Source organism: Anomaloglossus baeobatrachus, chromosome 1, assembly GCF_048569485.1.
Source record: "Anomaloglossus baeobatrachus isolate aAnoBae1 chromosome 1, aAnoBae1.hap1, whole genome shotgun sequence".
Lineage (NCBI taxonomy): Eukaryota > Metazoa > Chordata > Amphibia > Anura > Aromobatidae > Anomaloglossus > Anomaloglossus baeobatrachus.
The window spans coordinates 864,884,268-864,956,356 of NC_134353.1; positions in this window are offsets into that span (position 1 = coordinate 864,884,268).

Below are 72,089 nucleotides of genomic sequence, written 5' to 3' on the forward strand. Positions count from 1 at the left end.
ATTTCTCTGTTATGAATATAGTGCCAACATAAGCCACAGCACTACTCACATATGAATTCACTAATGTCTCTTTCCTTAATTTTATCTTAGCAATTCTGGGGTCAATTTTATAGAAGTTAACCTAAATATAAGAGCAGAAAGCCACAGGAACATTTGAGGGAGGATAAACAAACTTCCCATAGATGCTTCCTGGATTCAATCATTAAACCTAAGTGTTGGGAAACTGACAAGTCATTTGCTTTTTTTTCAAACTTTTTTTTATATTCAGACATTTTTAATATGTATTTTTTTTTTTTTTGCAGTTTTCATTGCTGAGGAGAAAGAAGAATACGGGGAACAAAAAACATGAAAAAAGTCATACCTAGATTCAATATTTTGATCTACTGTGGTGCTTGAAAGTTTGTGAACTCTTTCAAATTTTCCATATGTTTGTATATATTTGGCCTAAAAAGACATCCCCTAGTATCTGTCAGCCTCAAAAGTATGCTTTGCTTTCAGTATCTGATGTGACCCCCCCTTGTGTAGCAATAACTGCATCTAAACATTTCCAGTCCTTGTGATTGGTCTTCAACATTGCCTTGGAGGAATTTTAGCCTATTCCTTCTTTCCTTCTTCAATACTATTATGTTGGTGGATTTTCTCCTGCTCACTTCAAGTCCTTCAAAAACATTTCTTAAGGATTAAGGTTGAGACTAAATTTGCCATTCCAAAACTTTAACTTTACTTTACTTTACCCATTATTTTGAGATTTGGATCAGTACTGGGCCTTCTTCTTTTTAACATATTTACTAATGAACTTGTAGTGGCCATACAGAGTAGAATTTCAGTATTTACAGATAATACTAAGCTCTGCAATATAATCAACACAGAGGAGGATAATTTAATATTACAGATATGAGCTGGAGGCTTGGGCTGAGAAATGGCAAAAGAAGCTTAATGAAAATAAATACAAGGTCATGCACTTGGACAGAGGAAATAAAATGCATAAATATGTACTAACTGGTAAAACAGTCATTGATAAAGACTTAGGAATATGAATAGACAACAAAATCAAATTTAGTGACCAATGTCAGGCAGCTGCGGCCAAAGCTAATAAAATTATAGGATGCATTAAAAGAGACATAAATGGGTCATCAAGGTAAACCAACAAGCTGCCCAATGCAGTGAGAAAATATATAATTTATAAAGTTTTGAAAACCCACTGGCGCATTGGTTAACCCAAAAGACATGACCAGATTTTCGCATAAACCCTGAAAAGAAGTGCCATTTTTCACTCATCACCTTTTTGATGCATATCAAATTGAACTCCCCTCTAAGTTCTAGCTTAGAAACCACGTTACTCGCATAAGCTGATTGTATAGTTTAAGGATGAGTGGAAGTGGGTATGTATTCTTAACCATGATTTTGTTCAGTTCTTGGAAATCAAGGCCCTTGATGTAGACCACCATCTTTCTTTTCCACAAAGAAAAATTCGGCAGTTACAGGAGAAGAGGACGGATGGATATGACCCTTTTGTAAACTTTCATTCACTTAATTTGTCATGGCGATGCATTCTAGCCCAAACAAATTATAAAGGGGAACTTTAGGTAGTTTGGTGTTACGGATAAGACCAATAGCACAGTCATAAGAAAGTTGGAGAGGTAATATCACCACCTATTTTTCAGACAACACATCTCCAAAGTTTTTCAGGTACCCCGGCAGACCCTCCAGACTAGTGGAGCATATATGTACAGAACTTTAACGCTTCTTATGACAATTGGGACTCCATTTAACAATCTCTTTCTGACACCAATCAAAGGGAAGTGCTCCCACTAGGAGGGTGAACTCCACCGTTACCCATTTGGCAAAGTTCTCAAGAAGCGGTAGTTTGTCAAAAACAAAAATTTGAATGGGTTTATTTTGAACAACTCACAAATCAATAAAGTTCGCTGCAGACTTGCAGTCAATGAAAGCCAGTGGAGGCAAAAAATGGTTCTTGAAGTACAAAACTGTGTTAAGCAGTACTTTGAGGAGATCAAAAAGTACCTGCAAGTTGGGATGACCTCCTTGAATATCACCCAAACTTAGGCATTTTCCCACGATGATGTGCTTACCTGGAACTGAGTTGGGCAGTCTATCAGAAAATGTCCAGGGAGCCCCACAGTAGAGACAGAGTCCTAGATTGTGCCGACATTTTGTTTCCATAGCACAAGTTTCAACCTCCATTGGCTCCACTTCAGTTAGATGGACATGGTCCGAGGGCATATAAGAGGCTCCATTCTCCTCACTCCGTCACTCCTGGATTTTGCAATCCATTCGTATGGTCTGGGTCATAGTCTTCCCCTAGGAATCAGGGTGGAGAATGAAGAGCTAGAGCATCTTTAAGAGCTTCTGAAAGGACTCTATGGAACTGGCACCTGTGAGCCACATCATTCCACTGAACTGCAATGGACTATTGCTGGAACATGGTACTATAGTCCTCAATGGTGCTGCTCCCCTGTGTCAGGTTCATGATCCTTGCCTCAGCTACCTGGGTCCAGTCAAGTTCATCATATATTAACCCCAAGGCATCAAAGAAACTGTTGACAGACAGCCGTTTTGGGGCTTAGGAAGACAAATAAAAAGCCTAGGTCTGAGGGCCCTCTCACATGAGGGATATGATTATTCCCACCCTATGTTACTCATCTCCTAAAGAGTGAGGTTGCAGGCTAAAAAATAGCATACAGCTCTCCCTAAGTATCCCAAACTGTTTTTCCTCTCCTAAAAATCTATTAGGAAGGGTCACTATGGGTTCATGAGAGGCAAACTGCATGTCCAAAGTACCGATGTCTCAGCCATTGCAACTGCGATTCAAGGTTCTGGTATTCATTAGCCAGATGCAGAATTGACACACCCACCAGGGCCGTGGGCACGCGCAACCAGGACAGTTCTGTTGGAAGGTCACAGTGGCAGGGCCCGATTCCCGATGTTGTTTAAATAAGTGTGGGATATTTACATGGGATGAGTCATGATGCCACCCATAGTAAGCAGCAAGATATGGGCCACCGCTGCCATTCAGTTCCCCAGAGGTCAGTGGTGATGCAGCAGAGGTGGTTCAGCTCTCCATGGGTAGAGCTTAACCCCAGGGCAGGTGATCGTGTAGGACACTCGGTGTAATGTTCACGCTGATGTAGGGTTAGTGGCGCAGGCAATGACTCCAGGACACAACGGGATGCAGTCATTAATTCTTTACTCACAGTTGGCAGTTCCAGGTCATCACGGCCGGCCACTCAAACACCACCCTTGAAGCACTGAGTCCTGCGGTGACGGGATTCAGCCAATCCCCAGGTAAATCGGATGCATACAACTGGTGTCCCTTTCTGTAAAAAACATTCCCAGGTCATCTTCCTGCATTGGGCCCTCCTGCCTGCCCCACGCCTCACAGACAGTGCCCTGAGCCAATGCCCACGGACCCTTTTCTGGGCAGCTTCCTGCTCTGTGCCCTGGTCCTATCTGGTCACCTTCCAGTGAATTTGTATGCTGTAGCGGCTTTGGCACATAAAGATACCTCAGCCTCCGGTTTGCTAGCTGAGCCTGGTTGTTCTCCACTAGCCTAGGGGCCGGTTCACCTTTGCGGCCTAGTCCCTCCACACCGTGTGTCAGAAGTGGATGCGAGCTCATGGGTGGATCTCTCACTTCCCGTGACTTTAGGACCCCCTTCTTCATTTCTTTCTTCCTCCTTGTTCTAGGATGAGCTCCTCCGGCTCCAGTCCTCAGGACCTCTCCCTTCTGCTTCTTACGTCGTTCTCCTCCTTACTTGTTCTGTCTGTAGTTTCACTTTCCTTCTCCACACTGTTCTAAGTGTCCACCCACTAACCAACCCCACGTCCAGACTGGTTCCAGGACTGTGATCTCCTCAAGGAGCAATCTCGTCCTAACCACAGCGGAGTATAGCTATACTAAGAGTGTGTGTGTACTATGGTCTGTGTGCTCCTACTTACCAAGGGATGGGGTATCACACCTCTGGATGAGGTGCAGTACCTCTGTGGTGACTGGACTCACAGGGGCGCCACTCTCCCCCATAGCAAAACCCAGCACCTCCTCGGGCTAGAACAGATAAAAAAAAAACACAACTGGTGTTAAGACATGCAGAGTTACTTTTATAAATGCATTTCAACAGGTAGCAATTAAACTTTTCATCCCCCTATGGGAGGTGCCATTTCTTGAACGTTACAAACAAAATTATGGAATCTAAGAAAGTAGAACATTTGCATAATTAACACTTTGTACAACTTTTCAGGAGTCCATGATTATCCCCTCTCCGAGCGTTCTTTTTCCACCGCTCCAAATGCAAACAGCAGCAGAACAAATGGGGGACCCGTCACCAACAAACCCCCAACGTAGACTCTGGGCATGGCGACAGAGCATTGCCTGACCACCTTATGGTTCTTCGGGCACGCCAGACGGGTTTTTGTTGAGGTCTATTAAATCTACTAGGGAGCACACTAACCAGGTGTTAATTATGTACAATAAGTTCAGTTGTTCACTGTCCACAACTTAACAGTCCTTTCAACGCTGTCCTACTATACTATCACGTTACACATGTACTGTCCACATGAAAAAAAAACTATTATAATTTGTAAACATGTACACTATTTACACATTCTCAAATACTTCTGTACACGCTACTGTTCTTTCTTCCACGGCTGCTCACCAGGTCTGCAACTTCCTGGCCGGGAAACTCCAGGTACCCAAGCATTCCATGTCCTATTACAGGGGTCTGTGTTTCTTGGTCACATAACACAGTTTTGGGTGTTACAACTAAGGCTGGTTCTGGGTCTGACATTGTTGATTGGCGCTCTGGTTTTGCTCTTCCCCTCCTTAAGTGGTCAACCCTTATATCCAAAGCATACTATCCCCTTTCTCCTCTTTGTCTGGTGGAGGTCACTGAGTCACCCAGGTATAGATCACGGTTTCAGTGCCCTTTTAACTGGTGCGACTCTACGATGCAACAGGTAGTGAAGATGTCTGAGGCCAGCCCTGGTTTTTTAATAAAACCTCAGCCCCTTTCCAGATCAAAGCTCACCACTGTCCTTTGCTTCAGCGGTCCCTGCTTTTCTGGACTTGCCTTATGGAGTTTCTTCTTGGCCTGCATGTTCCTGACCTTCATAGCTTCCCATTGGGTCTGGCGCTCTCTCTCCTCCGCTGCCAGCTTGACCACCTGCCACTGACAATATACCCTACTCGCACTGCAGGCTATTGCACCTCGAATGTTGGTTTTGGCACTGGGGATCCCGCAGCCTTCTCCCTCCTCATGTCACAGGATGGCTGTTCCCATTCCTTCCGCACCCCGGGGAACAGTTGTCAATTTTAGAGGGGCCACTAGTTCTTTCCTGCTGCTGGACATCTCATCCCTTGCCCATGACCGGGAGACTTGGCCAAATGCAGGGACCCTTGGGGTTGCTAAGGGCCCCACCAGCATGGCTTCGGCTACCAGTGTAAAGTCGCATCCCTTGCCCATTATCTGCTCAGTACCAGTCTCTTGTTCCTCCTCTACTGGGGTCGGTGCAGCCGGTTTTAGTGTTGCTGTCGCGGGCGGGGAGGACGCCGATGCGCTGCGCTCGCTAACGCTCGGGTCCGGCACTGCTGCGATGGCTGCTTGGTGGCTCGAGCGGTGGGCTGGATCCGGGGACTAGAGCGGCGCTCCTCGCCCGTGAGTGAAAGGGGTGTTTCGTTTGGGGGATTTAGTCCGTAACGCCACCCACGGGTCATGGTGAAGATGGGCACCACCGCTGCTGGTGACGGGGATCTCGGGAGTGATGGTAGGGAGCAGCTGGGATGTTGTTTTTCCCCTCCGTGGGTAGGGGTCGGTGGTCCCGGGGCCCGATGATGTGACGGGGAGGCAGGATTGGTGAGGTGCAGGGTTGCAGGGACAGCGCGGCGCGGTGCCGGATGGCACGGGTGTACTCACTCAGCAAGAAAGGTACAAAGTCCTCGGTAAACCAAACGGCTGGATGAACGGGTCCCGGAGCCGGCTGCAGTGTCTCTCCCCGGACAGGTGATGGTGGCTGTCTTTCCCTGGACCTTGAAGTTCTCCTTCTGACTACTATGGATTCCCAACGGTAGTCCGCTCCCCAGTGTATGGGTACCGGAGGAGCCCATTTGCCCGCAGGCGCTGGCCCTTGGGTCTCTAGCCTTAGGCGGTAGTTGTATACCCTCACGGTGTGGGCGGTTGCCTTCAATCGGGACTTTTGCTGTTGTGAAACCCCTGGGGTTCCAGTCACATTCGGATCTGACTATTGTCGGTGGCTCCAAGCCTGGTCGGGGTTCGATGGCCCTGCCTGTGTGCTGGCTTCACTTCGCTCCCCGGTCGGTACCGGCGGGCCGTCGCCCGACCCCGGTCCTACGGTTCCGCGTTGCTCCACCACTCCTGCAGACGGCCACCACCGTCTGCCAACCTTGCTGTCAGTGCCTGGGCCACAAACCCAGACACCCAAGTGTTCACTCCTCACTCTTCCACCTCCTGGACTAAACTCTAACTTCTCACTGACACTTTTCCCGCCTTCAGGCCTGTGAACTCATCGGTGGGTGGAGCCAACCGCTTAGCTCCGCCCCACCTGGTGTGGACATCAGACTCTGGAGGGAGGCAACAAGGGCTTTGTGTTTGGCTGGCTGGTGTCCGTGTCTAGTGGGGGTGGGGTGTTTGTGTGTTATCTGTGACGACCTGGCTAGACCAGGGTGCCACATTGCGAGTCCCTCCACCACTCTATCCAGCAGGGACTCCTGCCATCTCATCACCTCCGACACCTGGACCTCCAGCTGTCAGCGAGTGAGCTCCTCCATTTCCTCCTTTATGAGCTCCGAGTACCATGCGAACGGTGTCGCTGGTACCTCCTCTGGACGTCTGAGGGAGTCGCTTATTTCCACCCCATGCTCCAGGCCTTCCTGGTCACCGCTTGCCATCCTGCACACGGAGTCCTCTCTCTTTCACCCAGGTACTCTTCTCTCTCGAGGCGGAGCTCCTCCCTGCTCCGATGGGTTTCATTTTTCTGCCGTCCATCTTGAGGGCGGGCACGGCTCTTCTCGACGTTTTGCAACCCAGCCCACGAAGGGAGGTCGCACCCCTCCCCTCTGATAACACATGGCGCCCGTTGTTTTTTAGTAGCCACGATTACACAGTTTTTCACACAGTCTTTAGGCACACAGTACCCGTTGTAACGGGCTTGAAATCCTGTTCGTGACACCAAGTTGACACGCCCACCAGGGCCATGGGGCACTCAGAAGCTGGCCGGTTCTGTTGGGAGGTCACGGTGGCAGAGTCCGACTCTGTGACCCTGGCGATGTTGTTTAAATAAGTGGGGGATATTTACATGGAATGAGTCTTGACGCCACCCGTGGTATGCAGCAAGATATGGGCCGTCGCCGCCATTCAGTTCCCCTGGGGTCGGTGGTGATGCAGCAGAGGTGGTTCAGCTCTCCATGCGTAGAGCTTAACCCCAGGGCAGGACACTTGGTGTAATTTTCGCACTGATGTAGGGTTAGTGGCGCAGGCAATGACTCCAGAACACAACGGGATGCAGTCATTAATTCTTTACTCACAGTTGGCAGTTCCAGGTCATCATGGCCGGCCGGTCAAACACCACCCTTGGAGCGTTGAGTACTGCGGTGGCGGGATCCAGCCAATCCCCAGGTAATTCGGGGGCACAAAACCCTTTCTGTAAAAAAACCTTCCCAGGTCATCTTCCTGCGCTGGCCCCTCCCGCCTGCCCCACGCATCACACACAGTGCCCTGAGCCAGTGCCTGCGGACCCTTTTCTGGTGGCTTCTTGCTCCCCTGGTCCTATCTGGTCACCTTCCAGCGGATTCGTGTGCGGTATCGGCTTTGGCACATAAAGATACCTCAGCCTCTGGTTTGCTAGCTGAGCCTGGTTGTTCTCCACTAGTCTAGGGGCGGTTCCTCTTTGCAGCCTAGTCCCTCCACACACACGTGTGTCAGATATGGATGCGAGCCCATGGGTGGATCTCTCACTTCCCTTCTTGTCCTAGGACAAGCTCCTCCGGCTCCAGTCCTCAGGACCTCTCCCCTCCACTTCCTACTTCGTTCTCCTCCTTACCTGTCCTGTCTGTAGTTTCACTTTCCTTCTCCATACTGTTCTACGTGTCCACCCACTAAAGAACCCCACCTCCAGACTGGTTCCGGGACTGTGATTTCCTCAAGGAATAATCACGCCCTAACCACTTCCTGATGGAGTGTAGCTATACTAAGAGTGTGTGTTTGTACTGTGGTCTGTGTGCTCCTCCTTACCAGGGGATGGGGTATCTCTGTGGCGACTGGATCCTCAGGGGAGCCACAGAATCATTTGCATCAGATTCGCCAACTGATGACAAAGTGTAAATAGGATCCATGCTGGCAAAAAATAAACAACTGTTACGGTCAGTCTAACTGTGATACTGAGGTACTTCTCACAGACAAGCCATGAAGCGGGAAGTAAAGGTGTCGGAGGTCAAGCTTGGAAGGTACATAAAAATCAGAGGGATAAGCTAAAACTGATAGTCAGAGGGCTATTCCAGGGTCAGATAGCAGGTCAAATTACATCAAAGACAAAAGAGGCAATCCAAGAGAGTAGTCAAAAGACAATTCTTAAGTCAGGTCAGCAAAGGCTCAGAACAGCAGACAAGAGGTACACACTCCTGAGAGTTAGCTAGTGTGACGCCCTGGACTAGCCAGGTAGTCACAGATAGGACCCCGCATTACACCAGTCCCTAACTAGGTAACACCAGCCAACCACATTAAACCCTAGTCACCTCCCTCAGGGCTTGATAGACACACCAGGGGGCGGAGCCAGGTGGTTGGCCACACCCACCGATGAGTTCAGAGAGCCTGAGGCGGGAAAACGGCAGATTACTTTTGGAGGTGAAGTAGAGAGGAGGACAGGCCCGTGTGACAGGCCTGTGACAGACTGACAGGTGCCAGGGTTGGAGCCCTGGTACCTCTGACTAGGAGGCATACGGAGGCCTCTGCCTGCAGGAGTCGGGAAGACGGCTCGGTGGAACCGTGGTGGACCGGGACAGGGTAGTGGCCTGCAGGTACCGACCCGGGGAACCGACTCGGAAACCGGAGAACAAGAGGGGGTACTCAGACCCTAAAACGAGGACTAGAAACTACTGGACTAAGTTAATTAACTGATTGCGGTCTGGACTTTAGGTCCTTTCCCACCCAAATTCCCTCATAGAAGACAACAGCCCAACGAGGGGGATAGAAAGCCACCGCCAAGGCTCAGAGATCCCATGGACCAGCGTCTGCGGGCAAACGGGCTCTCCGGGGAGCAAACTCCTGACGCTAAAAGCGTAGGCAGCCCAACAGTTCAAACAGGTGCAGGAGAAAGGCAGAGACCACCAACCGGGTGGGGGATCCCGACTGCAGCCGGCTGCGGGCACAAACCACCATCATCTTGGTTTACCAGAGGCTCGAGTGTTTCATTCTAATAGTGAGTACACTAGTGCCCTCCGGCCGCCCATCTCCCTGCACCGCCAAATCACCCCAACGGGTCCCGGGGCCACCATCCCTGCCCACGGAGGGGTTAACAGCTTGCTGCATACCATCTCCCCCGGGTGCCCTTAACTGCAGCGGTGATGTCCACCTTCACCACATCCCATAGGTGGAGTAACGAACTCAAAACACGGCGCCGGCCGTACACCTACGTCCCAAGACCGCCAACCCCCCTTTTAGATCGGAGTGACCGCAGGGGCCCCCGGGTCCGGAGTCGCTCGAGCCACCCACCAGCGAGCCCAGATTCGAGCGGCTCGGTTGCAGCCGAGCACGGGGCGGCACACTAAGGCGGGCTTTGCACACTACGACATCGCAGGTGCGATGTCGATGGGGTCAAATTGAAAATGACGTTCTTCTGGCATCGCATGCGTCATCGTAGTGTGTAAAGGCTTGATGATATGATTAACGAGCGCAAAAGCGTCGTAATCGTATCATCGGTGCAGCGTCGGCGTAATCCATGATTACGCTGACGCGATGGTCCGATGTTGTTCCTCGTTCCTGCGGCAGCACACATCGCTGTGTGTGAAGTCGCAGGAGCGAGGAACATCTCCTACCGGCGTCACTGCGGCTTCCGTAGGTTTTGCGGAAGGAAGGAGGTGGGCGGGATGTTTACATCCCGCTCATCTCCGCCCCTCCGCTCCTATTGGCCGCCTGCCATGTGACGTCGCAGTGACGCCATACGACCCGCCCCCTTAATAAGGAGGCGGGTCGCCGGCCAGAGTGACGGTCGCAGGACAGGTGAGTCCATGTGAAGCTGCCGTAGCGATAATGTTCGCTACAGCAGTTATCACAAGGATATCGCACTTGCGACGGGGGCGGGGACTATCGCGCTCGGCATCGCAGCATCGGCTTGCAATGTCGTAGTGTGCAAAGTGCCCCTTAGACTGACAAAGTCTGACCACTGTCAACCAGTTAAATAGGTGGATATTTATCCTAAACAGGCGACACCCGTAGGAAACCCAGTAGACCTGGGCAGATTGGGCAGCAGGACTGTCACAATATTGGCAGCCCAACACGCCCCTTCCACTGATTGGGCTCCATAAAAATGTTTACTCTTGGTGGTACAATCAAGAAACTTTCATCGCATTATTAGTCACATTTTCATGAGGCGAGCTGCCTTTAGGCACCAAGTATGCTTCTTGCCTGAAGGAGTGATATTGATGGACATCAGACATCAGACCTTCACATTCTCAGGCATGGTTCTTCACCCATACATCATTCATCATCAGTCATTTGAATTAATCTCATATGTGAAAGCAAATTACATCATCAATTCTAAGATTTTTGGATAAGTCATCTCTTCCAATCTTTCCAGAATAAATCATATTTTGTATATAGAAGCGAGATTTGCCATTTTAAGAACTTGGTTGTCAAACTGCCCTACCACAATTGGAATATAGAATTTATGGAGCACGGTTCACCAGATGTTTAAGCAGTGATCCTTCTACCATGGTGTGATTCATAACACTTTGTACAAACTTCATTATTTTATGAAAATAATTTCACTCTATTACTTTGTTTTATGTATTGGTAAACATTTTAATATCATAAGGATATGAAATCTAAAAGTAATTATTAATATAAGTTTTGTGGACATTTTCAGGTCCTACTGATTTAGCAGAATGCACACTGAGTATTTGTACACAATGTCTCCAGGAATCATTATCTTATCTCCAGGTTATCTTCCACTGTTTATGAGCCCAATATAATGTTACGCTTAATCATTATCTTCTGACCATATAATTAAGACATAGTGTACTATACATTAACACACCTGTCTGCTCATAGTTAACAGCACTTTTGGCAGAGTGTTACCTTGTGACCTGAACATTGCAATAAAATGTATATAAAGTAGTGAAACATTGCATGAGAGATAAATCAGAAAATATACGAGCATTATTAACAACAGGCTAAATATACAGTATACACTGTATAATTTATATATCTATATACATATCTCTCTCTATCTCTCTCTCTCTGTATATATATATATATATATATATATATATATATATATTTATTTATTTTTTAAAAAAAAGATTCTCTTTGACCCGACAGTGCCTTCACTAATGTATATTCATAAATTTATCATTTTTACGACTGTTTCATTTGTTTTGAACGTGGTTCATACTAACACATGCAAATGCTAAAAACAAAATAAAAACTAGACCTACTCAGGTGTATGGTGAGGATTTTTCAGTTGTCGAAATTTCAGAAACAAATACACAAGTGTTGAACATGTATGGTGTTTGGAAAGGCTGAGATAAATGATGACAAGTACGGTACTGCTCTATTACTGCAAACAAAGGGAACCTGCCACCTACCCACATGCAGAGCGGTCCAATACAGTCCAGTCCGATGGGCTTCATTGTTCTCAGGTCAAGCACCTCCTCTATCCTTGTGATCGCCGTCCTTCTTGCTTTGCGTCCTACATCATCCACACAAGCCAGCACAGTGCTCCTGCGCACGCTCACTTTGTCGTGCCCGGCTGAGGGCAGAGCAAAGTACTGTAATGCGCAGGAGCGGATGTTCTTTGACCTTTCCCCGTGCCTGTTTATTACTGTACTTTGCTCTGCCCTCACAAAAGTGAGTACACACCTCATATTTTTGTATATTTTTTAATATATCGTTTCATGGGACAATACTGAAGACGTGACACTGATACAATGTAAAGTAGTCAGTGAACTTACTTTTGTAGTCAGATGTTTAGATATAGATAGAGTCTGGTTCATTGGCAAGGTCATTAGTCTCTGGCCGCTGGATGAGAGGATAGTCAATCTTTTACCTCCTTGGATTCCTGGTATGGCATATGATCAAAATCCATGTGGTGGATCCCTTAGGGTAATAGATTTGCAAGCCTTCCTTCCAGCATCGAGAGACTATTGACTTGGCCAATGCACCAGAGCCGTGTGAATGGATCCACCCTTCTCAATTAATGTTTTTTTGGCAAGACTAGAGATGAACGAATGGAGTTCAAGTCGATTTTCCTAAAATTTGTAGTTTCATTCTGTTCATTAAAAAAAACCTGCAAGGCACCATATCCAACACTGTTGAAGCATCAGAGAGTAATTTTGCAAAGGCGAGGGGGCTTCCCCATAATGCCCTGTAGGAATCACATCTAGTAGATTATCACACTTTATACAATGGTGGTCAGTACCTGGACCAGCACAGAACAGCTGTTTCCAGTCAGGCACAGTTTGTATGGCAGAGTAATTTTCCACCTCTAGTCACTGCATAAGTCTCTTTTCTGTAGAGTATAATCTCTAATGGTCAGTGGAGGCCTCTCTCTCCTGTACACAGGGCCGCTACAAGGAATTTCAGGGCCCCATATTGGCAACATTTTTGGACCCCCTTGAGACTCCACCCTGGCTCCACCCCAATTCTGCCTCCGCCCATCAGACCTTCCACAGTCCCACTGTCCACTCTGGAAAAACTCCACTTCTGCACTATATTCTCTCCCCAAGTAGTCGTCATGTGACCAATCATTCATATGTGGTTTTCATACTTAAGGCCACTTTACACACAGACATAAATCTGCGGCAGATCTGTGGTTGCAGTGAAATTGTGGACAATCAGTGCCAGGTTTGTGGCTGTGTACAAATGGAACAATATGTCCATGATTTCACTGCAACCACAGATCTGCCAAAGATTTATCTCTGTGTGTAAAGTGGCCTTTAGAGTTATGTGATGATGAGCAGCTCTTCCTAATCATCTCAATTTTCAGTGAAAAACAGAGTGGCAAGGAGAAACACTAGTTGTCACATGACCATAAGTATGAACATTTCATGAGTGGAGTGGCCATGTGATGACTGCTGGAACCAGCAAGCAGAGCCGAATCCTGACAGGGAGTATATTGCACACTGTTAGATTTGGGCTACAGGGCTTAATGTTATAATTAAGTGGCTTGTCCAGGTTTGAGATGAACGTCTGCAGTCACTTTAGATGACAGCATGCATCTGAATTTTCACAGCACTTGCACTGCACACTTTTAGGATTCTCTAGTGTCAATGGTAAGATTGGACGGTCATATGAGCACAAGTATGAGATTTATATACTTCTGGCGACATTCTGACTAGACCCGTCCGGCTTTTCTCAATTCATTTTCATTGATCAAGGCCACGCATGTCTAGTCGGCATAAGACTGCATGTATGTAAATAGCATACTTGTGTTTTTGTGACCTCCCACTCTCACTGCCAGTTTGAGAGAATACTGACAGCGTGCAGTGTACACACTGTGAGAACTCAGAAGCCTGCAGTCACATAGAGTGACACAGAGTGACTGCAGACTCATCACAAACTTGGGACAACTAATTTAATGCTGCTAACATTAGAAAACAACATAGTAACCCTTAAATTTGCAAATGGCACAATACTTTATTAACATAGCCCTGTATAATGTACTCTTACAAGTTCTGAACTGTTACATTGGTACAGGATCAGGACTTATAACATCACAGGAATACCTCAACCAAGAGCAACCAGAGGTATAGAAATACATCACTAGACCCCCCCCCCATCAGTACAGAAACAGAGCATTAAAACCCTCATCAGTACAGATATACAGCATCAGAACCACCAGCAGTACAGAAATACAAATATATAACACTTATAATTACAGAAACAGCATCAAAACCCTCATCAGTACAGGAATACACAACAAGAATCAGTACATGGCACATCAATTTAATGTCAGGTCACATCTGTATATATATTTATCGCATGAACCTAGAACTTTCAGTATGTCCTTAACAATGGTAAGAAGATGCTGAGAGTTGTAGTTTTCAGTCATTATCAGACCATACAGGAACTACAGTACTGATGAGAATTTGTCAGTATCACAAATAAACATTTACATCCGTATAGATGACGTTGTCTCTGATCGGAGTTGTTCTTTTTCTTTTCTTTATCTTGTCCAGATGCCATGATGACTTTTCATGGCCACAGCTCATCAAACTTTCATCTTCTTTGCAGCACGTCCTGACATGATGCCTTACAAATAAGAGTGTCATTATAATGTTTCTGAATAAAAATATCTGCCCTATACTGTGCTCCTGAATAAATAATTGCTCCTCCCTGTGTTCCCTGCACAAAATATGATGCACACACTGTGCCTCTTATGGTACATGGCCTCTACACTGCCTCTCCTTTCCATACTGGGCTTCTCTTCCCACTTTTCTCTACACTGTGTCCCCCTATACTGCACAGTCTCTATATTGTTCCCTCTCAATACACTCCCCCCTTCTTGCCATACTATCCCCTCCTTGGTGTGGCCTCACACTATCCCCCAATGAAGCCCCTTTTACATACCGCCCCCACCCACACTATCCAGTAATTTCTGCATCCATCCCGCCCCCAACGTACCCAGTCTTTATTATGCGCCACCTCACATTTTTTTCATCCTATACGGTCTCATAGCGACCACTGTAATCATCACCCCCTTTCTCCCCAAATTATGTTCGCACCCATCCCCCTCACTTCCCGTATTGTGTCTGCACTCATCCACCCTCACTTCCCATACTGTGCTCGCACCTATACCCCCTCACTTCCCATAATGTGTCCACACCCACCCCCCTTCACTCCTCATACTGTGTCAACACTCAACCTCCCTCACTTCCCATATGGTGTCTGCACCCTCATGATCCCCATACTGTCTCTTTAAATGCAACCCATGGCTCCCCCATTCTCCCCCCTCCATTTTGTCTCCATACTGTATCTGCACTCATAACCCCCTTACTCACTCATCACCCACTTACATTCTGGGTGCTCAAATGGCCCCCATTTGCTCTACATACACAGCCCCTCACCCTTTTCCCCGTCTCATAATTACAATCAATCTTCGGTCTCTTCAGCAGTTCTGTGCGCGCCTCTGTGGCACCGAGGAGTGATAGCAGCATGATCAACTGACCGGATCACACTGCTGACATCGCCAAGTCAGGACTTCAATTGTAATAAATGCTAGTACAGTTGATCCCTGGGAGCTGGCATTGCAGGACTCCCATGCAGCCACTGGGGAGACACCATGGACTACAGCATCAGGTGGCTCGAAGGCATCCCCCTGCCTGCAGCACCCACCTGCCCTCCTCTAGATATGGCTCTGGTCCCAACCCCCTGCCTCTGGGACCCGGTGAGCAGAAGAATGAAAGAGGAGTGGTCTGGGCTGCAAGCATGCCTATTTATCTCTCATGTCGTTAAGCTACATGGTGTTCCTAAAAACATTGTTTCCAATAGAGGGGGGTTCAGTTTATGGCTAGATTTTGGCATAGCTTCTGCTCCAGGTTAGATATTAAGCTTTCATTAGAGAATGAATCAAAAAGTAGAACAAGACATTTTGTTTATTCTAATAAGGAGGACTGGGTTTTCTTCCTCTGGCTGAGTTCGCTTTCAATAATTGCACTCCTACTGCTATCGGTACTTTACCTGTTTTTTTGTAGTGGGGGATTTCATCCCATTTTTGTTAACTTTTCTGGTGTCCAGTTGGCAGGCACAGAGGAGAAAAGATATTCTTCTCATTTGATTAGGTCTGGAGAGAAGTTCAAAAAGATCTTTGGACAATTTGTGATCAGAGCAAGAGAACTGCAAACCGCAGACGTAGGAGGGCTCCTGTCTTTAAAGGGTTGTCCCATGTTCGCTTCCATTTAAATAAAAAAGCCTATACCTACCTCGGGTTCTGGCGCATTTCCAGCAATATCGAGACGCGTGCTCCGGGAATCCACATGACACATAAGCCACATGACCAATCAACGCTGGCTTCCTTCTCCCCACCTTCGGACATTTAATAACTACCAAGTGAGCGCTGTGGCTGATGCTTACTTCCTGTTAATTATTTAACCATACAAAGGGAAGGAGAAGGAAGCCGGTGCCGATTGGTCATGGGGCTCACATGTCATAAAAATGTCACATGGTCCCTGGGAATGTGTGTTCTGACATCTCTGGTAAGTTAGGCTTTTCTATTTTTATAGGGGTGGACATTGGGAATGAGAACTGGACAACCCCCTTTTAAATTAGGAGGCTGTGGTGGCTATCCTCAAAAAATCTCTGTCTAAAAGTTCCATCAAAGAAATTTGCTTGCTTCTAAATTTGTCAGTCTGTATAAGGTAATTAAAATTATTAATCTTGTGACGATCAAGCTCCAAGTGCCGGTTACATGGTCAATTAATAATTCCTTCTATTCATCTCTTCTTAAAAAGTATGAAGAATGCCGGGTCCTCAGAATTTCATTGAGGTTCACTTGGAGGAGAACAAGGGAGTATGAGGTGGAATAAGTTTTGGGTTCCAGACGTGTCAGACGTCACCTCTAGTATCGTATTAAATAGAAGGGTTTCGGTCCGGAGGATACTTCCTGGTTTGATGCGAGAGACTTACATGCAGATTGCCTAGTGAGAGAGTTTTGTTAGCAGTTGGGAATCTCTATGGGTCCAGTGGCCCCTCGTAGAGGAAGTAATGCATCTAGATTCGAACTCTTCTCCTCTTTGGTCAGTTTCTCTGTCGGACAATCACAGATACACTTTTTTTCTGGTGTTTAGTTTCTGCTATTCTTGCTGTAGTTCTAATTAGGGTAACAGAAGTATTCATTTACTCGCTTGTCTGCCCAATCACTTTTTGGGTGCAGCTTTAAATACTTTCCCTCTGCTAGTATTTTCTGCTGGTGATATTCTTATTTTGATGTCCAACTATATTGCTGATTGTTTATGCCACTCAGTGGAAACCAGCTAGGGTACCTCTCACTGCTGTTTGTTCTTTACTCTGCACCTATCTTCTGTTTGTTGTTAGTAAGTAGGCAGCATATTCTTTAGCAATATTCACCCTGTCTTTTATTTTGTATTTTGTTGTTTGTCTTACTCACTATGGGATCACTTTCTAATTCAGCAAATCTTCCCTTCTGTAGGTAATTTCCACCGGTTCTGCTCTCCACTGCAGTTCTTTAGGAGGCACATGAGACATTCGATGGTGGATCAGGTAGAAAAGGTTCGAGTTGCCATAGTTTAGTGTGTGATCAGGGCTATTTCAACTCAGGAACCACTAGGGACTGAGGGGTTGGGATCTCTAATATATATAGCAATAAACAGGGTCAGTGGTAGTTTTTAATGTGTTACCTTTATCCCTTGTGAGTTGCTATATGACCATAACAGTCATGAGAAAAAATTTTGCTTCAATTTTTTTTCTTGTTTTCCTCCTTTAAAACCTACATGTGTCTTATGGTCCAGTTCATCTTATCGCCTCAAAGTACTATAGATGCAGTATATAAATAAGAAACAAATACAGTGCTACATGGTGCACCGAGGATTTTACAAAGTTTTCTATAGTAGGTTTTACACTCTTGACTTGGTGCAAAGGGACTTTCCTCACTTTCAGTATCTGTAAGTGCTTGTGGCTTGTATCAATGCCTAGTTACCCACCCTTCTCCAGTAAAGAACAAGACACTTTCAGATCCTAACAGGATTTCCAGAAATATTACAATGATCTAAATGTAATACTTTTAACATTTTGCACTAATATTTATTGTAAGAAATTCTGATCTTTGCCAGTTTCCTTTAACTTCACATTAAAGGTAGCTTGGGTCTTAGGTTGTGTTATGGATTTTTTTTTATTTGACCATACAAATAAAACAGTATTTAAGATGGTCACAAATTACCCTATAATTATGACCACAGTCACAAAATGTTCCACTTCCATCTCCGCATACACACTCAATGACAAGAGAATGGAAAGGTTCACTTGCCAAAGTCATATTCCTCCTATATATTTAGTTTACCGCAATGTTTTTGTTTTCTTGGCAACGATATTGCAATCAAGATACAAGTATACTAGAACATTTTTCCTAACCTTCAAATTTCCAGATAATTCGTAATGTTGATTTGTTTGGGTGTTTTTTCAGACAAAAGGGAGATTAATAATATCGTGTGGCCCCTCATTGTTTCTCAAGGACTAGAATTATCTAAAATTCATTTAAAGGGGTTGTCCAGGTATGGCACGAAAGTCTCCAGTCACTCTGTGTGAACGGTCAGGATTCTCTGATGGCGGCACCGAGACTGGGCGGTCATGTCACCACAAGTATTTAATACGTGTTCTAGATGTGCGCGGCCTTGCTCAATTCACTTCATTCACCAAAGAATCCTGACAGTGTGTGGATCCACAACTCTGTAGTCATAGAACGACTGCAGAGTTTTGTGCCAAATGTGTTGCCCCAGGGACATCAATCCAGCTTCAGGGATGCCACAGGGTCTTCTTTTAATATGGCAAACAGGTATGTCAGATTTTTGTATGTGTCATGACGCCACTCACGGCTTGCGGTCAGGGATATGGATGACCGCCACTGCAGATTTTATGAATCAAGAAAAAAAAAAAAAATCTGGTGGCTGGTCACCACCATGCTATGCACGCCTGATCTTGGTTTGCAATGTATTCCTCCTGTTGGTAGCTGTGGACATTCAGTTGCCTCACCCCTTTCCACAGGCATTGCTAATTAAGCACCATACTGGGAGGGTCAGTTCTGATATAGTCCTGGTATGTGTAGAGCTTGCTCCACATGCTGGGACCTGGGCTGGCCTCTATCCACAATTGCCTCTTATGCAACATAGAAGCGGTTATATATACAGGTTACAGGTATGTGTGCTCCATTATGGTTCTGCTTTTAACTTTATCTAGGAGGCCGCATGGCACATGAAATACAGAATATAGAGTAGGACCCCCCTATTGAGATTTGCTGTGACGTTGGCAGGGGTGGCTCAAAGAATTGATCAATTATTTTCTAAAAATCTCATTTATATTACAGTACAGTTGGAATAAATCTGTGAATTTGCACTTTGTATATGATGCATGCCATTTTCAGATCATGCTGGCTCCCCTCTCTCTCTGTTTGGTTGTAGTTATGCTACAAATGTCTGGTGGCTGGTCACCACCATGCTATGCACGCCTGATCTTGGTTTGCAATATATTCCTCCTGTTGGTAGCTGTACACATTCAGTTGCCTCACCCTTTCCACAGGCATTGCTAATTAAGCACCATACTTGGATCAGGTCTGCCTTTATCAATGGTTGCTCTCTGGCACTGGGAGGGTCAGTTCTGATATAGTCCTTGTATGTGTAGAGCTTGCTCCACATGCTGGGACCTGGGCTGGCCTCTATCCACAATTGCCTCTTTTGCAACATAGAAGCGGTTATATATACAGGTTACAGGTATGTGTGCTCCATTATGGTTCTGCTTTTAACTTTATCTAGGAGGCCGCATGGCACATGTCGGTAACCGACAAACTATATCATAACAGAACATGACTAACACCTAGCGTCGAAACGCGTAGTTCTCACTGATATCTATATTATGAGCTGTATGTGCTGGATTTTAAGAATTTTCAAATAAAGCAAAGTTTTATTCATTGGACCGCGCTGGATCTTCCTTCTTCTCTCAACCTGGTGGCCAGACCATTCCGTGTGCAGGACATTATTGCCAGCACTCAGCTGATCGGTGAGCTGGATTTTTTCCTTGTTTCAGCATTTGTGATCCTAAATGTTTTTATATTTGTTTCAATTTCAACATTTTGGCCAAGTCAGGACAAAACCCCCTGCAACTACAAGAATAATTGTTTTTTTGTGTAGTAATAGTGTCTTTCCATATTACAAGCCCTATCTCCAGTCTGTGTTCTCTTTAAAAGCCAAGATCAGATGTCGGCAATAATGGGTCCTATATTGTCTTGAATCAATTGAAGCAAATGTTGATTTCATGTGTCAATGCAACAAAAAGCGACACTTCACTGCTGCTTTTTTCCAAATGGATCTAAAATCCTGAGCATGCAATTTCTGAAGCGCTAATTTAGAAACTGTGAAATGTGCTGCATTTATAGAAAAGATGACTGGCTGTTTATAGTCCACATTAGAGAACACTAAGCATCGTGTACAAAACTAGTGGAGGAAAAAGTGCAAACACCACCAAGAACAACCCATACTAGAGTCTAGCTTTAATTTGATTTTGTTTTTTTGTAGGGTAGGCAGGAAAACAAGTGATTTAATTTCTTAATTCTGAGTAAAGGCTGCTTTACACCTTACGATATCACATACGATATCGTATGCGATCGTACCCGCCCCCATCGTATGTGCGGCACGTTCAATTTGTTGACCGTGTCGCACAAACGATTATTTCCCGTCACACATACTTACCCTTCCATACGACCTCGATGTGGGCGGCGAACATCCACTTCCTGGAGTGGGAGAGACGTTCGGCGTCACAGCGACGTCACGCGGCAGCCGGCCAATAGAAGCGGAGGGGCGGAGATGAGCGGGACGTAAACATCCCGCCCACCTTCTTCCTTCCGCATTGCCGGCGGGAGCCGCAGGACGCAGGTAAGATCTGTTCATCGTTCCCGAGGTGTCACACACTGCGATGTGTGCTACCCCAGGTACATTGAACAACCCGACGTGCAATTTTAAGAAAATGAATGACGTGTATGCGATGAACGGTTATACGTTCAATCGCAATCGCACGTAGCTGTCACGCGCTACAACACCACTAACGATACCGGATGTGCGTCACTTACGACGTGACCCCGCCGACACATCGTTATATTTGTTGTAGCGTGTAAAGCCCGCTTTACAATGTCATATTTTTGTTGACACAAGCCAAATACCTTCACAGTAAGTAAAAGACTATTTTTTATTATGCTGTATCATTCCATGTTTAGTCTACTGTGTAAGACATACGTCTAAGGGTTTTTTTTTGGCTCCATCAATGTATAAATAGTGAGGCTCCAACACACTCAATAAAACAAAAGGCGACAATTCAAAATAAAGGGGTATTCCCATCTCCAGAATCGTATCTCAATATGTAGTTGATTTATTAATAATAATAATAATAATAATAATATTAGCAAATTCCTTTAGTATCATCAATGTATCATGGGTTGTTAGCGCCTAAATCAACGCAAGTAAGTGTGCCCCTAAATATGATAAAAATTGTCCCTTTAGTTCCTGTTAGAAATTATTATTGCCCCATTGGTTCCTCCTTAAAACGTAATTATGCACCCTGAGTGCCATCTCAAAAAGTATAATGCACCTTTGGGCCAACATGGCAAAGAAAAAAACTTAGGCTCACTTAATGGGAACAGTGAACATCTAAATTCCTTATCAGCATATCTTCGGAGTGTAGGAGAAAACCAGTGCAAAGATCACGCAAACACTGGGAGAACATATAAATAATGATGGAAGAGCAGTACAATGCTTGGTACTCAAAATCTATATATATAATTGCCTTATTCTGTCTGTCTGTCTGTCTGTCATGCTCCAAAATTGTGTTCTTACGGTGACACAAAGCTGATTGGCCGCTGGGCTCGCCATGGCCCCGCCCCCCCACACGGATTGGCCTCTCGCCCTGGCTCTCTGCAGGCCCCGCCCCCCTCACGCAATGCATGCTCGCTCTGGCCCAACTGACACGGAGCTCCGACTCCCAGGTGAGTACACACACACACATCAGATCACACTCACTCTCACACACCTCACACATCACATCCACACACTCACAACATCCTGGGATATCGCTTGCTTCTACACCGGCTCCGTCACGATCCCAGCAGCGCCAGACATAACCTTGCGATGCTGGGATCTTAAGGGAGCCCGTGAATGCTGGTAACCATTATACACATCGGGTAACTAAGGTCCCTTGGTTACCCGATGTGTATCATAGTTACCAGTGTACACCGGCTCCGTCAAGATCCCAGCAGCGCCAGGCATAACCTTGCGATGCTGGGATCTTGACGGAGCCCGTGAACGCTGGTAACCATTATACACATCGGGTAACTAAGGTCCCTTGGTTACCCGATGTGTATCATAGTTACCAGTGTACACCGGCTCCGTCACGATCCCAGCAGCGCCAGACATAACCTTGCGATACTGGGATCTTGACGGAGCCCGTGAACGCTGGTAACCATTATACACATCGGGTAACTAAGGTCCCTTAGTTACCCGATGTGTATTATAGTTGCCAGTGTACACCGGCTCCCGGTACACATGTGCAGGGAGCCGGCATTATACTCCTCTCCCCCCAGGACTACTCCTCCTATTACAGCCCTCCTATTATACTCCTCTCTGAGTATAACAGGAGAACTATTATAGCATAAGGGATGTAGCACGATGGGGGGTGTGCAGTATGGGGGATGTAGCACGATGGGGGGTGCGCAGCATGGGGGATGTAGCACGATGGGGAGTGCGCAGCATGGGGGATGTAGCACGATGGGGAGTGCGCAGCATGGGGGATGTAGCACGATGGGAGGTGCGCAGCATGGGGGATGGAGCACGATGGGGGGTGCGCAGCATGGGGGATGTAGCACGATGCGGAGTGCGCAGCATGGGGGATGTAGCACGATGGGGAGTGCGCAGCATGGGGGATGTAGCACGATGGGGAGTGCGCAGCATGGGGGATGTAGCACGATGGGGAGTGTGCAGCATGGGAGATGTAGCACGATGGGGAGTGCGCAGCATGGGGGATGTAGCACGATGGGGAGTGCGCAGCATGGGGGATGTAGCACGATGGGGAGGTGCGCAGCATGGGGGATGTAGCACAATGGGGAGTGCGCAGCATGGCGGATGGAGCACGATGGCGGGTGTGCAGCATGGGGGATGTAGCACGATGGGGAGTGCGCAGCATGGGGGATGTAGCACGATGGGGGATGTAGCACGATGGGGGATGTAGCACGATGGGGGGTGCACAGCATGGGGGATGTAGCACGATGGGGAGTGCGCAGCATGGGGGATGTAGCACGATGGGGAGTGCACAGCATGGCGGATGTAGCACGATGGGGAGTGCGCAGCATGGCGGATGGAGCACGATGGTGGGTGCGCAGCATGGGGGATGTAGCACGATGGGGAGTGCGCAGCATGGGGGATGTAGCACGATGGGGAGTGCGCAGCATGGGGGATGTAGCACGATGGGGGATGTAGCACGATGGGGGATGTAGCACGATGGGGGGTGCGCAGCAGGGGGGATGTAGCACGATGGGGAGTGCGCAGCATGGGGGATGTAGCACGATGGGGAGTGCGCAGCATGGGGGATGTAGCACGATGGGGGGTGTGCAGCATGGGGGATGGAGCATGATGGGGAGTACGCAGCATGGAGGATGGAGCATGATGGGGAGTGCGCAGCATGGAGGATGGAGCACGATGGGGAGTGCGCAGCATGGGGGATGGAGCACGATGGGGGGTGCGCAGCATGGGGGATGGAGCACGATGGGGAATGCGCAGCATAGGGGATGGGGCATGATGGGGGGTGCGCAGCATGGGGGATGGAGCACGATGGGAGGTGCACACATCCCCCCAACACACACACACACACACACAGGGAACCACAAACACCGCCATACACAGACACTCACACACACAGACAACGCTGCACACACACAACACCCAACACACAAACACCGCGGCATACATAAATATACGCACATACCGCACAACACACACATTGCACAAAACATACCTCCCCCCAAAACACACCACACCCACACAAACCGCGCAACACACACACACACAACGCGACAGACACACAGCGCTCCACAAACAACGCAACACACATACAACACCGCTCTCACCCCCCGCCACACCCAGACAACACCCAGAACATGTACAGCGCCCTACACAAACACTTGGTAACTACACACAACAACATCTATATATATATTTATATATATCTATATCTATAACAAAAATCATACATGAACTACACAATACGTAAATTCTAGAATACCCGATGCGTAGAATCGGGCCACCTTCTAGTGGTTAATAATGAGCAAATATACTTACACAAATATTAAGGTATTCATAATCTCTGTTACTCGTTGAGTATTTTGCTCTTCACCTTGTGAGTTTCAGGGCCCCCCCAGCATGTTTGGTGCCTACTCTTCAGCCACTAAACATGTGGGGATTGCTTCCCAATGCCTAATGCCATAGACATCTTTGCTACTGGTATTACTTTGATTAATAGATGCAGTAGAAAAAAAAATGTTCCGGTAATTAAAGCAGAAGAATTTACTTACCTAGTTTTCCTATCATGCTACTTCCTTGTCCACTGATTAACTTTAATGAATATGCACTGCTTTCCCCGCCCATACTCTGTGCCGGCATCTGTGATTAGTTGAAATCCTTCTTCCCCCACCTACCCTTTCTGCTGTCTGTGACTGGTGAAGTGTAAACTTAAACAATTGTAAAAAATGAAGTAAGGTACTCCATATATTGATATCCAGCGCAGATAAAGAGAAAAAAAGATATTTTTCAGCTCACCTGCTGCCCGGACTGCTGAATCTCCTGGGTGCTCGGAATCCGCTGGTGAGTTCCAACCAGCTGCAGGTAAAAAACAATGGAAAGGAATAGGAGGAATAAGCATCCTCATGTTATAATACTGTTTTTTGGTTTTCATGCTATTTTTTTACTTTTTTGAATAAAGAATGAGATGATTTTATCCTAAACAAGGAATTTGTGCCGGATCCTATTCCTTTCCATTGTTATTTACCAGCGCAGATAAAGCCTATAGTTACAGGCTGCAGCCCCCAGGTGTGCACGTTATCTTGGCTGTTTATCAAAATACGATTTACCCTATGAGTCTTTTTTTTTATTATTTAAATTAATAATGTTAAAAAATGGCATGCGATCTCTCCCAATTTTGATACCTAGCCAAAATAAGTTGGGGTCTGGTATTGTCAGGCTGGGAAGGTGCATGGTTATTGGGCCCTCCTCAGCCTAAAAAAAGCACCCCGCAGCTGCCCCACAATTGTTGCATCCAGTAGATGCGACAATCCTGGCACTTTATTTAGCTCACCCTGATTGCCCTGGTGTGGAGGCTATCGGGGTAATATAAGTGGTTAATGACCGCTGTGATTTGTTAAAAAAGCTTGAGGTTAGTATTGGGGGATGGGGTCTATGAAACCTCCATTACTAACCCTGTAAGTAAAAAGAAATAAACACAAAGACAGAAAAATCCTTTATTTTAAATTAAAGAAACACATTCTTTCACCAATTTATTAACCCCCAAAACACCCCCACAAGTGCAATATAATCCACATGAAGTCCCACAATAATCTTGGCTTTGCTACATCCAGAAGCTGCCATCAGGTAACATCAATCAGGTCACCAGAGTTCACAGTCGCTTTCCCACGATATCAAGTGTGACCACCGGTGAACCCAATGCCAGATTTCTGGACTGCCAAATTGCGGTACAAGGTGGCACAGCAATTCACCGGACTTCACACTCGGGGCTCCCCTGCTGCCCTCAGTGAAAGTAGAACCCGCTGCTGGATTGATGTGCGACCGTGTCCCACAATTCAACAGTTTGGCAATCCGGCTGTGGGTTCTACTTTCACTGAGGGCAGCAGGGAACCCTGAGTGTGAACTCCGGTGACCTGACTGCTAGACTGCTAGACTGCCAGGATGTCGAACACAGCAGCACAGCAGTCGAGCAATCCGGCAGGCAGATCACCAGAGTTCACATTCAGGACTCCCCACTTTAAACAGTGAAAATGTAACCCACTGCTCATAGTGAAAGTGGAACCCACTGTCGGATTGCCGTGCAGCCATGTCCCACAATCCGACAGTCTGGCAATCCAGCAGCGAGTTCCACTTTCACTGAGAGCAACAGGTTCACCTTTCACAGAGGGCAGCAGGGAGCCCCCAGTGTGACCTCTGGTGACCTGACTGATGGATTTCCTGAATACCAGACATGGCGCCCCAGAAGTCTGTCAATTCAGCAGTCAGGTCACCCGAGTTCACACTTGGGGTTCCCTACTGCCCACAATGAAAGTGGAACCTGCTGCTGGATTGCCAGACTGTCAGATTGCGGGACACGACCACATGGCAATCCAGCAGCGGGTTCCACTTTCACTAAGAGCAGCCATTCAACTTTCACTGAGGGCAGCGGGGAGGACCGACAGCAAACTCCAGTGGACTGACTGCTGGATTGTCAGATTTTGTGATGTGTGCACACTTAGTATTTGGTTGCCCAATTTTTTGTATTAAATCTGCATCTCCAGGCACAAAAACAAAGAAAAAACGCGTGCATTACTGATCAAGTTTTGATGCGTTTTTGACAGAAGATGCAGATTTGGTGCCGACTTGTCTGCAACCAAATACTAAATGTTTGCATATCGCCGTATCTGGTAATCCAGCATTGAGTTCAATGACTTCACTTGAGGTGTGGTCACTGCGTTCAATGAGTTCACCTCAGGTCAATTCACCTGGGTCAGGAGGTTTTTCAGGAGTGTCAGGAGACAGTCAGTTGAGTAGTGACTCTCAAGAGGAGAGGTCACGGGGCGGTGTAGTGTTGGAGGAGAGAGAAAGAGGAGGTCAGGAGCTGGGCTCCTTGAAACTACTAGGTGGCAGACGTTGGTCTGGGCCTGGTAGGAGCTGGACCCTGGTCACAGGGGGATCATGACAAGGGGCACGGACGGTCGAGGAGGACAGCCACGGCCTTGTGGCATCACCGGGCAGGGGCCAGGGCAAGACTGGGTACATGGACCCTAGGTCAGGGAGTAGCTTCAGGCATCCTCACAATTTACCTGACGAGGACTGAGCCTTCAAGATCCATTCTCCACCCGCTCCAAAATCGGGGTACTAGCACAAGGAGGGTGATAAGACTTTCCACACATACGGTCCAGAAAATCCCAAGCGTGAACCCTGAGAGCAAGCTCACCCAGTTAGCCATACTGGGGAGCAGGACCCGATTAGTTTCACACTAAATGGACCAACTAGAAGACAAGGTGCCAAGGCAAAGGTCAGAGACTAACAGGCAACACCAACGGGCATGGGATCCAGGCGTGCTTCCTTCAAGCGGCAGCGGTGTCTAGAACTTTGGTTTACTACAGTTATCGGTGTCAGCGTTATTGGACTGAGTGAATACGAAAGTGACCCTTACCGTCTCAACGGCACATCACCGTCACCATCACCGAGTCCTGGGGCATCCCCCCTACCCGTGGAGGGGTTAAACACCTAGATGCTCACACCATCGCCACCGGGTACTCCCAGTCGCAGCGGTGGTACTCCAACGTACCACGCACCATGGGTGGCGTCACAAACTTTCCACACCATCCCTTGGACATAACCCCCCTTCGTTTGAGGAGCCGCATGACCCCCGGGCCCGGAGCCCTCTCGAGCCACCACGGATCCGGATCCAAGCAGCCCGGCTGCTGACGCAGGGGCGGCACAAGAGGATCTAACTGGGTTGCCTGCTCACATCATACAGTGAAGTGAGCCGACGCTTTGTGTTCAATGTTTAATGAATGACATATCCGAGGATCATGGATCATGGATCCCATGATACTTCACCAAGCACCGCTGAGCAGTGCCGAGCATTCTCACCAACCATTACATATAAACCTAGGAATTTGAACCCAGTTTGTCAGTGTTGCAAAGCAATAGAGGAACCACTGTATCACTGTATTCCCACATCTGTTACATACTGAGAAAACACTTCTAACATTTATGCACATGATCTCCTGAAGACCTATGTGTCTGTAGACACGACTCGCAGAACTGATACCGACTACTTTCACAACATCAGAACATGCTCAGGAGATCCAGAAAAGCAGCAGATGGACAGCGTCAGCAGATGTCATTATGAGATAAGGCTTCTAGGAATAAATTGTTTCTTGGAGCTTTGTTAATATTTGACATTCAGAGAAAGTGTAAATCACAGAGCCATATGGATAAAGGAAAATGTATACTGTATAGATCGACCTAGATAAGAAAGTCTGATCATAGCACAATTCCTCATGTCAGATAAGAAAAACTATAATATACAGAATATCGCAAAAGTGAGTACACCTCATATTTTTGTAAATATTTTATGTTTTCATGGGACAACGCTGAAGATATCACACCTTGATACAATGTAAAGTAGTGTACAGCTTGTATGACAGTGTAAATAACTCAACACACAGCCATTAATGTTTAAACCTCTAGCAACAAAAGTGAGTACACCCCTAAGTGAATACGGACAAATTATGCCAAATGCTTTGGGGCTGCATGAATGCTGCCGTTTGTAAGGAGCTACAGTCCATTAAGGGAACTATCAATGCTAATATGTACTGTGACATCCTGAAGCAGAGCATGATCCACTCACTTCAGAAACTGGTCCACAGGGCAGTATTCCGACACCAAACACACCTCCAAGATGACCACTGCCTTGCTAAAGAAACCAAGGGTAAAGGTATTGGACTGGCTAAACATTGCTCCAGACCTAAACCTTATTGGGGCCTGCTCAAATGGAAGGTGGAGAAAAGCAAGGTCCCTAATAAGGATGAGCAAACCCAAAATTTAAAGTGTGGGGTCCGGGGCTCGAACTCGAACACAGAATTTTCACGTAAATCCTTGTCCTAGTTCAGAGTTAGGTTGTTATTCAGATACTAACTAAAGGTTGTTTAAAGGCTTCAGTGCAGCCAATCAACAAGCTTTTTGAAAAGGGATAGGTGCCTGTATGCTGCTATGAACAAAATACATAAAAAAATAAATAAATGACGTGGGGTCCCACCTATTTTTGATAACCAGAACCGGCTGCAGCCCTCATCTGTCTGCTTTACTTTGGCTTGTTATAAAAAATAGAGGGGACTTGATGTCATTTTTTTTTATTACTTATGTCATGTAAAACTCTCGAAGGGTCCTCACCCCCCTCTTTGCTATCAGTCACAGATCGTCATGACGATTATCTGATCGGCCTGAAAGTTTAGGTATTTATGACTTTGGGTGATGGTAGAACTCCAACCAAAGGATGCAAAGAAAGACATCCCTTTGTTCTGTTGGAGGGAAAACTTCCAAAACAGTTTTTAAGCACTACGTTAATGCTAGAAAAATTAAAAACATACTGCCAGAATCCCTGTGGAGCGCTGAACCCAGCACACCGTTTCTCTTGACGGGGAGATCGCCGGTATCACGACAAATTAGTATTGGCCAGTAAAATCATGCTAGATGTGTTGTGTTTGGTATCTATGTAAATGTAAAATCGAGATATAAAATATGACGCTAATATCTTTCACCTGTGTGGCCCAGTGGCAAAGATAAGTGAAAAGCTAGAATTAAGGAACTTTATATTGTTCCCTTTTGTAAATTCTTGTATATTTTTTAAACGCTGCCTATTTTCGGATTAAATATATAAACTTTAATAGTTTCTTTCCTCATGCTTTATATACGAATCCAAAAACCCAAAGGGCCTTCTGCTATCTGAAATGGGTCCCCAGCTACCTGTATAAAGTCTGGGTGGTGGCAGCATAATTATTATTACATAGAATTATTGGAGTGCTATCATTAAGGGTGCCGAGGTATATATATATTCCATTAGCGGGAATCGGTGATATATACATTTACCCTTACTGTGAGACCTTAAATATTTGGCATTATTAGCTCAGCAGCCTCATTCTGTTCATTGTCCTGCAGTACCAAAAGTGGCCTGCCGTCAAGAGGGGCACTAGAGGGTAGTCGTGTTGTGACAAATCAGCGAACAGCTGCGGGATATCTGAGTGACTCCCCCGGCTGTTCATAACAACTTATTTAAATAATGTTTTAAAAAACGGTGTGTGGTCTCCCAATTTTTGATAACCAGCAAAGGTAGACCAGACAGGTCAGGACTGTATTATCAGGCTGGGAAGGTCCATGGTTATTTTGCCCTTCCCAGCCTAAGAATAGCAGCACACAGCTACCCCAGAAGTGGCACATCCATTAGATGTGCCAAATCAGGCACTTTGCATGGCTCTTCCAGATTGCTCTGGTGTGGTGGCAATTGAGGTAATACTTTTGGGGTTGATATCAGCTGTGAATTACTCAGCTGTGAGTTACTCAGGGGATGGATATTTCAGCAAGACAATGATCCAAAACACCCCTCCAAATCTACTCAGGCATTCATGCAGAGGAACAATTACAATGTTCTGCAATGGCCATCCCAGTCCCCAGACCTGAAAATCATTAAAAATCTGTGGGATGATTTGAAGCGTGCTGTCCATGCTCGGCGACCATCAAACTTAACTGAACTGGAATTGTTTTGTAAACAGGAATGTCAAATATACCTTCATCCAGGATCCAGGAACTCATTAAAAGCTACAGGAAGCGACTAGAGGCTATTATTTTTTGCAAAAGGAGGATCTAGAAAATATTAATGTCACTTTTATCTTGAGGTGCCCATACTTTTGCACCGGTCAAATTTTGTTTAAATGCGGATTGCACATTTTCTGTTAGTACAATAAACCTCATTTCAATCCAGAAATATTACTCAGTCCATCAGTTATTAGATATATGAAACTGAAATAGCTGTTGCAAAAACCCAAATTGTTATAAAGAAAAAAAGTAAACATTAATAGAGGTACGCAAACTTTTTCATATGACTGTAATTTATTGTACAGACACCGGAGGAAGGGGTCAGTTTGTCCCTATAACGCGTAGTGTCCTGCTTCTTACTAATAAATTATTTTTTCTCAGCCGCATTGTCACTACCTATCATTTTGATCAGCAACGCACCACACACCGCAAATTTTCATCCTTTTCTGCCGTTTTGAGAATGAGGCTCTTTAGCTCTATAGGTCACGCCCGGTCAACATAGATCTGGAATTTCTCAAGAGCGTGACAAATTCCAGGTCTATCATTGACCCTGAAGATATGATGGACGTTGTGGGACATTACACCATTGGATAACATCGGAACTTTGAGGGTTTCTTTTTAATTAATAAATTGGTGAATGATGGAATGTGGGGGAGTCTTTATTCACTATTGGATTTTATCAGAACTTTCAGGAATATTTTAAATTAATAAATTAGTGAACAAGACAATGAAGAGGAGTTTTTATTCAGATGAACTATTTTTTTCTATGTGTCTGTTTTTAACTGTGCATTTATTGGTTTATTAATGGGGTGTCTGATAGACACCTCTCCCTTACTAACAGCTGGGATTGATGCCAACTGCAATTCCCAGTTAACATCAACCACAAAAGTATAACCCCGATTGCCAGCGCACTAGGGCAATCGGAAAGAGTTAGGCAAAAAATTTGAATTGGCACATCTAATGAATACGTGACTTCTGGGGCAGCTGCAGGCTACTATTTTTACGCTCGGAAGGGCCAAAAAACCGTGGGCATTCAAAGCCTGGTAATACCAGCCCACAGCTTTCTGCTTTACCTGTGCTGGTTATTAAAACTAGGGTGGAACCCACATAATTTTTTTTTTAATTATTTCCTATTCACATTTGTTTGCAGGGCAATTGTCTTGCTCTTACCCCATTTTGATTCCTTTTGCAGTATCCTAGCCCTTACTATGACCATTTTACAGCACCAACGTTTGGGTCCAAACTAAAGTCCGCCAAACCTGGAGAAATCTGAACAGCCAAGGATCTCTAATATCCTCCAGCTGTGGTGTCATGGAGGATGGAAGAAGATCCAGTGGCTCCTATGAAGCTGTAATGAACTCCATGCCCAACAGAATTATGACAGTGCTTGAAAATAATGGTGGCCACACAATATATTCACACTTTTAGCAAAATTTGGCCATTTTCATTTGGAGTGCAATACTTTTGTTGCCAGCAGTTTTGACTTCAATGGCTGTATGTTGAGTTATTTTGAGGGGACACCAAAGTTACACTGTTATACAAGATGCACACTGACTACTTTATATTGTATCAAAGTGTCAGATCTATAGTGTTGTCCCATGAAAAGAAATATAACATTTACAAAAATGAGAGGGGTGTATTTACTTGTGATGTTCTATATGTTTAATAGAGAAATGTGAATTATGAGGGAGATGACACTATTATCATATGTTGGTTTACTAGTAGGCACCACATGGACAATAAAACCGTAGAACAGACATAGCGTTACAAAAGTTAATTGAATATCCAGTTTAATACACATACAACATCAAACATAACAGGCAGGCTGTTTTAATTTCTACAAAACATCTTCATGTACTTATTTTTTTTAGATTTTCCAACCTGGAACACTCCTGTCAACTCTTAGGGGTACTTTACACGCTGTGACATTGCTACCGATATATCGTCGGGGTCACGTCGTTAGTGCCGCACATCCGGCGCCGGTAGCGACATTGCAGCGTGTAACACTAATGAGCGACGATCAACGATCGCAAAATTGATCCAAAATGGTGATCGTTGACACGGCGTTCATTTCCTTAATATCACTGCTGCCACCGGTACGATGTTGTTCGTCGTTCCTGCGGCAGCACACATCGCTATGTGTGACACCGCGGGAGCGACGAACATCTCCTTACCTCCGTCCACCGGCAATGCGGAAGGAAGGAGGTGGGCGGGATGTTACGTCCCGCTCATCTCCGCCCCTCCGCTTCTATTGGCCGGCCGCTTAGTGACGCCACAGTGACGTCGCTATGATGCCGAACGCACCTCCCCCTTGAGGGAGGGATTGTTCGGCAGTTACAGCGACGTCGATGACCAGGTAAGTGCATGTGACGCTGCCGTAGCGATAATGTTCGCTACGGCAGCGAGCACTAAATGTCGCATGAGCGACGGGGGCGGGTGCTATCACGCTCGACATCGCTAGCAATCGCTAGCAATGTCGCAGCGTGTAAAGTACCCCTTAGTTTAGAATAAAATATTAAGTTTTAAATATAAGTTTTTGCCACCTAATCTGAGAGAAGCATAATGTAGAGACAAGGACCCTGATTTCAGCAAAGTGTCCCTTACTGAGCTGCTTGCTGTAATTTTTTTTATCAGCAGATTATCATTAGAGGACTGCTGCCATGTAGTCCAGCCACAATCCCATCACTGATTGGCAGCTTTCCTGCCTATGCACAGTACACAGAAAGCTTCCAATCAATGGGGTGGGCGGGGTTATACAGAGCTCTGCATTCAGAGAACTACTAGATTTGCAGTGAAGAAAACATTGAAGTCATCAAAGCAATAGCAAACAGAGCAGTAAGTGACACATCGCTGGACTCAGGGTCTCTGTCTCTACATCATGCAGCATTCAGCAAAAACCTGGCAGTAGACTTCTGTAGTGCCCCTGAAGCCAACAGGGAGCTACAAGGTTCTACATCCCCACCAGGATGCAGGACCTACCCCCGAGGGCCTCGGAAGACCAGAGCCGGTAACACACACACACTCCAGGTAATCCCAGTTTTCCCCAACAATCCCCCATAGAACGTTAGAAAGCTAGGGTCGGACCAATGAATGGCCACCTAGAGGTGGAGCCAGTCCAGTCTACTAGTTGACCAGGTGGGAGGGGCAGACAGTGGACAGTAGTCAGTCAGAGTAGTGAGTCCGAGGAGAGCAGTGAAGGTGGACGTGAGGAGATGTACAGACTTGGAGTGAACAGTAACCTGGTGCCCAGGAGGGTAGTTGCCAGTGGAGTACGGTGGAGTACTCCCAGAACTACGCACCAACGGGGTACAGGACCCTAGGTCAGGCAGAAGCTCCAAGCAGTAATTATTTTTTTAATTAGTTTTTTTAATCATGTTACAATAAAGATTTTGATACCTTTATGTTAAATTTGGTCTTTTGAGTGATTTATATGGAGTCCTAGAAGCTCAAAGCAGGCCTGATAACTCCTGCCCAGCGAGGGGACTATCAAGGACCTCGCTGACCTTAAAAATCCGAGACTCAGTAGCAAAAGGAGAACTGGGGACAGGACCAGAGACTCTAACCCCACAGAGTTCACTCTACCGTCATACGGACAGCAGTGGAAAACCACCGGACGGGGACCTCCAGTTGCTCTATGCCATGGGGACCCACCAACCAGAGACAGGTGCAGGGGAAGAAGGTACAAGATTACTACACTGGCACTGGAACAAAGAGGACCTGAAGGTGAAATCAGCCATCCTCGGGTGACCAGTTACCACCAGAAAGGGAGTAAAAAACCAGTTGCACAGAACCCCTTGTGTGGACTACTTTCTTCCGACACCCATCATTACACCTACCCTCTAGGGCCCAGCCCTGCTTATGGAAGATCTAACATCTAAACTGCCATTAACACCAGCCCCAGTAGTGGACATTGTGCAGCGACGGCTCCATCTACATAGCCGCAACACCACAATTGGTGTCACGTGTGAACACTAATCTAATCCCCTGTAAATATTCCCCTGTTCAAAAAGGGCCTAGGGCACGGAACCGGGCAACGGCCACCAAAGTGACATTCCCCAGATACACACTGCCCGGGACCGAGTACTCCATAACCCTGGGCGACACACTTCCTTAACCCCTTAACGACCTTGGACGTACTGAGTACGTCATGGTGACATGGTGCTAAACGACCCATGACGTACTCAGTACGTCATGGCGAAATCGCGGTCCCGGAGCCCCGGGGAGTGAAATTTATTTACTTAAACGGCAGATTCGGGAAGGAGGGGACCTCTGCCTGACCTCAGGAGGGGTGGTGCCTCCTTCCCGAACCTACAGAGGCTGTGATTGGCTGACGAACGCCGCTCAGCCAATTACAGCCACTGTAATGTTCCAGCCATCGAAAATGGCTGGAACATTGAAATCCAGCCCTGATCAGTGCTGCTGTAGCACTGGCCATTGGCTGGAGCTGGGTGATCGATGCTTCACCCGCCCCCAGCTCTGATTGGAGAGACCGGTCTTGTGACCGCTCTCTCCAATCAATGTGGATCTGCGGCCTGTGACCGTCCCTGGAAGCCGAGGAGAGCGGTAAGTTGCTGTCCCCGCCGCCCGCCCCTGTCCCCGCCGCCCGCCCCTGTCCTCGATCGCCCCGCCGCTGATCCCGATCCACCGCTGTCCCCGCCGCTGTCTCCGATCGCCCCGCCGCTGCTCCCGATCCACCGCTGTCCCCGGCGCCACGCTCCTGATCCACCGCTGTCCCTCCGCTGCTCCCGATGCACCGCTGTCCCCGCCTCTGTCTCCGATCGCCCCGCCATGCTCCCGCTCCACCGCTGTCCCCGCCGCTGTCTCCGATCACCCCGGCGCCATGCTCCCGCTCCACCGCTATCCCCGCCGCTGTCTCCGATCGCCCCGCCATGCTCCCGCTCCACCGCTGTCCCCGCCGCTGTCTCCGATCGCCCCGGCGCCATGCTCCCGCTCCACCGCTGTCCCCGCCGCTGTCTCCGATCGCCCCGCCATGCTCCCGCTCCACCGCTGTCCCCGCCACTGTCTCCGATCGCCCCGGCGCCATGCTCCCGCTCCACCGCTGTCTCCGCCGCTGTCTCCGATCGCCCCGCCATGCTCCCGCTCCACCGCTGTCCCCGCCGCTGTCTCCGATCGCCCCGGCGCCATGCTCCCGCTCCACCGCTGTCCCCGCCGCTGTCTCCGATCGCCCCGCCATGCTCCCGCTCCACCGCTGTCCCCGCCGCCGCTCCCGATCCACCGCTGTCCCCGCCGCCATGCTCGCCACTGTCCCCGCCGCCGTCACACCCACCTTTTTCAGCCGCTGCTGCCCCCGAATCGGCCCCCACTGTTCCCGATCGGCCGCCGCCGCCTCCTTCATCGGCTGCCCCTTCTCCATCGCCACACCTCCTATCCCTCCATGTGCTGCAAGCCACCCTCCCCCCACGTGGGGGGAGGGTGGCTTGCAGCACATGTGGGGGGAGGGTGGCTTGCAGCACATGTGGGGGGAGGGTGGCTTGCAACACATGTGGGGGGAGGGTGGCTTGCAGCACATGTGGGGGGAGGGTGGCTTGCAGCACATGTGGGGGGAGGGTGGCTGGCTTGCAGCACATGTGGGGGGAGGGTGGCTGGCTTGCAAGCCACCCTCCCCCTACATGTGCTGCAAGCCAGCCACCCTCCCCCCACATGTGCTGCAAGCCAGCCACCCTCTCCCTACATGTGTTGCAAGCCACCCTCCCCCCGGGGCCCCCCCTCCTCCATGTGCCATCTCTCTCTCCCATCAGACTCTGCCCCCCTCCCCGATCTGCTGCCTGCTCTCTCCCATTTTCCATCTACTGCCCCCTCTCACCCTCCTCGATCTGTTGCCTCCTTCATCTGCTGCCTCTTCTGTCTGCTGTGATCCTGCTGCCTAGATCCATCCTGTAAGGTAGGTATCCCCATCTCACCTCCCCCCCCATCCTCTGCCGCTCCTCCATCCGCTGCGCCATTTCCCATCCATCCGCTGCGCCATTTCCCATCATCCATCCGCTGCGCCCTTTCCCATCCTCTGCCGCTCCTCCACCCGCTGCGCCCTTTCCCATCTTCCATCCGCTGCGCCCTTTCTCATCTGCCGCCCCGCCCTCTCGCATCGCATTATCCAGCGCAGTTGCTCGCTTCCAGACTGCAGTGGATGATGCGATGCGAGACTCGTGCATTGCTCTCACGTTTGGCACTGGTCTTGGCAGGCGCTCATTTTTTTTTTTTTTTTCTACTGATGTCTGTATTTTTTATTTCGCCAAACTAATTTTTTTTGTATGGGGGGGTCTAGTTTCCAAAATGGGATCACATGTGGGGGAGCTCCATTGTTTAGGCACCTCAGGGGGTCTCCAAATGAAACATGGCGTCTGCTAATAATTCCAATCAATTTTACTGTGAAATGGCGCTCCTTCTCTTCTGAGCCCCGCCGTACGCCCAAACAATTGATTTCCACCACATATGAGGTATCGTCGTACTCAGGAGAAATTGCACAATACATTTTATGGTGCATTTTTTCCTGATACCCCTGTGGAAAAAAAAGCTACCTGTTTGAAAAAACAATTTTGTGGTAAAAAAAATAAAATATTTTCACGGCTGAACATTACAAACGTTTGTGAAGCCTCCAGGGGTTCAAAGTGCTCCCTAAACAGCTAGATAAATTCCATGAGGGGTCTAGTTTCCAAAATGGGGTCAATTGTGGGGGAGCTCCATTGTTTAGGCACTTCAGGGGGGTCTCCAAACGCAACATGGCGTCCGCTAATAATTCCAACCAATTTTGCTGTGAAATGGCGCTCCTTGCCTTCCGAGTCCTGCCGTGCGCCCAAACATTTGATTTCCACCACATATGGGGTATCTGCGTACTCAGGAGAAAATGCACAATACATTTTATGGTGCATTTTTTCCTGATACCCTTGTGATAAAAAAAGCTACCTGGTTGAAGCAACAGTTTTGTGATAAAAAAAATTTTTTTTCTTTTCACGGCTCAACGTTATAAACTTCTGTGAAGCCCCCAGGGGTTCAAAGTGCACATCAAACATCTAGAAAAAATATTTGAGGGCTCTAGTTTCCAAAATGGGGTCACTTATGGGGGAGCTCCATTGTTTAGGCACCTCGGGGAGTCTTCAAACCCGACATGGCGTCCGCTAATGAGTGAAGCTAATTTTGCACTCAAAAATTCAAATGGCGCTCCTTGCCTTCCGAGTCCTGCTGTGTGCCCAAACATTTGATTTCCACCACATATGGGGCATCTGCGTATTCAGGAGAAAATGCACAATACATTTTATGGTGCATTTTTTCCTGATACCCTTGTGATAAAAAAAGCTACCTGGTTGAAGCAACAGTTTTGTGGTAAAAAAAATTTTTTTTCTTTTCACGGCTCAACGTTATAAACTTCTGTGAAGCCCCCAGGGGTTCAAAGTGCACATCAAACATCTAGAAAAAATATTTGAGGGCTCTAGTTTCCAAAATGGGGTCACTTATGGGGGAGCTCCATTGTTTAGGCACCTCGGGGAGTCTTCAAACCCGACATGGCGTCCGCTAATGAGTGCAGCTAATTTTGCACTCAAAAATTCAAATGGCGCTCCTTGCCTTCCGAGTCCTGCTGTGTGCCCAAACATTTGATTACCACCACATATGGGGTATCTGCGAACGCAGGAGAAAATGCACGATACATTTTATGATGCATTTTTCCTGATACCCTTGTGAAAATACTAATTTTTATGGCTAAAGTAACATTTTTGTGTTAAAAAAGTAAAATTTTCATTTTTTCGTCTACATTGCTTTGGTTGCTGTGAAGCTCCTAAAGGGTTAATAAACTTCTTGGATGTGGTTTTGAGCAGAGTGAGGGGTGCAGATTTTAGAATTGGGTCACTTTTGGGTATTTTCTGTCGCCTAGGTTTCTCAAATCACTCCAAATGTGATGTGGTACCTAAAAAATTTTTTTTGTAAATTTTGTTGGAAAAATGAGAAATTGGTGATGAACTTTGAACCCTTCTAACTTCCTAACGGAATTTTTTTTTTTCTCAAAAATTGCGCTGGTGTAAAGTAGACATGTGGGAAATGTTATTTAGTAACTTTTTTGTGTGACATATCTCTCAGATTTATGGGCATAAAATTTCAAATTTTGAAAATTGCAAAATTTTCAAAATTTTCGCCAAATTTCCGAAATTTTCACAAATAAACGCAAAGCATATCGGCCTAAATTTACCACTGACATGAAGTACAATATGTCACGAAAAAACAATCTCAGAATCGCCAGGATCCGTTGAAGTGTTCCAGAGTTATAACCTGTCAAAGTGACACTGGTCAAAATTGCAAAAAATGGCCGGGTCTTTAAGGTGAAAACAGGCTGGGGGCTTAAGGGGTTAAAAAGATTCTATTGGGAGCTGTGAGCAGCTCTCTGATCTGACCAAGATCAGTATCCTTTTTATAAATGTAGCGCCTCTGAGACTGGTCACTACAGGTTATATTATTATATCCTCCCCAGGCAGGTGAATATGTTAATCTGGTAAGTTTTACACACACCTCACACCACCATACAGCAGGGAGAAGCAGTCACTAGGAAAGGGTTAACAATGTTTCTAAACACAGTCAGGAAGTGATTCAGCCAGTTCCTAGCAGACCCAGGTCGCCATAATAACATGCAAAGGTGAGGGGTTGTGCAGTTAGAAGTAGAGAACAGTGCAGTTTCACTTTTAGGCTGCTTTCACACATCAGGTTTTTGCTGTGCGGCACAATCCGGCGATTTGCTGGAAAAACGCATCCGTTTTTTTTTTGCCGCCAGGTGCGTTTTTTCCACATAGACTTTTATTAGCACCGGATTGTGCCGCCTGTACTTGCGTTTGATCTGTTTTTTGCCGGTTGCGACAAAAATCGTCACTCCGGCAGCCGCACAGGACGCAGAAAGGAAAATGTTTTGCCAGCGGCAAAAATCCGCATAGCGCCGGGTGCGGCGCTGTGCGGCATGGTGCATAATGAAAGTCTAGGCGCCCCGGATCCGGTGGCATGCATCAAACGCCGGAAGCATGTACTGGATCCGGTTTTTACTTCTGAGCATGCCCAGAAGTGATATAAATTCATTGCTTGTCAGAAAATCAATCACTCTCTCACTCACTCTCTCTCAAACTCACTCACTGACTGACTCACTCACTGACTCACTGACTCATTCACTCACTCTCACCCACTGACCGATCACTGGCGCGGCGCTGCACAGCTGTCACACTGCTCTGGTGGCTTCTCCTGATTTGAAAATGCCGGCCGTCCATTATTCAATCTCGTATTCACTGCTTTCCCCACCCACCAGCACCTATGATTGGTTGCAGTCAGACACGCCCCCACGCTGAGTGACAGCTGTCTCACTGCAACCAATCACAGCCGCCGGTGGGCGGATCTATATCTTGCAGTAAAACAAATAAATAAATAATTTAAAAAAAACGGCGTGCGGTCCCCCCCAATTTTGATAACAGCCAAAATAAAGCCACACGGCTGAAGGCTGCTATTGTCAGGATGGAGAGCGCCACGTTATGGGGAGCCCACCACCCTAACAAGTTCAGCCAGCAGCTGCCCGGAATTGCTGTATCTATTAGATGCAACAGCCCCGAGACTCTACCCGGCTCATCCCAAATTGCCCTGGTGCGGTGGCAATTGGGGTAATAAGGGGTTAATCATGGCAGGCGTCTATGAGACACCCCCAATGATTAACCTGTAAGTGAAAGTAAATAAACACATATACCCAAAAAAATACTTTATTTGGAATAAAAGACAAAAAAACACCCTCTTTCACCATTTTATTAAAATCCCCAAACATCCCTCCAGGTCCGACGTAATCTACAGAGGTCCCACGACGATTTCAGCTCTGCTACATGAAGCTGACAGGAGCGGCAGTAGAACACCACCGCTCCTGGGAGCTCCACGCAGCAATTGATGGGAGTCACGCTGTCAGCGGTGACGTTACTGAGGTAGTGCCAGGGTGTGTGCGGTGATGATGCGTGCGGGAGTGCCTGCGTGTGTGGTGATGATGCATGTGGGAGTGCCTGCGTGTGCGGTGACGATGCGTGCGGGCGTGCCTGCGTGTCTGGTGATGATGCGTGCGGGAGTGCCTGCGTGTGCGGTGATAATGCGTGCGGGAGTGCCGATGTATGTGCGGTGATGGTGCGTGCGGGGGTGCCGGTGTATGTGCGGTGATGGTGCGTGCGTGAGTGCCGGTGTATGTGCGGTGATGGTTAGTGCGGGAGTGCCGGTGTATGTGCGGTGAGGGTGCGTGCGGGAGTGCCGGTGTATGTGCGGTGATGGTGCGTGCGGGAGTGGCGGTGTATGTGCGGTGATGGTGCGTGCGGGAGTGGCGGTGTATGTGCGGTGATGATGGGGTCTCTCTCTCTCAGCAGAAAAAAAAACGGATCCGGTTTTTTACCAGATCCGTCGCATCAGTTTTTACACAATCTAAGATGAATCCGTTGCATCAGGCACAAAGCGGATTGTGCCTGATTGCAAAAAACTGATGTGTGAAAGCAGCCTAAGCCAGGTAGAGCAGCTTGGACACGAGACAGAGCAGATGCACAATGTGTAGCTCCCTGAAGGGAGGCTGCTAGGCCCATTGGGGAGGCAGAACAGAGCTGTCTAGATGTAACACCGATCAAAGAGCACAACCAAGCCGGGGTTGTGAGAGACGGAACCCGGCACCTGTAATCGTGAACTAAAAGGGAGCAGTCGCCAGAGCACGGGACTGAGCACAAGAGAGGTACAGAGCCCTAGTTCGGGTGGCCGAGGTGTGAAAGCAGAGAGGGAGTCTGGAAGATGGCACAGAGGTCTGACCCATGAGAGGCCTGGGCTGCCAGCCGTACGGACCAGGACCGGGGGAGAGTGCAGAGTTGTGCATGGAGGAGAAGGGCCACAGATTACCAAACTGGATCCAGCCTCTGACCTGCCCGGGAAGCGACCGGAGTGTCTGATGGCGAGGACCAGCACCCGGGGTGCGATACCACCTGAGCCAGTAAAAAAAAGTGACTGTAACCCGCCCCCGGTGACTCTGTGAGTAACTGCCGCCGCCCTGCGCTCCGGCGCTCCCATGGACCGCCGCCCCTGTTCTCACCAAGCTCCCGGGGTTCCCCGCTCCGCCCGTGGCGAGCGATACCATCCCAGCTGCACCTAACATCTGCCCCAGAGAGAGACTGTGCAGCGGCGGCTGATTCCTGGCTGCATACCACTGGTGGCGCTGCAAAGCATCCCCATTCCCCATCCAGTACTGCCCCTGGGAGAGGACTAGTCACAGAAAGAGTCGGCGGCGGAGGAGGCCGAAACCCCAATCACCACTGCAACCGGTGGCACGCTTCCCAGGGACCCGTCACCCTTCTTCCATCCCCATCTGTATTGGACACTTGTCCGTTTGCTGTTTTTGTTTTTCATGTAGCCAACGGGGTCACGGAACTGGGTCAGGCCAGTCACAGCTACCCCAAGGAACCACTGGCTCGGTGACGATTACCCTAAGGCCCCGTGGACGCTTCATATATACATGTGCATCTCATTAAATTAGAATATCCTCAAAAACTTAATTTATTTCAGTAATTCCATACAAACAGGGAAATGTATATATTATATAAAGTCATTAAACAGAGGGATCTATTTCAAGTGGTTATTTTTGGTTAATGTTAATGATTATGGCTTACAGGCAATGAAACCCAAAAGTCATTATCTCACAAATTTAGATTAATTACTACAAAACACCTACAAAGGCTTCCTAAGCATTTAAAATGGTCCCTTTGTCTGGTTCAGTAGGCTACACAATCATGGGGAAGACTGCTGACATGACAGATGTCCAGAAGGTATTCATTGACACACTCCACAAGGAGGGTAAGCCACAAAAGGTCATTGCTAAAGATGCTGGCTGTTCACAGAGTGCTGTCACAGTGCTGTTCACAAGGTGTGTGACAGGACGTTGACCAGTTCTGTATGTATGATAATGCTAGACAAATACACTAATAGTGTGCTCCTAAAGGAGAAGGTGTCACATTTGCCGGATTAGTGTCACTTGCTCAATCAAATGAATACTGACAGTCTGCACCAATCAGTGACACTGCACAGAGGGGTGGGTGGGGGAAGGGGTGAATATGTATTAGGCATCTACATATATTTGAGTAGTTGGTGCAGAACAATAAAATGTCAAGGGCTTAGAGCAACACAACAGGGAACGTACAGGAATAAAAGCTACATATCCTGAAAAGTCTGCCCTAGCCATTTTTCATGATACTGTCAGGGCACTTTAAAATCTACTGATAGATTCCTTTAACAATCTTCTTACAGTCTAGGCCATCTTTATGTAGAGCAACAATTCTCAGAGAATTCTTTGCCATGAGGAGCCATTCACACCTGAGATCTCGTAAGACTAATGAGTCATGAGACACCGTGAAGGGAAAATGGCTAAATGGGCACAATATGTCCATTTTCACTTAGGGATGTACTCACTTTTGCCAGCGGTTTAGACATTAATAGCTGTATTTTGAATTATTTAGAGAACACACCAAATTTACAGTTATACAAGCTGTACATTGACTACTTTACATTGTATCAAAGGGTCATATCCATAGTTTTGTCTAACAAAAAGATATAATAAAATATTTACAAAAATATGAGGAGTGTACTCACTTTCTTCATATATATATATATATATATATATATATATATATATATACATACAGTACAGACCAAAGGTTTGGACACACCTTCTCATTCAAAGAGTTTTCTTTATTTTCATGACTCTAAAAATTGTAGATTCACATTGAAGGCATCAAAACTATGAATGAAAACATGTGGAATGAAATACTTTAAAAAGTGTGAAACAACTGAAAATATGTCTTGTATTCTAGGTTCTTCAAAGTAGCCACCTTTTGCTTTGATTACTGCTTTGCCACTCTTGGCATTCTCTTGATGAGCTTCAAGAGACTAGTCACCGGAAATGGTCTTCCAACAGTCTTGCAGGAGTTCCCAGAAATGCTTAGCACTTGTTGGCCCTTTTGCCTTCACTCTGCGGTCCAGCTCACCCCAAACCATCTCGATTGGGTTCAGGTCTGGTGACTGTGGAGACCAGGTCATCTGGCCTAGCATCCCATCCCTCTCCTTCTTAGTCAAATAGCCCTTACACAGCCTGGAGGTGTGTTTGGGGTCATTGTCCTGTTGAAAAATAAATGATGGTCCAACTAAACGCAAACCGGATGGAATAGCATGCAGCTGCAAGATGCTGTAGTAGCCATGCTGGTTTAGTATGCCTTCAATTTTGAATAAATCCCCAACAGTGTCACCAGCAAAGCACCCCCACACCATCACACCTCCTCCTCCATGCTTCACGGTGGGAACCAGCCATGTAGAGTCCATCCGTTCACCTTTTCTACAAAGACACGGTGGTTGGATCCAAAGATCTCAAATTTGGACTCATCAGACCAAAGCACAGATTTCCACTGGTCTAATGTCCATTCCTTGTTTTCTTTAGCCCAAACAAGTCTCTTCTGCTTGTTGCCTGTCCTTAGCAGTGGTTTCCTAGCAGCTATTTTACCATGAAGGTCTGCTGCACAAAGTCTTCTCTTAATAATTGTTCTAGAGATGAGAAGGTGTGTCCAAACTTTTATATATATATATAGATGTATATGATACAATTGCTGGCACCTCTGCATGGTTTGTATCTTACCTGGATCTGCTCATGTTTCTTTGCCTTTCTGTAACTTTGCCTTTTTATATAATTTTATATCTTAAAACTGTCATAATAAAAATCTATATTTTCCTCATTGTTTTGGGATTTGCTGCACCAAATTTCTCTCTTGGGTTTAATAGTGATGTGATTGGTTTATTTACAGTACAGTGGCGTGTAAAGGTTTGTGCACCCCTGGTCAAAATTAGTGTTATTGTGAACAGTTAAGCAAGTTGAAGATGAAATGATCTCTAAATGGCATAAAGTTAAAGATCACACATTTCGTTTGCATTTTAAGCAAAAAAAAAAAGTATATTCATCTTTTACATTTTAAAAATTAAAAAAAGGAAAATGGGCTGCTGCAAAAGTTTGGGCACCCTTGGAGATTTGTGTGCTCAGATAACTTTGACTATCATTTCAGACCTTAATTAGCCTGTTAGGGTTATAGCTTGTTTACTATCATCATTAGGAAATGCCAGGTGATGCAAATTTCATAGCTTTATAAAAACCAAGTCTCCTTTAACCTTGTGCCAAAAAAAACAGCAGCCATGGCTTCTTCTAAGCAGCTGCCTAGCACTCTGAAAATGAAAATGGTGGAGGCCCACAAAGCAGGAGAAAGCTATTAGAAGATAGCAAAGTGTTTTCAAGTTGCCCTTTCCTCAGTTTGAAATGTAATTAAGAAATGTCAATTACGAGGAAGAGTAGAGGTCAAGTTAAGGTTTGGAAAACCAAGCAAAATTTCTGTGAGAGCTGCTCGTAGAAGTGCTAGAGAGGCAAATCAGAACCACTGATTGACTGCAAAAGACCTTCAGGAAGATTTAGCAGACTCTGGAGTTGTAGTACATTGTTCTACTGTTCAGAGACATCTGCACAAATATAGCCATCAGAAGAAAACCTCTCCTGCATTTTTACAATAAAATTCAGCGTCAGACTTCCGGCTCCTGCCCCAGCCATGTGAAGACGTGTTAGTCCTGAGCTCCGTCACTCCTCACCCACCAAACACATGTAGTGGAGCTCCTGCCTGCTGCCGACCACCTAGCAAGCTTACCGGAGATGCCTGGGAGCAGTGTGTGATCGGGACTTCAGAGCACAGTCCTTGCAGGAGCAGTGCAGGTGAATTGAAGAGTCTGCTCCCCCGGCCACGAGGCAGCATGGAGCCGTAAGTGTGGAGCTGTGCCCGCCCCCCTGCATCAGAACTCTGCAGCATCTGCAGTGTAAGGCTATGTGCGCACAGTGCGTTTTTCGCGGCGTTTTTGCGCGTTTTTCGGGTGCGTTTTTGGCCTCAAAACTGCAGGACTTTGCTTCCCCAGCAAAGTCTATGAGTTTTCATTTTTGCTGTCCGCACACATCTGTTTTTTTTACCTGCGTTTTTGAGTTAAAAAAAAAAATGGACATGTCAGTTCTTTCCTGCATTTTTCTGCGTTTTCCCCCCATGCAATGCATTGGAAAAACGCAGCAAAACGCAGCGATCAAAAACACAGCAAAACGCAGCCAAAAATGCACCAAATCGCAGCAAAAACGCATGCGTTTTTTGATGCGTTTTTTCGACACAGGTGCGTTTTTGTGCGTTTTTAGCGGCCAAAAAACGCACAAAAACGCAGCGTCAAAAAGACGCAGTGTGCGAACCTAGCCTAACAGCCTGGGACAGCCGAATAAGTAAATAAACAAACAAAAGTAAAGAAAATCAGTGACTGGAGAGGGAAAGCTCTCCTGGAGTGATAACAGGCTCAGCTAATTAACTCTTAAGGCTCTGCTAGCAGGAGACCAGGCTGTGCTATTTGTAATCAGTGAGCCTGTAAACAGAAGGTCTTATAAAGCATATCAGGCTGCAGAGATAAGGGGATGCCCTGCTGGGTGAAACAGTGTGCTTTGGTTCCTTTTTATCAAATAAAGCTAATCCTCCATTTTAATGGAAAGATATCTGCTGAGAAGTGGTACAAAAGCCATAGAGAATAATACACAGCTCATCACTCAGGGGGATAAAATGGCGTCTGCACATGGGTCCACACCTTCCACTCTGGCCCCAGAAGATGAGGTGGTGGTAGCATCTAACGTGACACCGAACACTCCGGAAATCTTCAGCCAAATAGAAGGTATTGATTATAAACGACTGGCGGATGAGGTGGCAAATAGTATACTACCTGATATTTCTGTCACAGTTAAAGATTCAGTAAGGGCTGCACTCACGGCTTTGCAAAATCAGCTGGATGAGACAGCGGAGCAAGTCACGGCCATTGAAAACAGAATATCAACCTTAGAAGACGACCTGGGTTCGGATCACATTACAGTGATGCGCTTGTCAAGGGAGAATCTAATATTGCGAGACCGAATTGACGATCTAGAGAACCGCTCTAGGCGCAGTAATCTGCGTATAGTGGGTCTCCCTGAGGCCTACCCCTATGGAGAATTGCATACTATTTGCGAATCAATCATACCCAAGACCTTGGGCATTGCAGTGGGCAGAAAAATAGAGAGAGTGCATCGCATTGGGCCGCCTAGGAATAATTCAAAAGAAGACAAAGCCAAACGTCCAAGACAAGTAATTACAAAATACTTGGATTACTCGGACAAACAAGAAATACTCCAGGCGTACAAGAGAAGACAACAGCCTCTGGAGGTGCAGGGATCACGTATCTTGATGTTTGAAGATTTCTCAGCAGAAGTGACAAGGCAAAGGAGAGCTTTTTCTTCCATCTGCTCGTCTCTATTCAAGAAAAAGGTTTGTTTTCAGCTGAGGTACCCGGCTACTTTGGTTATACGGCATCAAGATGGTTCCTCCCATTCTTTCACGAGCCTGAAGGAGGCAGAGACCTATGTGGGGCATATGAACAGTCCGCCTGGTTCCAGAAAATCCCCAGGGTCTGGCCATGACAACTCATCTGAGAAGGGTTCAGCGGGAGGAGCTTCGGAGAGGTCAACACCGGCAGCATCAAAGGGGAAGAATCATCCTGGTAGGCAGCACAAAACCAGCTGAGAGAGACTCTGACCCAGCGGAGTTTTTGATTGAATATTGGGGGTAGGAGTACTCCTTTATATATGTGGATAATTGTATGGGAACACTGTCCATTGGTTATGGGGAGGTTATGAAAGTCATTGTACATTGAGGTGGTAACGCGGGGGGGGAGCGATTTTTTTTTTTCTTTTTTCTTCTTTTCTCTCTCTCTCTCTCTCTCTCTCTCTCCCCTTTTCTTCTTCTTTCTCCCCCTCTTCCTCTCCCTCTCTTGCTCTCCCCCTTTCCTCGCTCCCCATTTTTTTCTTCCTCTCTCATACCCTCCCTCTCTTTGTCCCTCCCTCTTTCTCTTTTATTTCTCTCTCCCTATCCTGCTCGACCTCTATTTCATTCTCCCTTTCTTTTACTCCCTATTTCCCTTTTTCTACCTCTCCCTCGCTCCCCATTTTACCTCTCGCTCTTTTGCTTTCACCCTATTATGTATGTGTGTGTATGTATCTGTGTATGTGTATGTGTATATATGTGTATATATGTATATGTATGTGCGTGTGTATGTGTATATATGTATGTATATGTATGTGTATGTATGTATGTGTATATATATGTGTATATATATATATATATATATATATATGTGTGTGTATGTATATGTGTGTATGTGTATGTATATATTTTTTTTTTCCTCTCTACCTCTCTTTTCGCTCTTTTCCTCTCTCTCTTCCTCTCTCCCTCTCCGCCACGGCGGTGTGAATATACTCTTACAAAAGTTGTTACATGAATAAGTATAGAGGTTTGAAGTCCATGAAGTGTATGGGAGGCTGTGGGGAAGCAGCTGAATGGTTACTAGTGGGAAATGTTTTTCACCATAAAGTGTTAAGTATGTTGGTTATAAACAGTGGTTTAGACTGTTCTGTTAAGATTAGGTTTAGTATTGGTTCATTGGTAGGTGATATTGGCAAAATGAAAGGCTACAGCAGTAATACTCATTGTCATCGGGGTAAATATGCGGATAATTACTTGGAATGTTAAGGGACTACGCTCCCCACAAAAGAGGCTTAAAATATTGTGACATCTTAGTCACTTCAAACCTGACATAGCACTCCTGCAAGAAACACATCTCGAGGGAAAGGATATACAGAGAATGTGCAAGTTATGGGTAGGGAAAGCTTACAGGGTCCCTTCAGTAAAAAAGAAAGCGGGGGTAATAACACTAATAAATAAAAAACTACAACATTTGGTTACGGATCAATATATGGATAAGGAGGGCAGGGTTTTATATCTGGCTCTGGAAGCGGGAGGGAAGTTGTATAACATCTTTAATGTCTACGCTCCGAATGATAATAACAAACCCTTTTTTCACCAGCTTGAAATTAAAATTCTGGAGCACCCACTCCCAAACATAATAGTAGGAGGAGATTTTAATTCAGTGGCCTCTGTACAGGAGGATAGAAAATTCCCGGGTGGAAATCCTAAATATCACCGTAGTCAAGATAGGGTCATGGGCCCTCTGTTGATGTCTACAGCTCTAAAAGACGCCTGGAGATGCTTGCATCCCCAGGATAGAGAGTATACTTATTACTCGCACGCAAACAATTCATGGTCGCGTATTGACTACTTTCTCATCTCTGGAGGGCTGATGCGTAATCTGGAGGCAGTGGAGGTGGGAGACTTAGTAATATCAGACCATGCACCGGTGGTGATTGATTTGACGGATGCTTTCCCCAGAGGCTCAGACTATCTTTGGAGATATCCAACCTTCTTTTATGAAAACGAGGAGTTCTCACATAGACTGAAAGAGTGGTGGTCCGAGTTTGTGGATCACAATAGACAACATCAAGATACTCCGATGCTATTGTGGGACACGGCAAAAGCGGTCCTAAGGGGCAAAATAATAGGTTATGTTTCCTCAATGAGGAAGAAAATTCAGACTAAGTTTATTGAAACTTCCTTTAAGTTGAGACAGGCTTATACGTCCTTTCAGGAAAACCCAGACAAAGCCCATAGGGATGTTTGGTTGCTGGAGCAGGGGTCTTTCAACAGTAGGCGTAGTGGGCAGTAAGGAGGGAGCAAATATTTAAAACAGCCCAGGAGGCGACCCTTCATCGATTTGGGAATAAGGCGGGTAAACTGATGGCCAATCTGGTAAAAATTAAGAGGGACTCTGCAAGGACCTATGCAAATGAAGGATCGCACAGGTGAGGTACACAATGATCCTTGGAGGATAATCGAAATATTGGGGGCATATTACAAGGACTTATACACGGGGGACATACAAGTCACAATTCCAGATAACAATATTTTGACTAAAGTGACCCTTCCTTGGATCACAGAGGAACAACGTACTTTTTTGAACGCTAACATTTCAGGGGAAGAGGTAGTTGGCACTCTCAAAAGTATGCAGAACAACAAAGCGCCAGGGCCAGACGGGTTCACGGCTGAATTTTACAAGACGATGGTAGATGAGACCTCTCCTATATTGTTAGAAATATACAACAAGGTCCTGGAGGGTGAAGCGTCTTTTTGCAATAGTAACCTAGCCTATATAAAATTAATTCCGAAACAGGGTAAAGATCCGCTATCCCCAGGCTCTTACCGGCCAATTTCACTCATTAATTTGGACATAAAGTTACTCTAAAAAATAATGGCTAATCGCTTGGTGGTAATCCTGCCCCATTTAATATCCCCAGCTCAAGCAGGTTTCATTAAAAATAGATCAGTGACGCAAAACATTCGTAAAGTCTTATTGGCCCTTGATAGGGTGAGCTCTAAGGATCTGGTCAATGAGACTCCAGCGTTATTAACAATAGATGCAGAGAAGGCCTTCGATAATGTGGAGTGGCCTTGGCTCTATAGAGTTTTGGACACAATGCTATTCTCGGGGTCTTTCTACAATGTGGTACGCGAGATTTATACAAATCCTAGAGCACAGGTTTATATTCCAGGTTTCCTCTCGACTCCCTTTCAGTTGCATAGGGGGACTAGGCAGGGCTGTCCCCTTTCACCACTTCTCTTCAACCTGGCTTTGGAGCCCCTGGCGAGGCTGTTAACTGACCATCGCACTTTTCAAGGGATCCTCATAAATAAGATGCGAATACAGGCAACGCTCTTTGCCGACGATGTACTGTTGTTTCTCTCTGATCCTAAAACCCAGGTACCACTTATATTGGAAATATTGCGAGAATACGGGAGCTACTCAGGCTTTAAAATTAACCCAACTAAATGTGAATTGCTGTTCCTGGGCAATCGGAAGGCTCATTTGCAGGAGGGTGGCCAGTGTGAGCATATTTCTATAGCAAGATCATACATTACATATCTGGGCATTAGAATTGGTAAGGGGCCAACTTCTTTATATAACCTAAACTACCCACCTCTTATAAATCAAATAGTTCAGGACCTCCAGAGATGGCAGGACCTCCCATTCAACATCATGGGCAGAGCACAATTAATTAAGATGATGTCCATGTCTAAGTTGATGTATCATATCCAATCTCTACCTTTGCTCTTGAGACATAAGGATGTTGAACTTCTTAATAGAAGTTTCTCAAGGTTTGTGTGGAGAGGGAAACGAGCTCGCATTGGTATAAGGAAGCTGATTGCATCAAAGGATGATGGGGGATTAAACCTACCAAATGTTAGGGGTTACAATCTGGCCTGTTTGTCCAGGTATTGGATGGATTGGATTCATGGCTCACAGAAACACGTGTCCCTTGGAGTTGAGAGAGATTATGCGTTTCCATGGGATTTAAAGGCCCTTCTTTACACCAGTCAAGCTAATCTACCCCAAAAAATTAAGCATTCTTCTCTTTTTAAGGATACGATAGCAGCCTGGAGGGCAGTGAGGAAGCATTACAAGTTGGCATATAAAATGTCTAAATATCTACCGCTATGGAATAATCCAGGGTTCAGCCAGGGAATTAGCAATAAGCTATTTGAAGAATGGAGGCAGAAAGGCATACAGAGGGTCTCCCATCTTTTTCATCCTTCTGAGCCAAGATGGTTGGGGAGGGAAGAATTGGTAGGCAATTATGGGTTGAATCCTAACCAAATAATCCAGTATGATCAGGTGAAGCATAAATTAAGGCTCAATTGCAAGACATATCGTCGAAGGTGTCACTAAATACATTTGACGGCCTGGTCAAGTTGGCACAAACGTCCTTGTCAATTTCATCTTTATATGGGGCAATGCGAGACCAGTTGACTGGCTATCAGCCAGAGAGTTTCTTTAAGCCATGGGAAAAGCAACTAGGGGACCCCGACATTGGAACAAAGATCAGGGAGGGGTGGAGGGCCCTACGAAAGGCAATATTGAATGAACAGTGGCGGGAGACTCAGTATAAAGTGATGCATCGGGCGATATATGCATTCAATTTGCCCAGAAAGCTTGAGAATCCTGAGAGGATTACTCGTTGTCCGAAATGCAATTTAGAAGCAACGGATCTATACCATGGATTGTGGCTGTGTCCCCACCTTGAGCCACTGTGGGCCCAAGTATCGAAGTGTGTTGCTAAACTCTGGGACATCAAACTCCTTCTCTCCCCTACTCTGGTTCTGTTCCATGCTTGGGAGGGGATGAGCGTCGAGGGGAGGAGGAGTAGACATCCCCCTTTACTTATACATGTAATCATACTTGCAACAAAGAGGATGATACTGAAATATTGGTTGGAGTCAAAAGTACCCTCGTTCGAAGAAGTAATAATCCATATAAAACGGCTGATGGCGTTAGAGAGCCTTGATGCTGGAAGGAAGTCGGGACGATTGGGCACTCACTTCAAAAAGTGGAGGGAGTTTATTATAACCTACTTCAATTCGGAGGAAATAGAACGCTTAATGTCACCATTTAAGGAGACGGCGTGGTATCACTCTGAGAAGTTAGGTGGTACACTCAGAGGATTGGAGGTGGGAGTTGAAGGTGACCAGGTGGGAGTGGGTTTGAGTAGTGGTGGGTTCAGGGGGAGGGGGGGGAGTAGGAGAGTTTAACAGGATGTGGAAAGAGAAATTTGTCAGCTCACCCCTCTTCACTCCTGGACTCTGCACCGATGCACGGAACGCCCTGGCCTGGGCGGGAATGAAGGCAGCAAGAATCAAATGTCCAGCATCAAGGAGGATAAAAATAAAACTTGTATTTATTTGTATGATTATAAAAACATACAGACTGTGCAGTGGACACAGAGGCACAAGTGCAAAAAGTGGATCTATCCGACGCGTTTCGACCAGAGAGTCTTATTCATGGCATGAGTTTAACAGGATGGTTTCAAATTCATTCATATAGTTAGTTATAAGGGTTTCCATGAGGTATTAAAGATTCTGAGTCTTAGGGGCACTTTGCACACTGCGACATCGCAGGTGCGATGTCGGTGGGGTCAAATTGAAAATGACGCACTTCCGGCATCGCATGCGACATCGCAGTGTGTAAAGGCTGGATGATACGATTAACGAGCGCAAAAGCGTCGTAATCGTATCATCGGTGCAGCGTCGGCGTAATCCATGATTACGCTGACGCGACGGTCCGATGTTGTTCCTCGCTCCTGCGGCAGCACACATCGCTGTGTGTGAAGTCGCAGGAGCGAGGAACGTCTCCTACCGGCCTCACTGCGGCTTCCGTAGGATATGCGGAAGGAAGGAGGTGGGCAGGATGTTTACATCCTGCTCATCTCCGCCCCTCCGCTCTGATTGGCCGCCTGCCGTGTGACGTCGCAGTGACGCCGCACGACCCGCCCCCTTAACAAGGAGGCGGGTCGCCGGCCACAGGGACGTCGCACGGCAGGTGAGTGTGTGTGTGAAGCTGGCGTAGCGATAACTTTCGCTACGCCAGCTATCACCACATATCGCTGCTGCGACGGGGGCGGGCACTATCGCACTCGACATCGCAGCATCGGCCTGCGATGTCGTAGTGTGCAAAGCCCGCCTTACTGTGAATACTGTGAGCATTGATTAGATATTGTACTGAATTGTAAATGTAAATGGAGCGATATACAATTTTCTTGTCATTTTGCTGATAATTTTGTTGATATTATTAATATTATTTGTTCTATGTAATGACTTGTTTGCTTTTGAAAATAAATAAAAATTATAATTTAAAAAAAAAATTCAGCGTCAGAAGTATGCAAAAGAACATCTAAAGAAGATGATGTATTTTGGAAACAAGTCCTGTGAAGCGATGAGGTTAAAAAATAACTCTTTGGCCACAATGATTGATGTGGAGGAAAAAGGGCACAGAATTTCAAGAAAAGAGTATCTCATCAACCATTAACCATGGGGGTGGATGAATCATGTGGTGGGGTTCTGCTGCAGGCAATGGCATGGAGAACATTTTACGGGTAGAAAAAAGAATGGATTCAATGAAATTTCATCTAATTCTTGATGCAAACATAACGCTATATGTAAAAAACCTGAAGTTGAAAAGAGGATGGCTTCCACAAATGGATATTTTACTAAACACATGTGAAAAACCATAATAGATGACCTCAAAAGGTGCAAGCTGAAGGTTTTACAATGGCCCATGATCTGAACATCATTGAAAATCTGTGGCTAAACCTCAAAAGAGCAGTGCATGCAAGACGACTCAGGCATCTCACAGAACTGGAAGACTTTTCCAAGTAAGAATGGATGAAAATCTCTCAAATAAGAATTCAAACACTCTTGGTTGGCTACAAAAAGCGTTTATAAGCTATGATACTTGCCAAAGGGGGTGTTACTAGGTACTAACTATGTACGGTGCCCAAACTTTTGAATCGACCCATTTTCCATTTTTGTTAATTTAAAAATGCAAAACATGAAATATATATATATATATATATATATATATATATATATTCCCCTAAAATACAAAGGAAAGGTGTCATCATTAACTTCATGCCTTTCATAGATCATTTCATCTTCAACCTGCTTAGCTCTTCACAATAACAGCAATTTTGACTCTGGGTGCCCAAACCTTTTCATGCCACTGTATATGGTGAAAGCAGATAAGATTTGCGGAATTGTATGGTGGGAACTGATACTGATGAAATATGCATTAGATGATTTTAGGCATTAAACTTGCATCAGATATGGAAAATATACAATAATTTATTAGAGTTGAGCAAAAAGAAGAGCAAAACAGTGATATTTTTCCAATCATGGATAACCAGTTTAAAGAATTAGAGTTTTTCTTATCGTTTGCGGAATACTACTGTCTCCCCAAAAATAAGCCCTAGCAGAAATTTTCATCATTTTTGGTGTAAAGCTTAAATATGAGCCCTAAACCGAAAATAAGCCCTTGTCGCGGTTCAATAATGAAGTGTCCATGCAGCTAAAAAAGTTAAAGAATACAGCAGGACACTTCATTATAAAAAGCAGATACCCTCCTTTCCCCCCCAAAAGTAAGAAGAAAGATGACAGAAGGCCCCGCAATCATACTTACCAGATGTCAAACAGGAGGACCTGCAGTGGAACGCATCAAGTATCTTTGGTGGAACACACACCCAGACACATCAAATCGCACACCCAATCACACATCAGATGGCACATACACTGTCACCACATCCGATACCGATTGCTTCCAACTGGCAGAGGATCCAGGGATGCAGTGCAGTGGAGTGCGAGGACCTGTGGTGGAACGCATGGAGGAACTGCATTGGAACGCATGGAATACCTAGCTGTGGAATACATCAATGTTCCACCGCATTTCCTCTATGCGTTCCAGCAGAGGTCCTCGTGCTCCACTGCACTGCGTCACAGGATTATCTGCTGGCCGGAAGCAATCAGTATCGCTGGATGTGATGAGGGTTTGTGTGCAATTGTGTGAGATCTGATTTGTGTGAGTGTTGAGCAGAAGTAGGGAAGGAAAGAGTGGACCTTACCTGCTGGGAGGTAAGGTGGGTGGCTCGAGCTCCTCCCAGACCCAGGGGAGTCAATTCGCTCTGATGGGATGCTGGCGCTACGTTAGGGGTGGTGTGCGGTGGGGAGGTCCACGGCCGAGGCTGTTTTTGGGGGATAAGTTTGTGACGCCACCCACAGGTTGTGGTGAATGGATGGACACCACCGCTGCCGTTGACTAGGCTCCCGGGGACGGTGTTGCACAGCTTGGTGTTGACCCCTCCATGGGTTGGGGTTGATGGTCCCGGGGTGGCCCGAGGGAGGTGCTGAGGCGGGGAGATGGGTGCTGGCTTGTTGATGCGGTGCGGCGCACGGCCCAAGGGCAATGTTGTACTCACTATTACAGATACACTAGAGTCTCTGGTTAACAAAACAAGATGGTGGACGGTGCCCGCAGCCAGCTACGCTTCTTCCCTTTTTTCAGGTTGGTGGTTTCCGCCTTTCTCCTGCACCTCGCTTTTAGTAGAATGGTGACTCCTATGCCTGAGCAATGGTAGTCCGCTCCCCAGCTTGGCGTGTGCCGGCAGAGCTCTTTTGCCCGCAGACGCTGGCCCGTGGGATCTCGATGCCTCGGCGGTGGCTTTCTATCTCTATGGTTGGGCTGTTGTCTTCAGTCGGGTCTTGGGTGGGAAAGGACCTAAAGTCCAGACCCCAATCAGTGAATTCGACTCGGTCCAATGGTTTCTGGGCCTCATACTGGGTCTGAGTACCCCTCCTGGTGCTCCGGTTTCGAATCGGTTCCCTGGTTCAGTACCGGCGGGCCACTACCCGGTCCCGGTCCCTTACGGTTCCACCGGCTGTAATCCCAGCTCCTGCAGGTGGCCACCATCGTCTGCCTCCTGGCCACAGAGTATCTGGGCTCCAACCCAGATCCCTGACAGAAGTCTCCTCTCTGCTACAACTCTCCTCCACTGCTGTCACTGAACTGCTGTTTTTCCCGCCTCAGGCCATCTGAACTCCTCGGTGGGCTAGCCAACCGCCTGGTCCCGCCCCCCAGGTGTGAACGTCAAGTCCTGAGAGGGGCGACTCAGGGTTTTAAGGTTGGCTGCTGGTACCTTTTTTAGGGGAAAGTGTTTGTGCAAGGGCCTACCTGTGACTATCTGGCTAGTCCAGGGCGTCACAATTCTCCTGGGGTCTCTTTTTTTGGGGGGGTAAATGTCCCCTATCTAGGTTTCCCCGAGAATAAGCCCTAGCGCATTTCTCAAGGCAAAAAAATATATAATAGTGTCTTATTTTAAGGGAAATGCAGTATATGCATTTTATGATTCTTGAGTAATGCAGAATATAAAATCCACAATAATATAGCAATCAAAGAAAGTATCAAAGAATTTATTGAAAAAACAACATCCAAATGTGCTGTAATTAATAATGGCATACTCCGTATTTTACTAAAAATGGTTCCTCAGTGTGCCACTAGGTACAATTTTGCAATGTAGCATAAAGAGCCATAATAAGAAGTGTAAAGCCATAGTGGGACTCGGATGAAGGTGAGCGCAGGAAGCCAGGTACTCAACGAAGATCCCCTGGATATACTTCTATTTCTGGCCTCTGAATTATATTAACATTTTATTTAGTGGTATATAATAATACCCTACCAGCTAGCATGCTCTAAAATAGATTTCTGGTGTTTTCTTCTGACTCATTTTCCTGCACTATTTTGCAGCCAAGGATTTTTCATTTTACTTTAATATCAAATTCATGTCTGTTCTCTCTCTTCCTCCGCCAGCTTTCATTTATTGCCTCTACACCACCATAACAGAATAAAAACAACGGAAAAGGCTTTAGCGGCGGGCTGAAATGTGATTTCTGAAGAAAAGAGTCATTGAGTTCATATAGTAATGTGTGTAGTGCAAGTTGCCTCTGGAGAAAATACAACAAATAGCTTGTACTATGTCATTAAATATGCAGCATGCGCATAGGATGTGGAAGGAGGGTCCTGGAACAAAAAGGAAATGGCTATTTTCCAGCCCACACGCAGAAGTGGATGTAGATTTTCTGGGGTTCCATAGCCAAGAAAAAAATGGATCCTGGCCTTGTCGAGAATAAACTAAGTTATAGTTCAAAACACTAGCCTTGACATAAAAAGTCATCCACAACCTGTATCCTCCATACATTTGTGACCTAGCCTCCCGGTACCTACCTGCATGCAACCTCAGATCCTTATAGGATCTCCTTCTCTCCTCCCCTCTTATGTCCTCTTCCCAAAATCGCATCCAAGATTTGTCCCGTGCCTCCCCCATACTCTGGAACTCTCTACCACAACACATCAGACTCTCACTTACCGCGGAAACCTTCAAAACCTGAAGACCCACCTCTTCTAACATACCTACAATAACCCTCAGTCCAGTACACCACTGCGCAACCAGCTCTGTCCTCACATACGGTATCCTCACCCATCCCCATATGTGTGAAAGGAATTTTTTACCTAATATGGGGCAATTAGTCTTAGGCCTTGTGTGCACGCTGCGGTTTTTACCGCGGTTTTGCCGCGGTTAGACTCTGTTCTTGAGATATGGCCCCTTTTCCTTTTCGTCTCCTATATACTGTACCTTACAAAAGTATTAACCCTTTTGGCATTTTTTTTTGTTTTGCTACCTCACAGCCTGGAATTTCACTTTTTTGAGGGTTTGCATCACTTCATGTAAAGGACATGCCTACAACTGAGAACATTTGGTTATCATTTTATTGGGAATCAAACAACAAATAGGACAAAATAACTGAAAACTTCAATGTGCATAACTATTTACCCCTCCCCCTAGAGTCAGTACTTAGTAGAACCTCATTTTGGGGCAATTACAGCTGAAAGTCTCTCTGGATAAGGTTCTATGAGTTTTCTACATCTTGTCACTGGAATTTTTGCCCATTCCTCAAGGCAAAACTGTTCCAGCTTCTTCAAGATAGATGCTTTCCTCTGGTGAAAAGAAATCTTCAAGCCTGACCATAGATTCTCAATTGGATTAAGATCTGGGCTTGACTAGGCCACTCCAATACATTTACACATTTCCCCTTAAACCCCCTCGAGTGTTGCTTCAGCAGTATGCTTTCTGTTATTGTTTTGTTGATGCAGCCAAAACCATGATTTACTGTGAGAATGGTGTTATTGGGTTGATGAGCAAAGTTGGTTTGGTGCCAGATATAGCATTTACCTTGGTAGCCAAAAAGTTCAATTTTGGTGTCATCTTACAGGGTGAAAGACATACATATAGTGGAGTATATCTGTGCTATGATTTAACTGGCCACCGGGTGTCACTGTAGAGCATGACTGTGCACAGTTGATTTCTAAAATAGTGTGGCAGTTGGGCGAGTGACGTACGTGCGCTGGAGCTGTTAAGAAGAGGAGAGTGTGGCCCTGTGGGCTCGGTTGCTTTCTTTTGAGAAAAGGGAATGATTGCTTATCTGTCTCCACAGTAGGATTTTTATTGCTCCGTCATAAAGGAGATGCTGAACTAAAGGCCGCGTCACACTAAGGCTAGGTTCGCACACTGCGTCTTTTTGACACTGCGTTTTTGTGCGTTTTGGCCGCTAAAAACGCACAAAAACGCACCTGCGTCGAAAAACGCGTCAAAAACGCATGCGTTTTTACCGCGATTTGGTGCGTTTTTGGCTGCGTTTTGCTGTGTTTTTCCAATGCATTGCATGGAGGGAAAACGCAGAAAAACGCAGGAAAGAATTGACATGTCCATTTTTTTTTTTCAAGCTCAAAAACGCAGCTTAAAAACACAGTTGTGTGCGGACAGCAAAATTGAAAACTCATAGACTTTGCTGGGGAAGCAAAGTCATGCAGTTTTGAGGCCAAAAACGCACCTGAAAAATGCGCAAAAACGCTGCGAAAAACGCATTGTGTGCACATAGCCTAAAGGTACCGTCACACTAAGCGACGCTCCAGCAATCCCACCAGCAACCTGACCTGGCAGGGATCGCTGGAGCGTCGCTACAAGGGTTGCTGGTGAGCTGTCACACAGGCAGATCTCACCAGCAACCAGTGACCAGCCCCCAGCCAGCAGCAACGCGTGGAAGCATGCTGAGCTTGGTAACTAAGGTAAATATTGGGTAACCAACCCGATATTTACCTTAGTTACCAGCGCACACCGCTTACCGCTGGCTCCCTGCACTACTAGCCAGAGTACACATCGGGTTAATTATCCGATGTGTAGTCTGGCTATGTGTGCAGGGAGCAGGGACTGACAGCGTGAGAGCGGCGGACGCTGGTAACGAACGTAAATATCGGGTAACCAAGGAAAGGGCTTCTTGTTTACCCGATATCTACATTGGTTACCAGCGTCCGCAGAAGCCGGCTCCTGCTCACTGCACATTCAGTTGTTGCTCTCTCACTGTCACACACAGAGATCTGTGCTTCACAGCGGGAGAGCAACAACTAAAAAATGGTCCAGGACATTCAGCAACAACCAGCGACCTCACAGCAGGGGCCAGGTTGTTGGTGGATGTCACACACAGCAACATCGTTAGTAACATCGCTGTTGCGTCACAAAAGTTGTGCCTCAGCAGCGATGTTGCTTAGTGAGACGTGGCCTTAAGCAACATCGCTAGCAACATCGCTGCTGAAGCACAACTTGCTAGTGATGTTGCTGTGTGTGACATCCAGCAACAACCTGGCCCCTGCTGTGAGGTCGCTGGTTGTTGCTAAATGTCCTGGACCATTTTTTAGTTGTTGCTCTCCCGCTGTGAAGCACACATCACTGTGTGTGACAGCGAGACAGCAACAACTGAATGTGCAGTGAGCAGGGAGCCGGCTTCTGCGGACGCTGGTAACCAATGTAAATATCGGGTGACCAAGAATCCCTTACCTTGGTTACCCGATATTTACCTTCGTTACCAGCGTCCGCCGCTCTCACGCTGTCAGTGACGGCTCCCTGCTTTCTGCACACATAGCCAGACTACACATCGGGTAATTAACCCGATGTGTACTCTGGCTAGGAGTGCAGGGAGCCAGCGCTAAGCGGTGTGCGCTGGTAACCAAGGTAAATATTGGGTTGGTTACCCGATATTTACCATAGTTACCAAGCGCAGCATCGCTTCCACGCGTCGCTGCTAGCTGGGGGCTGGTCACTGGTTGCTGGTGAGATTTGCCTGTGTGACAGCTCACCAGCAACCCATGTAGCGACGCTCCAGCGATCTCTGCCAGGTCAGGTTGCTGGTGGGATCGCTGGAGCGTCGCTTAGTGTGACGGTACCTTAAGGAATGAAGTGTTTAACTCGTGGTTTAAATGAACTTGAAACAGAATGAATATTGTGAGGAGAAAGAGAGATCCGCCATCTTGGGATAACAGCCTGGCCTCCTGCGAATTAACCATGAGTGCTATATCTGTGTGGCAAAAGACATCGAAAGAAGTCTGTGAGTTATAACTATTGAGAGACCGGTCAATGTGTGTTAATAGTTAGAACAAAGACTCCTTAAACAAAAAGACTACTGTTAAAGAGTTATTTACAGAGAAAGGACTGTGCTAACTGAAGACGTTTTGCATGAATCCAGAGGTATATAAAGTGAAAGTGTGTTTAAACCCACGGCAGAGGACTAAAATTGTTTGTTTTCTTTCTGATTCCTCCCACTGCCCATAGGCAGCGAAAGAGAAAGTAATTACATAAAAGTACGAATATATATATATATACACTCGAGTATATATGTATGTGTATATATATATATATATATATATATATATATATATATATATATAGTGTTAAGTGTTTTAAGGGGAGAATTGGCCGGGTATCATATGTAAATTGTGAACATAAGTGGGGTGGCGGTTGTAAGATTGTACTCTTGGGGAGACCACGTACCGCAACCCGTAGTAGTACATCTCGGGTAAACCCCATTAATATTTAAGGGAGGGAGTATATAGCCGGAGAATATAGTCCTCACCCTCCCTACGGGCCGGTACTTGACGTTCTCTGAGCTGTATTGTTCGGTCTGCTGTGGCCTATAAGCTGTAACGACTGGAGTTGCAATTGTTCATCTTAATTGAAACACATGAAGCAAAACTGTTATTTATCATCATTGTTTCCCTGAGTCCTCCATAACACCACCGTATCTATCTACCTACAACACTGACATCCGGGTGTTATAATCTGACCACAGCAAATTCTTGCATACATTTGGGGAGTCCTCCACATGTTTTTTGGAAAAATCAAAACTAGCCTTCCAATCTTTGGCTATAAGTATAGGCTTTTTTCTGGCCATTCTTCTATAAAGGCCAGCTCAATGGAGTGTTCGGTTATGGTGGTCGTATGGACAGATACTCCAGTCTCTTCTTAGTCACTCTGCTACTCTTACAGGAATATCTTTTGTTTCTGTGCTGCCTCTCTGCTTAAAGTGTCAGAATGTATGCATCTAATGTGATGAGCTATTTCTGGGTTGGCTGCATGCTTTTATCTTTAGGCTGGGAAGGGCCCAATAACCATGAACCTTCCCAGCCTGATAATACCAGCCTGCAGCTGTCTCCTTTATGTTTGCTGGATATCAAAAATAGGGGGTACCCCATGCAGTTTTAGAAAAAATATATATATTTCTTTATCAGGTGAAATCAGGCTTAACACTCTATGCTATAATCTTCTGACCTATTCAATCTATCCCAGATTTCACTGCATCATATATATACAGTGGAACCTTGGATTAAGAGTAACTTGGCTCGAGAGCGTTTTGAAAGACAAGCAAAGCTTTTAAAAATGTGTAACTTGGTTTAAGAGCAACGATTTGCAATAAGAGCAAATTCCCACCATGTACGCTTCCGGTTCTGTCCTTTCACCGCGCTCTGACCCGCTCTGGAGGTAACTTTCTGTACATATGTATGGTATACTGTATATACTATATAGTTGTATTAGTGTACTGTAATTTTATATGAACACATTACATTATTTTGCATTACTGTAATAAGTTTGTATAAATACTGTCAATATTTTTGGGTCGTGGAACAAATTATCTGCATTTCAATTATTTCCTATTGGAAAATTCGCTTTGATATATGAGTAACTTGGTTTAAGGGCACACTCCTGGAACCAATTATGTTTCTAATCCAAGGTTCCACTGTACCAGTATTCATATACTTACCTTGGATCCTCATGGATTTTTCCATTAACGACAATAGAAGAATCCCATCTTTCTGGTGGTTTGAAACACGAGATGAAACAGTTGCCACATGTTTCATCTCGTCTACACAGGATAGTTATAGTGTCAACCGTATACAATGCTTTATATTCACATATCCTATGCTCACATTGCATTGGACGCACAGTACTATATAGTGCGTGTGTATTTGTTTTATTTTTATTATAATATCCTGCACACACAAAGGCAGTCAGTGCATTTATTCATGCGACTTTTGGTGCATATATAGGGTAGTTTAAGCGCTTGAGGATAATATACAAATACAATTACAGAAAGTTTAAAAAAGTTAGTCTACCACAGCAACTTATCACCTATACAACCACTGGGACTCCGAACTGTCACTAATACCAATAAACATTATTTGAAGTGTGTTGGGACTCCCAGTGTTCAGCAACTTATCATGTATCCTTTGAATAGGTTATATGTTGCAATGGGGCTCTAAACCTTTAATGAAATGATAGACTGGGGTTCTTAATTCTATTTCTACCAAGGTCAACATATGGATAGATTTTGTATGTCACTTGCACAAGTCAAAAACATAATCAGTTCATTGGCTTAAAAGAGACTAAAGTGAGCGATGGCTATCTCAGTCCAGCGTTGTTAATTGTCAAGATTGCAGTCGATCAGTAGCTGCTGATCGGCTGCAGTGGTCTCATAGCGTCCCATGCCTGAAGAAGAAGCAAGAGTCTGTGGAGCTGCGAAGTTGATTCCAGAATACAGCCGACCATGAACGAGGAATGAGACCAGACTAGGGCTGAGTGCAAACTCTTTTTCTTTATAAACGGATTTGGATAGTGGGAAATGCATCTCGGAATCACAGTTAAGAATTACCGGAAACAACGTACCTACACCGAGCTCAAAAATCAGGGACAGTGTGCTAGTCTAGGGACCCCATCCATTATCTCAGGAACTACCAGAACCCAATTTCCAAACAGGAAAACCCAGAACAATGCTAAAACAGTACTTATAAACTAATAAGCAGTGTAAATTACTGAGCGCAACTAGGACCTTTCTCTGGACTAGCACACCGGATTAACAATCTTATTTATACCTCTTTTCCCCTTCCTCTCCCCTCATACATGTGCACAATAGTAATTTATCTGGGGTTAAACACTTGTTAGCAGCAATACAACAGTAGTTCAAGTTCAGATCTGCGCAAGTGACTGCAGCGTACCTTAATCGTTTTGGTGCCAAAACCACTACCACTACCATGTGTGTGCACACTTTACCCTTAAAAATAGAAAAAATATGCGCAGGGCCCGAGCTCAGGACTTACAGTACCGATGGATGGATCCAGGGAAGTCTCAGGTACAAAGGGGAAATCCATGCAGCTTTCAGCACCGAAGTCCATAAGGCAGTGGTAATCACCAGGTCACCTCAAGGGAGGATCAGCGGTCCAATGGGAATTGCTACAGGAATAGATCACTTCAGGGCAGAATCAGCAGTCTGGTGAAAAGGCCAAGGTAACCAGGGAAACCGCTCCGATCACAGTTCTTTCTCTAGTAACAGTTTATGAATGCCGATGTGAAGCCCCACAGGTGTTGTGTCGGTGCATTACCTTCAGGGACTCCACTCGGCTGGATCTTGTCACAGGTAGGAAACCTTCTTCTTTTCGTGACGCCACTCTCAGAATTGCGGTCAGTGGGGACCGCCACTGCAGGTTGAGGGACGCCTGGGGCTGATGGTGAGTGCAGTTAGTTGGAATTGCCTCCTGAGAGTGAGGCAAGCCCCAGGACCCTGTGTAGGTGCGTAGTACCACAAGGCGCAGAATGACTCAACACAGGCAGGATGTCTTTCAGGGTTTTTACTCACAGTTGATGGCAGGGTGAGTGACCCGGGCGTAGCTGGGATGAACCAAGTGGGAACCAGGTGTCCTTCAGGCTGACTTGTGAGGGTGACTACTAACTCGCCTTCCTTAGCCCTTGGTGGTTTGGGGTAACCCCGACTTTGAGTCCCTATGGGGGTCACCCAGGGAAGATGCTGCAGCCTCTCTCCCCTTCGTTTGCCGTTTGCTTGTTGCCTGGGCCAGATCACTCCAGCTGCTTGCCTCCTGTGACCTATGGGCCCTAACTGTGGCTACGTGGCTGCGGCTTTTGGGTGTTGTGGTGTGGGCTTTGAGAGCCCCACACCGGCAGGTTTAGCAAAAGAAAGCTGGATCTATCTCCGCTTCGGGATCTGCCGCCCGTTTGGGCCTGGTACTCTCCAGCAGTCTCCTTACTTCCCACTCCGTGCTCTTCTCTCTAGCTGAGATGGGTTTCGGGTAGCACTCCTAGTTGACCGTTCTCCCCCGTCGGTAGCCACTGCGCGGACGCTGTCAGACTACAGCAGCCCAGGGGAAGGGGTCAGCTCCTCGGAGCTCCCTGGACTCTGCTCTGAACCGGCTCACATCTGGGACCTTCACTGCTGCTCCTGTCAGAGCCCCACTTTCCTGCTCCTCACTCCTCCACACTCTGCTGCAGACTCTAGACTGTTTACTCCTCCTTTTCTTTTCCCTTTTGTGCCTGCCTACGCCACCTAGCAACCAGATTCTCTTACCACACCCCTTGAGAGGAGATGGAGGCTTTTGGCCCCCTCCACTATTCCAGTGAAGGTGAAGGCTTTTCCCCCTCCTGGGATCCCCAGGGGTCCTCTCAAAGGTACATGTGTGAGACCTGATCACTATGCGCCTGTGTTCCACACCCCGGTCAGCCTTCTGGATTACCTGTATTGTACTGTCCCCAGCATGGGTGCAGTACTCAGTGGTGCCTGACCAGGTCAGGGGCGCCACATTCCCCCTTAGTTATCACCAGCACGTCCTCGGGCTGCAAGACAACATTTTAAAAATGCATAAAACAGTAAAACATGTAAAACATTTTTAAAAGCACCAGGTACCATACATCACCACCCTCCACCCACAAGTCCGTTAACCCACCCAAAACCCTCTCACGTTGGCCGCGCCTTCAGCCACTTCTGGCAGGATGTAGAGGCGGCTTTCATGGGCTGGTGGTTTCAGGGTATACCTGGCCTGGTGGATCCGCGCCTTCAGCCTCTTCTGGCAGGATGTAGAGGCGGCCTCCACAGTTGGTGCTGACCAGGTACCCTCTTTGTGGTGGAGAGCCAGGCCCCATAAACAGGCATGCTCTCTGGTTGCAGGTGAGCCAAGGCCCTATATACGGACGTGCTCTCTGGTCGCAGACGAGCCAAGCCCCTAAACAGGCTGGCTCTGGTGGTGGTGGTGCCCTCTGGTGTAACTATTTACACTGCGAGAGTTTGTGGCTATAGCCAGTTCATAGCCTTAAGGTTCATTTCTCACATTAGTTTATGTGGGCACATTGCTTAAACTTGAAAACGTTGCAAAACTTCAAACTGGTCAAACAGTAACTTGGTGTACTTTACTTTATGCAGATTTCTCCTCACCAGGGCTTGGGCCTGTAGGGCTGCGGCACCTGTTGCTTTCTCCATCTCTGTCTTTTCCTTCTTCTTCTGTATCTGTTTCTTTTTCTTTATCGCTGTCTTTCCTTTCTTCTTCTTTAGGACATGGTGCTACATCTAGCGCGTACCAGCCTCTTTCTCCTTGATGCATGGTAAATTGTACGGAGTCTCCTGTACGCAGGTTCCTTCCAGGATGTCCTCTGGGCAAATTAGCTCTGACGTCTCTCCTATTGACAAAAATGCCTTCTTTGATACCAGGTGCAACGATGAACCCGTATCCTGACTTCAGGCTAAAGTCTTCCACAATTCCTCTACAAAGGGGTCCTCTGACCTGTGCTTTGGCTCTTCTCAGGAACCGTTTTTCTTGTAGGTCTCTGGCCGTGACTTCTCTCTGCTCTGGGGATGGCGGTGCAGGGAAAGACTGGGTTCTACTGCGGCGCTGTATCTTGCGGGTTGGATTCTGCGAGGTGCAGCTTACAAGCTCCCAGGTGAGGCTTTGGGGCAGATCTTCCTCAGCAGACGGTGTCAGGTCTTCTTCATCCCAGCGGGAATACGGCAACATCTCTGGCTCGGGGCATGGATCCACTGCTGGTGGCTCCTGAGTCAGCTCCTCAGTTTCCTGGCCTCCTCTCCCCCTTAGTTCTTCTTGGCACTCCTTTGGTGGCAGTGCTGGGGATGGGCTTTCTTCAGCAGGCCCAGGCGGGGGACTCTTTGGCATGATTGCTGCAGGAGTCGTCTTGGGGGTATGCGGAGGGAGTATGTACTGGTCCACCAACCATTGTGGAAACTTGACCTCCATGTCAGCCTTCAGCTGCCAGTATGCGGGGTCCTCCCCCAGCGTGGGCTTTCCAGCAGGGACCTCTTTGGACTGGGGAGCGGTGTCTGCTCTGGCCTTGCAGGCCGGGGTAAATGGTGATGCAATCTCTTGGCGGGCCGCGCCCTGTATGGCGGCGGCCTGGTCTTGGCGGGCCGCGCTCGGCATGGCGGCGGCCTGGTCTTGGCGGGCCGCGCCCTGTATGGCGGCGGCCTGGTCTTGGCGGGCCGCGCCCTGTATGGCGGCGGCCTGGATCGGCGTCGCAGCTGCGATGGGATCTGTGCAGGCTGGGCTGGGCGTCGCTGCAGGGACCGGGTCTTGGTGGGCCGAGCAGGGCATCGCTGCGGCGGCCGGGGCTTGGCGGGCCGAGCAGGGCATCGCTGCGGCGGCCGGGGCTTGGCGGGCCGAGCAGGGCATCGCTGCGGCAGCCGGGGCTTGGCGGGCCGAGCAGGGCATCGCTGCGGCGGCCTGGGCTTGGCGGGCCGCACCTGGCGTGGCTGCGGCCTGGCTCAGCGTCGCCGCGCCGGGCGCCTCTTCAGGGACCGCGGGCGTGGCAGCAGGGGTCGGGGCATCCGGGCCGGCAGGGGTAATACTGGACTCACCCATCGGTGGCAGCATCGGGGTCTGAGTCGTCGCCGTCCGGTCTGGCACTCGTCGTGCGGTTCCCCTCTCATAGGCCTGAACCGCGGCAGCCATCTCCAGAAGTTCCATGCGTTCTTCTCTGATCTGCTCCACGACCCGGGTCTCCAGTCGGTCGCAGAACTGGGCCAGCTCCCGATACCACCAGGCAGCGGAGCCCGGTTCTGGGTTTCTGCGGTCAGACGCCATTTCTTCTGCGCCCTCTTCTGTACGATTTCCCAGCAGTGGACTTGTCGTTGCCTCTAGTAACAAGCTGTTCAGTTTCCGCTCTGCCTCTTTCAGCAGCTCCTTTCCCAGCAGCAGGCTTCTGGCTCCCTTTCTGTCCCGACGTCTCTGAACGCTTCCGCTCTCTTCACAAGCGAGGTCAGAACCCTGCAGGGGATCTCTGGGTAGCCACACCTCTTCGTGGGCGGTAACTTCTCCCAGCGCGGGCTGCTGTTGTTTTTCAGCGCGCTTTTCATGGTGGCAATATGGCGGCGCTTCCAATTTTTCAAGCGGACCGCCCAGGCACATGGTCACCTGTCTGGACAGGTCTAGTCCTTATCCTGTTCGTGACGCCAGATGTGAAGCCCCACAGGTGTTGTGTCGGTGCATTACCTTCAGGGACTCCACTCGGCTGGATCTTGTCACAGGTAGGAAACCTTCTTCTTTTCGTGACGCCACTCTCAGAATTGCGGTCAGTGGGGACCGCCACTGCAGGTTGAGGGACGCCTGGGGCTGATGGTGAGTGCAGTTAGTTGGAATTGCCTCCTGAGAGTGAGGCAAGCCCCAGGACCCTGTGTAGGTGCGTAGTACCACAAGGCGCAGAATGACTCAACACAGGCAGGATGTCTTTCAGGGTTTTTACTCACAGTTGATGGCAGGGTGAGTGACCCGGGCGTAGCTGGGATGAACCAAGTGGGAACCAGGTGTCCTTCAGGCTGACTTGTGAGGGTGACTACTAACTCGCCTTCCTTAGCCCTTGGTGGTTTGGGGTAACCCCAACTTTGAGTCCCTATGGGGGTCACCCAGGGAAGATGCTGCAGCCTCTCTCCCCTTCGTTTGCCGTTTGCTTGTTGCCTGGGCCAGATCACTCCAGCTGCTTGCCTCCTGTGACCTATGGGCCCTAACTGTGGCTACGTGGCTGCGGCTTTTGGGTGTTGTGGTGTGGGCTTTGAGAGCCCCACACCGGCAGGTTTAGCAAAAGAAAGCTGGATCTATCTCCGCTTCGGGATCTGCCGCCCGTTTGGGCCTGGTACTCTCCAGCAGTCTCCTTACTTCCCACTCCGTGCTCTTCTCTCTAGCTGAGATGGGTTTCGGGTAGCACTCCTAGTTGACCGTTCTCCCCCGTCGGTAGCCACTGCGCGGACGCTGTCAGACTACAGCAGCCCAGGGGAAGGGGTCAGCTCCTCGGAGCTCCCTGGACTCTGCTCTGAACCGGCTCACATCTGGGACCTTCACTGCTGCTCCTGTCAGAGCCCCACTTTCCTGCTCCTCACTCCTCCACACTCTGCTGCAGACTCTAGACTGTTTACTCCTCCTTTTCTTTTCCCTTTTGTGCCTGCCTACGCCACCTAGCAACCAGATTCTCTTACCACACCCCTTGAGAGGAGATGGAGGCTTTTGGCCCCCTCCACTATTCCAGTGAAGGTGAAGGCTTTTCCCCCTCCTGGGATCCCCAGGGGTCCTCTCAAAGGTACATGTGTGAGACCTGATCACTATGCGCCTGTGTTCCACACCCCGGTCAGCCTTCTGGATTACCTGTATTGTACTGTCCCCAGCATGGGTGCAGTACTCAGTGGTGCCTGACCAGGTCAGGGGCGCCACACCGACACTCAGCTGCGTGGCCTCTATTCATACAGCACTCAGCAGGCTGTCTCTAATGCGGGCGTCACACGGTACGATATATCAGGCGATATGTCGTCGGGGTCACATCGTAAGTGACGCACATCCGGTATCGTTTGATATATCATAGTGTGTGACAGCTACGAGCAACGGTGAACGAGCAAAAATACTCACCTTATCATTGCTCATTGACACGTCGCTCATTTTCAAAAAGTCATTTCTTCTTCTCTGCGCCAATTGTTCATCGTACCCGGGGTAGGACACATCGCTCCATTTGACACCCCGGGAACGATGAACTGCACCTTACCTGCATCCCGCCGGCTATGCGGAAGGCAGGAGGTGGGCTGGATGTTTATTGGCCGGCCGCTGTGTGACGTCGCTGTGACGCCGAACGTCCCTCCCCCTTCAGGAAGTGGATGTTCGCCGCCCACAGCGACGTCGCTCAGCAGGTAAGTCCGTGTGACGGGGGTTAACGACTTTGTGCGCCACGGGCAACTAATTGCCCGTGGCGCACAAACGACGGGGGCGGGTACGATCGCTCATGCGATCGCACAATAGATCGTCTCGTTTGACGCCAGCATAACACTAGAGATATCACAGACCAGAGCAGGGAATAGGAGGCTACCTTACTTCAGAATATTCCTCACTCTCCTTCCTCTTTCTCTGTCTTGTCCCTCTCAGGATCCTTCTCCCAGAATGCACAAACACCCTTCTGGTGGAGTGGAGGAGACACTGCAGCTGCACAGACACCCATCTGGTGGATGGGAAGAGACACTGCAGCTGGATCATCAGCCCTCTCACAAGTCAAGCAGAGGAATCCAGCAGCAGAACTGTTGGTCATGTCAGTGAATAAAAGTTTTTTTTATAGTTTTGCACCACGCTAAACCCTTTGAAGGAAATCTGTCAGCAGGTTTTTGCTATGTAATCTAAGAGTACTATCATATAGCAGCAGAGACCATGATTCCAGTGATGTGTCACTTACTGGGCTGTGTTTTGTTATTTCAATAAAATCAGTGTTATATCAGCAGGAGATTATCACTACAGGACTAGATGTCATATGCGTCTTAGTCCAACCACACCCCCAGGACTGATTTAGAAGCTGTCTGACACAATAAACTGAAAGCTGTGAATCAGTGGTGTGGGCTGGGTTATACAGCACTCAACATTGGAATCAGGGTCTCTATCCCTACTGCTGACAGATTTCCTTTCGTAAAGTGTTGAATATCGCTGTCAGATAAACTGAAGATTTCTCTATAATCACCTTGTACCATGTGATATCATCATTGATGACTGTGTTTATTCCTAGCAATCGGTATATTATATGTTAATTTTCATCAGTTTTCATCAGTTTTTCCCTTATGCTTCTATTTGTTTCTTTAATAAGAAATCACTGATGCAATGATGTAGAAAGACAAGAGAATTCCCAATATATTATAGAACAGACATAATAAAGGTAATGTACTGCCAGAACTTCATATACAGAAGTAGGTCAATTAGAACAATGTAACAACAGATGCTAAAGAAAAATGATAAATGAGAGCTTTGTACTCATTCAGCAAACGCCTAAAAGGTAAATCTACAGTTTTGGAAGCAAACGCAACGTAGAAAGAGAATTTATAATACAGCAAGGAATTGAAATGGAAGCGGAGCTGGACCCCATAGACCACGGTGTCCCGGATGCTAGACTGGCTCACGCTTCTCTCTACAGCTGCCCGTATATACATTGTCACATCCTATTGTTTTTATCAGTATAGCCTACAATTTAATGTATATACGCACAGAGACTGACTGTCATCCAGAATCTGCTATACTGAATTTTTACCGGAAATACTTTTTATTTTTATTCACAACTAAATTTCTATTTCTTTATAACCAGACAAATAATATTTCCCAGAGGGAAAGTAATAATTTAGGAAAAGCAGCCAAATCTACTCACAATCATGACAGTGAAGAAGTGAAAACCCACAAACCAAAGAGTGATGCCTGGGCCGGAAGGGGCTTCTGCCATTAGAGATCTTATACTTTTGCAATCAAATTTAGATCTGTCTCTTAGGGGTAATTTTCACGTTGCGACATCGCTACTGCGATATCATCGGGGTCAAATAGAAAGTGACGCACATCCGGCACCGGTAACGACGTTGCAACGTGTAAAGCCTAGATGCACCGATAAACAATCGCAATATCGTCGTAAATCGGTGATCTGTGTAGCATCGGACATTTTCATAATGTCGCACCAATAGGAGATACGATGTTGTTCCTCGTTCCTGCGGCAGCACACGTCGCTGTGTGTGAAGCCGCAGGAGCGAGGAACATCTCCTTACCTGTGTCCACCGGCAATGCGGAAGGAAGGAGGTGGGCGGGATGTTTACGTCTCCCTCATCTCCGCCCCTCTGCTTCTATTGGCCGCCTGCCGTGTGATGTCGCTGTGACGCCACACGACCCGCCCCCTTAGGAAAGAGGCGGGTCGCCGGCCAGAGCGATGTCGCAGGGCAGGTAAGTGCGTGTGAAGCTGCCGTAGCAATAATGTTCGCTACGGCAGCTATCACAAGATATCGCATCTGTGATGGGGGCGGGTACTATCGCGCTCGGCATCGCTAGCATCAGCTAGCGATGTCGCAGCATGCAAAGTACCCCTTAGGGTATGTTTAAAATATTGTGCACAGAATTGATTGAAGGGAATCTGTCACCAGGTTTTTGCTACTTCATCTGAGAGCAGCATGTTGTAGGCAAAGAGATTCTGAAATTAGCCATGTTTATCTTAGATCACTGTGTGCAGCCATTCTGACTTTATCTCAGAATTGAGTGTAGCAGAGCTCGAAGCTGTCCCCGCCCACACCAGGCTCTCAATAGAGATTGTGCATTGACTGTGATGTGTGAGTCACAGCAGGGGATGTGGTGGACTGGGCTGCAAGAGGCACCCATTCACATCAATGTTAATCACAGAGCAATAATCCCTTCAGTATTGGTAAACAATAGCTTGAACGCAGATAAGAAAAACATAGATGTCTTCACTTTTTTAACCTTCGCAGCATGCTGTCCTCAGCTTACATTGCAAAATCCAGTTAACAGATTCCCTTTAACAGGAATTACTACTACTTATCAGGTTGTGTTAAGGGGTAAAGTTAATACTAGTAATGTTAAAAACCATTGCTTTTACTAATGTGGTTTGTGACTTACTAAAGTAAGCAATCTCCACTTTCTACATTGGCAAACCCCTGAAGTGCCATCATTTACTGATCAATGGCATTCTGCCTGCAACA